Below are 61,042 nucleotides of genomic sequence, written 5' to 3'. Positions count from 1 at the left end.
TATTAGCTCTTCTTTAAGGTCTAGTGGAATTCTTCACTAAAACCTTATGACCCTAGATGTTGTTGCTGTTGTTGTTGTTGTTGTTGTTAGATATTTAATGACTGCTTCTATTTCCTCAGGGGTTATAGGGCTGTTTGAATTGTTTACCTGATCTTGATTTAACTTTGGTAAATGGTATGTGTCTAGAAAATCACCTATTTCGTTAAGATTTTTTTAATTTTATGGAGTACAGACATTTGAAGTAAGACCTAATGATTCTTTGAATTATCTCAGTGTCTGTTATGTCTCCATTTCAGTTCTGATTTTGTTTATTTGGATACTGTCTCTCTGTCTTTTGGTTAGTTTGGCTAAGGATCTATCTTGTTGATTTTCTCAAAGAAGCAGCTGTTGGTTTCCTTGATTCTTTCTATTGGTCTCTTTGTTTTTAACTGATTGATTCCAGCCCTGGTTTTGATTATTTCCTGCCTTCTACTCCTTTTCAGTGTATTTGCTTCATTTTTTCTAGAGCTTCCAGGTGTATTTTTAAATAGCTGGTATGAAACGTTTCCAATTTCATTATGGAGACACTTAGTGCTATCAAACTTTCCTCTTAGCACTGCTTTCATTGTGTCCCATAAAAATTTGGATATGTTGTGCCTTCATTTTCATTACATTTGAAAGTCTTTAATGTTTTTCCTTATTTCTTCCCTGACCCAGAAATCATTGAGTAGAAAGTTGTTCAATTTCCATGAGCACGTAGGCTTTCTGGTATTTCTGTTGTTGTTTGTTTGAATTCCAGCTTTCACGTTTTAGTTTTCCTATACCTGTTGATGTGACTAGATGGTCAATTTTTTAGAAGAATCCATGAGGGACTGAGAAGAAAGTATATTCTTTTTGTGTTTGGGTAAAATATTCTGTAGATGTCTATTAGTTTTATTATTTCTCTGTTTAGTTTTTCTCTGGATGACCTGTCCATTGGTGAGAGTGGGGTGTTGAAGTCTCCCACTATTAATGTATGGAGTTCGATGTGCGATTCAAGCTTTAGCAGTATTTCTTTTACAAATGTGGATGCCCTTGTGTTTAGTGCATAGATGTTCAGAATTGAGATATCATCTTGGTAGATTTTTCCTTTCATCAGCATGACATGTTCTTCCTGTATCTTTTGATTAGTCTTAGTTGAAAGTTTATTTTATAAGATATTAGAATGGCTACTCCAGCTTGCCTCTTAGGTCCATTTGCTTGGAAATTTTTCCAGAGATTTACTTAAGGTACTATTTATCTTTATTACCAAAGTGTGCTTCCTGTACACAGAATGATGGAATCTGTTTTCACATCCATTCTGTTTGCCTGTGTCTCTTTATTGGGGGAATTGAGTCCATTGATGTTGAGAGATATTAATGACTAGCGATTGTTATTTCCTATTAGTTATTTCCTATGTCTAGGTTGGCACCTATGGTTTTTTTAGAGGTTGTAAGATATCTTCCCAGGCCCTTCTAACTCTTACAGTCTCTGTTGAGAAGTCAAGTGTAATTCTGACAGGTCTGCCTTTATATGTTACCTGGCCTTTTCCCTTTTAGCTTTTAATATCCTTTCTGTAGATTTTGCATTTTTATTATTATGTGACAAGAAAATTTTCTTTTCTGATCCAGTCTAACTTGTGTTCTATAAGCTTCTTTTATGTTTATAGGCATCTCTTTCTTTAGGTTAGGAAAGTTTTCTTCTATAGTTTTGTTGAAGACATTTTCAGGTCCTTTGAACTGAGACTCTTCAACTTCTTCTGTTCCCATTATTCTTAGTTTAGGCCTTTTTCATGGTATCCCAGATTTCCTTGATGTTTTGTATCAGGATTTTTTTTTAGATTTAACATTTTATTTGATTGATGTATCAATTTTCTTCTATTGTATCTTCTACACCTCAGATTCTCTCTTCCAGACCTGTATTCTGTTGGTGATGCTTACACCTCTTGTTCCTGTTCTCTTTCCTATGCTTTCCATCTCTAGAATTTCCTCAGTTTGTAATTCATTTATTGATTCTATTTCCATTTTCAGGTCTTGAACTGTCTTATTTATTTCCTTTACCTGTTTAATTGTATTTTCCTGTATTTCTTTAAGGGATTTATTAATTTCTTCTTTAAAGTCGTCTAGCATCTTTACAAGATTGGATTTAATATCATTTTCTTGTGCTTGCTTGTGTTAGGATATCCAGGGCTTGCTGTAGTAGAGTAGCTACACTCTGAAGGTGTCACATTGCTCTGGCTTTTGCTGATGGTGTTCTTTCGAGGGCCTTTAGTCACCTGAATGGCTTTAGTCTCTGGATGTTAGTGTTGTACTATTAGGAAGGAGCCTAACTCCTTTGGTCCTGATGTGGCAGGCCTCTGATGGGTTTCCTTGTGCTCTGTGTCTCTGTATCAGAAGATCTGATGAAGTTGTGCAGAGAGCTGGTGGGATATTGGGGGCCCAGTGAGGCTAGCAGGTTGCTCAGGGTAGTTAGGGGTACCCCAGAGGACTCCACGATCAGGGAAGATGGATACAAGAAGCATCACATTTTTTAAATTTGTGTTATGGAGAGAGTAAAGATTTCCACTTTTATATATTAGCTTCTCAAAGGAGTACCCATCTTTAGTATTTCCAGGGCTTAGTGTCAGAGAGTCAATTCCCCATTCACCACAAAGGAAAACGTCTCAACTAATCTGTCCTTCTGACTGTAGAATAAAGATTTCCTCATTAGAAATCCCAGTTAGCTACCAGAAGAGAGAAAACTTGCCTGAAAAACCTGTTTTACACAGAAGCAAAGGAAAAATCCACACCATCACTGCAGTAACATGTCTTCAAATGCCCTGTTATCATTAAAAATATTAAAGGAATGAATTCCAGTCATCTATCCCTACATAAATAGTGAGTTATAAACTCCCAAGCAGACCAGGTATAGTAGCACATGTCTTTAACCCCAACGATCAGGAAATCACTGTGATTTTGGAGCTAGATTTATCTTTTTTAAATATTTATTTATTAGTATACAGCATACAGATTTCTGTCTGCATGTAAGCCTGCAGGCCAGAAGAGGGCACCAGATTTCATTAGAGATGGTTGTGAGTCACCATGTGGTTGCTGGGAATTAAACTCAGAACCTCTGGAAGAGCAGACAGTGCTCTTAACCTCTGAGCCATCTTTCCAGCTAAAGCTAGTTTGTTCTACATAGTAAGTTCTAGATCAACCAGGAGTTGCATAGTGAGACCTTGTTTTATAAAATTAAACTGGCAAAAAAAACTGGTAAATCTATGTTACCAGACTCTGGAATTTTGTAAAATGCTTACAACAGCCTTGAAAGGTTTGAAGAAAAACAAATGACTAATATGTGGTAAGAGGCCTGCCTACTATCTCCCTCAAATGTGCATTTCAGCTAACAATCTATGATAGAAGCTTGAACTTCTGGTATATGTTTTCGGTACCAGGCAGAGCAATACAGAACTTTCACTCACAAAATTACAGTTGTTCATTTCTATGTTGTAAAGTCAACTTTTCATCACTGTGAAAAAATACCCAAGAAAATCAACTCAAAGGAAAAAGATATTTACTTGGCTCACAGTTTCTGACATCTTCGTCCCATGATTGTTTGGGCCCCATTGTTTGAAATTCTGATGGAAGACATATATGGAAGAAAACATGTTTAATGGAGAATAGCACGTCTAGATTCAAAACAGACAGCTACAGGAGTACTGTACATGTACATTGGCAAGTAGTTTTCCTTATGTGATAAACAGGAATTGGAGAGCAATCCTTCAATTTGAAACATCTTGATTCTTAGTCCACTTTCCAGATCTGAGACAACTTTCAGTTCACATCCTACTGTCTAAAAGGATGGCTCCCATTGGAAAAATCCTGAAATATTCTTAGTCCTAATCAAAAATGATTCACAGTCATGTACTTGAGTAAAGTTACCATATTGTCACTATTTCTTTGTTGTAACAAAACATCTGAGGCAAACAAATTATAAGGATAAAAAGAAATATTTAGATTATAGTTTCAGAATTTTCAGTACATGGCCATACAAAAGCAGAGGAAGGTTCTAGAAATCAGACTACACCCTCCAAAGATATAACCCCAGTTATCTTTTTCTTCCAATTGGGCCTTCTCTGTTGAATCTTATAAACAATAACCCATTGAGAGATGTGCCTCACAATGAACCAACATGATTTGCCTCCCAAAAACCTGACCTCTCAACACTGCTCCACTGGGAAGCACACCTTCAATATATGATATCATCTAAGGAAATTTCAGAACCCAACAATCAGATACTAGAGCTTGCTTCTTTATAGCATGACTGTGCATTTTCAGCACTAGAACATCTTCTTGGGCAGCATTTGTCAACATTATTTAAACACACAGGAATTGGTTATAAAGAAAAAAAACTGGCAAGACACACAAGTAGGGACAAGCAAGAGATAGACCAAAAAGTGTGGGAAGGGAGAGTTCTGTGGGCAGAATGGCCTTTAAAAGTATCCAATGAATGTGTAGTTGTGAATCTCAAATCCAGGGGATACATCGACACAACACTCCTAACCCTAAGGCTCAGGGAACATTACAGAAGAGGAAGTGGAAAACACAAAGAGACAGGGGATCGGAGAGTTTTCTGTGACATATTGCCATCTAACATCAGAGACCCATAACGTCTCACCAATTGTCATCTCCCGAACATGAGCTGAGCAGAGAGCACACCCACAAACATGCCAAAGTGCATGGAGAGAAGCCAAGGAGTCCTCAACACAACACAAGGAGCTACAGCCCTGAAAACATAGAAACAAGTAACATTATATGGCTTCAATAGGTTTTATTTCAGAATGTATATGTATATACAAATACATAGATGCAAAAAATAATGGTTGAGGGAAACAGAGGAAAGCAGAGATAAGTATATGGGAGGGTTTGAAGGGGAGAAATGGAAAAGGAAAATGTAATTAGAACAAAATCTCAAAAATAAACAAAAGCCAAACAAACAACCAGGCATACTGGAGAAGTGAGAAGGCCATGAATATGCCCAAGGCTGAATCCGTGTGTAGACAATATTAACTTTCACTTAGGGGTGAACTTCCCATCTCTTCCCCATGCATGAAGTGAGGACTGAGGCAGAGTTGTGAACAATGTAGCTAAGCTTTGATGGAAGTCCCAAGACAAAAGCAATGTGGGAAGTCAGAGATTTTCTTTTTCTGGTTCTAAACATTTCAGAGAAGTCTATCAAAATACTACCTATGACTAACACAATAGAAAAACTATAAAGAAAAATTAATGGAGACTAAGGGATAAATGTATATGTATAATATGGATATATGTGTGTATATATATCACCATCAAATATAAGAATATTAGTACGATAGAAATATCAGATAGAAAGACTATAATGAAAAAAGCAGATGGAAAATGTGAATAAATAATGGTCAAAATATTCCCACAGAGGCCTGACTGTAATCCCAAAACTCAGGAAGCTAATGAGGAAGGATTTCCACAAGTTGAACATAAAATACATGGACCTTAACATTGAAGAAACTCAACAAACACCAACTAGAATTAATTCAGTGAGACGTCCACGCAAACACTTTATAATTAAATTATTGATAAAGTGAGTAAATTTTGAAATAAGGAAGAGAGAAATAACTCATCACATATGTGATCCTCAAGATAGGCAATAGCCATTTGTCTTCAGAAACCTCGAATTTCAAAAAGCAATAGTCTGAAAAGTTTAAGGTACCAAAATAAAATATTATGTTTATCCAAAACTCTGTATTTAGTGAAGCTATCCTTCTAAAATTAAGACATTTTCAGATAATTGCTAGTTGCACATATCCTACAAGAAATTAAATGGGTCCTATACCATGAAGTTAAAGCATTCAAGACAGTAATTTGAAGTCCAATGAAAAACTAAAAATTTTGAAATGTCACTACACAAACATAAATTATGCTTGTCAAAAATCATATTGTACATTTTAAATATAAATAATCTTATTTTTCAGTAATACTTAAATAAAACTAGGGAAAACCTAATGCAATTTTCATTTGTAATTTCTCTTTTCCCTAAATTTTTAAAAAGTAATGCATAAAACAATTAAAAATGTACGCATATAATGTATAAGACACTTTCTTTCCAACTGACATCCAAGTACAAGAATAAGTACAAGAATTATCAAGAATTGCACTGCACGGGGTTGGGGATTTAGCTCAGTGGTAGAGTGCTTGCCTAACAAGCACAAGGCCCTGAGTTCAGTCCCCAGCTCCGAAGAAAAAAAAAAGAAGAAGAAAAAAGAATTGCACTGCACTAACATCTCTATATCCAATGTTTCTTGTGAAGAATAACATCGTATCCAATAAACTCTACCAGTTTGTCATAAAAAAGATAGCTTTTGTTATAATATCAGCAAAAAGAAGGAAGGACAGACATGTATTGCAGGAGAACATTTTTATAATTTTTTATTCAGTTAAAGCCAAGGTTAGTATTATTTTAAACTTGATTACAAATTTAACTTGACAATTTTAATATTTAGCATAGTTTCTAAGACAATAACTAAAAAATATACAGTACAATATGGGTAATAGTTTTGTATCTCAGTGGTAGAAAGCTTGCTTAGATGTTCAAGTCCCTGGATTTGATTCCAAGCACTACAAACACCAATCATATAAACAATAACAGGATGACAATATTATGAAATTGTTTGCACCTATAAATCCAATATTCATATCAGAACAAGGGGATCATGAGTTCAAGGCCAGTTCTTAGTGAATTCCAGGTCGTTCTGAGATTCACAGTGAGATTATGCTTCAAAATAGATCATCATCTAAAAAATGATGGATCATGACTAATTTTCATGATAGCACATGAGGAATTGTTAGGGACTGAAATATAGAGATAGGATTTTAGGTAGAACGCAGAGTAGGGTGGAGAGTCACTGAAGGTTTGAACATGGAGACAAAGTATGATGTTATGCGTTTAAGTAACAGAGACAAGATGATGGGAGAGTTTGACAGATCAATAAAAAGGAATTTAAGTATTTCATGTCTGTGCACCACCTGAGTGGAAATGTCAAATAAAAATTATATTTTAAAAAATAGATCATCATCATCAGGTAAAGAAAGTATAAAAGAATTAAACTTATACATTGAAAATTAAATACAAAACAAGACAGTGATGAAGGAGATCAAGGAAACGCATAATCTATATACAAATTAAATAACAAAAATAAATAAATGTCTTTATTAATTACTTTAGAAAGAAATGAGAAAATTCTTTAGTTAATTGGGAACAGAACATCTTATCCAACTACATGCTATCTATAAAATATGTAATATAAACAAAAAGTACACAAAACTAAAATTGAAAAGAAATTGAAGAAATAAATAGGCAGCTTAACAATAAGGATTTAAAACTCCAGCTTCTATTTCCAGCTCTGGATAAAAGCAAATTATACCAAAGACTAGCAGTTACTAATATAAATCAATTAACTCTCTCATCAATACTCAATGGAAAAAATAGTAGAATACATAGATTTCTGAGTTTCATGGAGAATATTCCTTAGGATAAACCATATAGTGTGCTAAAAAAAAAATAATTCTGGATAAATTTTAAAATATTGAAACCACACATAGAATCTAAGTCTGAAAGAATGGGATTTGCAATCATCTATAAATAAGAAAAATGGGAAATACATTAAGTTTAAGCAACCCATTCCTTTTTTTTTTATCTTTATTAACTTGAGTATTTTCTTATTTACATTTCGATTGTTATTCCCCTTCCCGGTTTCTGGGCCAACATCCCCCTAGCCCCTCCCTCTCCCCTTCTATATGGGTGTTCCCCTCCCCATCCTCCCCCCATTACCACCCTCCCCCCAACAATCACGTTCACTGGGGGTTCAGTCTTGGCAGGACCAAGGGCTTCCTTCCACTGGAAGCAACCCATTTTTAACTACTATGTCAGGAAAGTTAGGAAATACTTTTAGATGAAGGAAGTAGTGGAGGTGGTGCCAAGGGAGGAATTCAAAGCTATGAATATTTGCAAGAAAAACGAAACAAAACTAAACCTAAGGCAATTAGAAACAAATGTACTGTAAAAGGAAAGTAATGAATAGAAACAATGAAGTCAATTAATGATTTCAGGATGTGATTGTGTGGGCTGGGTAGGGAGCCTAGTGGGACAAATGTTTACACAAGCATCCCCAGCACACACATAAAAAGTGAAGTATCAGCACACATCTGTAGCCCCAAGTGCTGTGGGGGTAGGGGCAGAGGCAGGCAGAGGCCAAGAGCACCCAGTTGAGCTCAGTCTATGAGTTCTGGGTTCAGTGAGACACCCTGTCTTAAAACAATAAGGAGGAGAGCAATTGAAGGAAACACTCAGCATCCACCATCCACTTTTGGCTTACACACACACACACACACACACACACACACACACACACACACACACACACACACACACACACGGGGCGGGAGAGGGCAAGGGAGAGACAGAGGACAAACATCTAGACAAAGAAGATAGAATACACAAATCACTAAATCAGAAATGAAAGAAATATTATTAACTGCACAGAAAAGTCGTTCAATGTCATTAGGCACTAGGGAATGTAAGTCAAAACCCACAATGAAATACCCATTAGCTGACTGTAAAAGAAAGAGAAAACCGGGGAAAGACAACAGCTGGAAAGGACCTGGAAAAATTAGCAACCATATCAACCGCATACATTCCCAATTAGGATGAAAATGCAGGCACTGAAAAACATGATTTTCTCTGGAACATTCCCATAGAATTACCTCATGACACAGTACTTCCCCTGACAGGTGTGTGTACATGGAAGAGAACTGAAAATAGATGTTCACACAAAATCTTGGAACCAATCTTCATTGAGGCATTTTCCATAACTGCCTGAAAGTTTAAACAGTTCATATATCTATCATCTGATGACTAGATAAGATGCAGGTAAGTGTTAAAAATAATGAAGCACTGACACATGCTACATCATGGATAAACTTTAAAATGAAGCAACGGAAAGACAAAGGCAGAAACACGAGGCCATGTATTCTATCATTTTATTGATATGAAATTCCAAACTAAGCAAATCCATGAGACAGAAAACAGGTTAATGATTGGTGTGTGGTGCTTATGGGGAGTGATGAATTGATTGTGACTACATAATGGATGCAAAGTTAGCTTGTGAAGGTTATTCAATTATCCTGGGACTAGATATGGAGGCTAATTGCAGAGCATTGTGAATTTATGATCACTGAGTTAGATATTCAAGTAAAACTTTTGTGTTCTATCTCCTTTAACACAATAAGAAACATGTGAGTGGCATGATCAAATAGAACATTACCAGTAATGGACAGCATTATGTTTGTGACTGTTTATGTGTGTGTGTGTGTGTAAAAGAGTAGTTTGGGGAAGATGAAAGGAACCAGAAAGAAAAGGTGGGGATGGAAATGAAAGAAAACGGTAAGTTGATCAAGGGCATGATATAATGCATGAAGGTGTCATAATGAAAATCATTATTTGTATGCTGATTTTAAATGAATTGTTAATTAAATTTAAGAAAGAAAAATGGGAAAATAAACTTTTTATATAAATTATTTACTTTGCATTCTGATCGTAGCTTCCCCTCCCTCTTCTCCTCCCAGTCCCTCCCTCTCTTGTCACACCACCCCGCGCATTCCCCTCTCCTCCTCATCTCCTCAGAAAAGGGGGAGAGTCTCATGGATGTCAACCACCCAAAGCATACCAACTTGCAGTAGGATTAGCTGCTGCTTCTCCAACTGAAGCTAGACAAGGAAGCCCAGTAGGGTCCCAAATGTAGGCAACAGAGACAGACAGACACAGCCCCTGCTCCCTCTGTTAGAAGTTGTGAAGAACAAGCTACACAACTGTAACATATGTTTAGACAACCTAGGTCAGCCCCATGCATGCCCCATCGTTGGCAGTCCAGTCTCTGTGAGACCTTATGAGTCCAGGTTAGTTGATTCCGTGGCTTTCCTTGACCCATCTGACTCTTACAAGTCTCCTTGTCTCAGGATTCGCCAAGCTCGACTTAATAAAACAAAGTTCTTAGTGTTATTAAAGGCGATTCCATTCCAACACTTAGAAAGTAGAGGATGGAGGATCAGTTCGGGGTCATCCTTAGCTATATAATGAGTTCAAGGCCAGCCTGGGCAACATATGACCTGTTTCAATAAAAAGGAAAAAAAGGCGATTTCAACATATGCAAACAAGAAAGATGATTACACAGATTTATTCATTCTGATTTATGTAGATTAGGGAACTTGAAAACTAGGTTTTTCTAAACTTAATTTGAACTTCATTTAATGCTATTCTCTTTTATAATCAGTCGAAATTATAAAATGAAATCACCTTTAGACATTTTAGGTCTGTAAATATTTTTGATTTTCTTTTTAAATATTTTAAATGCCTTTAGCACTCACTGAACAATTAAACAATCTAAATAAGTGTTTAAAACAATTCTAGTAAATATAATAAATGAAATGTATAAATACTGGTGATTCTTATCTGTGTAAATATCCAAATGCTGCTTACAATCTCAATTTTTTTTCTTACTTTTAAACCAAAAATACCAGACTTAATCATAAAGCTAACCTGTACTTTCCGGTGTCAAATTCCCACGAACACTACAAATGCTTTAAATAGTGCTCGTATAATAAATCATCGTTCATTTGCGAACACTTTTTCTGATTTTGTAATTTTTAAATTCACATTTATTCATTCATGTATATATTCATATATATGAGAGAGAGAGAGAGAGAGAGAGAGAGAGAGAGAGAGAGAGAGAGAGAGAGAGAGAGAGAGAGAGAGAGTATGTGTGTATGTGGTCTGTACATGCCCTGGTTCACACATGGAGGTCAGAGGACAACTTCTCAGAAGTTGTTCCTTTTCGTTCATCTTTTGTGCCCTGGAAATTAAACTCAGGTCATCAAGTTGGCAGCAAATCCTTTGACCCACTGAGCCATATTTGTGGCCCTCTTTTCTCTTTTAGAAGAGATAAGGAACGCCCTATCAGACATTTAAGTTCCCACAATGCAATGTTTAATTTTAGAAAACTAAGGTTTTGAGGGGCTGGAGAGATGGCTCTGTGGTAAGATCACTTGCTGCACAAGCATAAGGACATTATTTTGGATCTCAACACCACGCTAAAAAAAAATGGGGTATGGCCACACACATGCACCTACAACTCCAGTATTATGGGGGATTGCAGGGAGCCAGCCTGATCCGGAATGCTTGAAGTGGGACATAGCATTAGACACAAAGGTAGCTCTAAAGACTGATGGTCTTTGGCATTTTAGCTCCCTGAATACACTGAATGCTTGCTGATAGCTTCTAAAAAATCCTAAAAACTTTCTTGCTTATGTATGGTTAAAAACCCCTGCTGGTTTGGGCAATTAACACCGGTTGCCTAGCAGCAGGGGATTAAGTAAAGAATTTTTTGCTATAGCTCCCTTCTCTGGCGAGGCAGCCAGAAGCCTCTCTGGCTAAGCTGGTTAACTCTTTGTGAACCAGAGAGGAAAGACTGGAAAAGAATTAAAATATTTAACACCGGCAAATACATCCTAAGCCTATCTCTTTTTATTGTAATTCTGAAAGCTCATTGTATTTCTTATTATTCACCCTTTACTAGGAGTGGGAACACTATTTTTGGTTCTAACTTTATTACATCTTTCTAGCAAAGCAACTAAGACCATCTCTTAAAAGTCTCTTCCTAAAATTATCTAAAACAAATCAGGAATTTCTATAGAATCATTAATTCATCTAAACAGCATTAATTCATGAAAGTTCATCTTTATAGTTTTTTTTTTTTTGCATCTTTATGTTGATCTGCAGGAAACCTCATCAATGGGGTGAGCTAATGCCCAAGGATTATTATATGAATTTAATAATGACAGGAAAGGCATATTAGCTATAAGAAGCAATCCTGAGAAGAATTCTCTTTGGGACCTTGCTTCATACAGCTCACCCATCGCAGACCATGCAAAAATTGGTGGGCCACCTCCAGGAAGGACACCTACTAGCTTTAGCCTATCCTAAATGGCTCCTGACAGGGGATGGTGGTTTGCTACCTACTGTGTGCAGCCCTTCTCCAAGTGCATGAAAGATCGTGAGTCAAATGGATAAGGTGAGAGTAACAGAGGATCCTCTATATGCTCCTCGGATCTTCACACACAGCTGCGCACACAGCTGCACACACAGCTGCGCACACAGCTGCGCACACATGCTCATCTACTACCTTTAAACACACACGTCTACATATATTCACACAAAAGAATACAGAAGGCTAAGATTCATGCTTTCAAAATGGATGAAAGAATTATTATTTGAATGTTGGATGTGAGAGTCTAAATATTTAGTCCCAGCACTCTGGAGGTACAGACCTTGAAGATCAGGAGTTTAAGGTCATCCTTGGCTACATAGTACGTCCAAGGTTAACCTGAGCTACATGAGACCCTATTTCAAAAACATAAAATGAAATAATGAATGATCAAAATGCCCTTTGAAAAATGAATACTATCAAGTTACTAGAACCCTCAAATGATATACCTGAACTTTGTGAGCCACCCCAAAGCGGCTGTGTCGCGCGTCTCACCACAGTACAAATGTGACTTCACCCCTGCTGGATAGAGTCATCCCCTTTCAGTTAACCCTCCGCAGTCTCTATTCTCTAGTACCTCCCAAGACCGTGAGGTCATATGCATGCAAGGCAGAACTGCATTCAGCTGGCAGGGGTCCGAGACGTGACTATGATCTCCGGGTGAGGGTCCCCCCAACCCACTCTTAATAATGACCCAAGGAAGGGAGGGACAAGGTAATAAGCACGGCTTTTAAAACTAGGAAAACTTTTTGAGAGTAGAGAAAAGCCATGTTCCAAACATCAGCAAACTGAAATAGATTTTATTCAACTGATGGATTGTAAGAGAATGCAATGAAATAGTCACACAGAGAACATCCATTTCACTTTAATACTAGGAACCATTAGAGGAGGGGAAGTAATTTTAGCACATTTACTGGCTTGGCATTTCTTGGCAAATTACATGACTCAACAGTGAACAATGATTATGCTATCATATATATGGTACTTTATGTACTTTTTCTAATTTTGGAGTCAGTCTGCAGACAAGGCGTGAAAGCTTTGGTGGCGTTATATTAGTCAAGAGTCAGTCTGGAAAGCTAAATCATTATCAGTATTACAGAATAAGGTCTTGGTTCTAGGACTAAAAGTGCAAAATTTTGGAGGAGGTTGGCAAAGTAAGAATCACAGAAAGTTTGAAGATTACAAGTCAGCCACTAACCGGCCTGGCATTTCGAGCTGCTGGAGCAGGAAAGGAACGGCTTTCTGATGGAGAACTCGGCAGATGGCTGCTTCCTTTGCAACTGGTATTGGATAAGATTTACGTGAGCTCATTGGTGCATAAACACACGCATACAGGCACACTCCGATATGTATATGTGCACTGATTTAAAGTAAATACATATGTAAAACATATACATACACATATATTAAATGTCTGAAATTCAAATTTAACTGCATGGCCTTCATTCCATCTCGAAACCTGAAACACTGACTGGTTCCCAGTCAGCAAGGCTGCCCGTGTAGGAGAGTCTGCATCCAAGCACAGAGAAACTGTAAGTCGGAGCCCACAGGAACCTGCATCTGACGTTGACTGAATGTTGCAATAACAAGCAGAGATGAGATAGCTGCTCTATTTCTGCTTTCTAAATCTTGTACGTATGTCTCTTTTGGCACACCCATTAGCCTCCTGTCACAAAATGAAAGGGGGTTTGGAAATTATAACTCAAGCTTAGCTCGATTGATTTTTTAATTATGAAGAATTGAAGCCCATTTTAGAGTGCTTAAATCACATGAATTGCACCACTGAATAACCCAATAGTGTGCTGGCCTTTATGAAACTGTAGCAATGAAACAATTGGAGAAAAACCGGGGATGTAGACATCAGTTTTGCAATTTCTATTACTCAATACATACAGGCATGTCACAAGAACATTCTGAGATGTGAACAAAGGATTGCATCCCACCACACAGAGCAACAAAGAATCCAACTCTACCAAAGTTCAATTTCGTGAACCAACTAACATCAGGCTTCCTTACAGAAGTGCGAATTCATCTCAAATCAGCTATTGCATCAACAGTCTCACAGTACAAATGTCGACTTCACCACACCCATGTGGATGAAATCTTCCCCCTTCAGTTAACCTTCTACACTCTAAATTCTCTAGCACCTCCCAAGACCTTGAGGCCATTGGCGCTTAGGACAGAATTACACACAGCTGGTAGGGTGGTGAAGTAGGTAGCATCTGAGCTCTCAGGTGACGGTTCTTACTCACACTTTATATGAGGAAGTATCAATAGGTACAATTTTGAGGGTAACTGAGGAGAAGCCACAGCTACTTCTGATGAAGATAATGTGGCCATTGTGCTAGAACAGCATTCTACAATAAGACATTAAGTATCAATAAAAATAAAAGATCTACTTTCCTGTCTCTGTATCGGTACCATGAAGTTTTGGTCACTATTGCTCTGTAATACAGCTTGATATCAGGGATGGTGATTCCCCCAGAAGTTCTTTTATTGCTGAGAATAGCTTTCACTATCCTGGGTTTTTGGTTATTCCAAATGAATTTGCAAATTGCTCTAACTCTATGAAGAACTGAATTGGAATTTTGATGGGAATTGCATTGAATCTGTAGATTGCTTTCAGCAAGATGGCCATTTTTACTACATTAATCCTGCCAATCCATAAGATTATGAGATCTTTAGATCTTCTGAGATCTTCTTCGATTTCTTTCTTCAGAGACTTGAAGTTCTTGTCATGCAGATCGTTCACTTGCTTGGTTAGTGACATTTTATATTATTTGTGACTATTGTGAATGGTGTTGTTTACCTAATTTCTTTCTCAGCCTGTTTATCCTTTGAGTAGAGGAAGGCTACTGAAGTGGGGGTAGCAACCAGAAAGTCCCGGATGCCAGAAAAGCCAGAGACTCCTAGGACCCAACAGGGATGAGATTAACAGAAATGCCCAACAAATGGAAGAGAGAATCTGTAGAGACCATATGCAGAGGTTAGGCACACGGACCCCGGTTGGGGGATGGGGTCACCGACTCATCTCCAAATTTTTAACCCAGAATTGCTCCTGTCTAAAGGAAATACAGGGATAAAGTATGGAACAGAGACTGAAGGAAAGGCTAGCCAGAGACTGCCCCACCTAGGAATCCATCCCATCTGCAGACACCAAATCCAGACACTATTGCTGATGCCAAGAAGTGCAATCTGACAGGAACCTGATATAGCTGTCTCCTGAGAGGCTCTGAAAGAGCATGACACATACAGAGGGGGAGACCAACCATTGGACTGAGCACGGGGACCCCAATGGAGGAGTTAGAGAAAGGACTGAGGTAGCTGAGGGGGTTTGCAACCCCATAGACAGAACAACAATATCAACTAATCAGATAGCACACACCCCCACGAGCTCCCAGGGACCAAACCACCAACCAAAGAGTACACATGGAGGGACCCATGGCTCCAGCCACATAGGTAGCAGGGGATGGCCTTACCTGGCATCAATAAGGAGAGAGGCCCTTGGTCCTGTGAAGGTTCCATGCCCCAGTATAGGGGAATGCCAGGGCAGTGAGATGGGAGGGAGTGAATGGGTGGGAGCGCATCCTCATAGAAGCTGGGAGAGGGGGATGGGATGGGGCTTTGCAGAGGAGAAACCGGGAAAGGAATTAACATTTGAAATGTAAGTAAATAACATATACAATAAAAATAAATAAATATAAGAGAGGTACCCCGATAATCTTGTCAACTACCACTTAAATATTTTTCTAAAGGAACCAAACCAGAACTTGATCCAGACTTCGGACCCACTGACCAATTTTCTAGAAGTACAGTGGACACTGGTAATGTGTACAACTTAATGGTAAAGATGTCCTTTAATATGCAAGGAAACATGCACTAGAAATCAGCATGGCTGTAAATAACGAGGAGTGGGGAGTTCTGGCCATCTGGGGAATGTAGAAGGTCCTCTAAGAGGTTGGCAGAGTACTATTTCTTAACTTGGATGACAATTTCAAAAATGGTTCTTTTCACAGTAGTTCATTAAGCTGTTTACACTTATTCTTTTTGTTTTCTGCATCTGTGTCTTTTCATTAAAAACAAAACAAAACAAACAAAAAAAAAAACCAATTTCCAAAATGATGTGAGGGGAAAATCACATTCAAAAAAAGATATCTTCAATATTATTAGTGCCATTGGTTTTGTTTTTTCCAGTATTGAAGATGTCATTGCTATTTCAATAGAGCTAGGAAAAGAGAAGTTGTAGATCTATGGCAAGTGGATTCAGTTTGCAGGATAGCATAAACTAGGCATGGTAGCACAGACCTGTAATCTGGAGTTAGAAGCTAGATGATCAGAAGAGGTCATTTTTGTCTACGTTGCACATTTGAACTACATAAAGCCTTATCTCTCGTCTCAAACATCAACAACTAAATAGTAAAAGATACACTCATGGGTCTATAAAACAAGAGCATATATATATATATGCCTTTACAAATTAAAAAGCTGAATAACAGAAATGAAAATGTATAACTACATGAAGAAGAAAAATAAATCTGGAAAATAATATTGAAGAAATTAAAGCAATTAAAAATAAGCTCTGGCCAGTAATAGATGAAGGCATTGTATCCCTGAGAAGTAATTTGGCTGGTCTCCACTCTCCATTCCTCTTTCCCATGGCTGGAAAGAAGTGTTAATGACTATCTGTTTTAGAAATAGATAGCGCCCAAAGGTAAGGGTCACAAAGATTTTTCTGTGAAAGACCAGAGAAATATTTTGAACTATTTGAATAATAAAGCCTTTGTCGGTTATTCAATGCTGTTTCTGTAGCTTAATAATAGCTGTAGATAATATGGAAACAAATGAGTATGTAAATATTCCAATCAACCTTTGATTATAGACAAATAAGTTTGTATTTTCTTCATGGGACATGAAATTTTTGTCATCCTGAAGTCATTTAAAATGTAAAGACCAGTCTTAAGTCATGGTCATAAAAACCAAGTGGTGGCCAAGATTTGCCCTAAGAATTGTAGTATGCAGACCTAAGTCTGCTCTTTTCAACCTATGGGTTACAAGTCTCAAAGACCATTAGAAAACAGATATTTGCATTACAATTCATAACAGTAGCAAAATTAGAGTTATGAAATAGCAATGAAAATAATTGGATGCCGGGGGGTCACCACAACATAAGGAACTGTATTAAAGGGTCAAAGCATTGAGGAAGGCAAGAACCACTGAAATGGGATCAATCTGAGTTTCTGGAGCACAGTCACATACTTGAAATGGACTCTCAACTGCTATATGAGAGAAGTGCACTTAGAGATGTTTAGCCCATTGAATTTTGTCTCTCCATTTTATTGACTTAGTCTATTCTCTATCTATTAAAGGCACCACTGGAAACTCTCAGATGAACTGACATTGCAAATGTTTCAGTGCATTTACTTCCATGGAGGAAGAGAGGGCATATATTCAACCAACAACTTGTAAGAATCCTTGAGATACAAGGGTAAGTGTACTCACTGATGAATCCATTATATTAATAAAATCTGGGAGCACTAAATGATGATCACCAAGAGGGTAGATAAATGAATTGTGACAGATAAATTCACTCTAAGAAGTAAAATGAACTACAGTTATGCAATATGGAGACTTTTACAAATAGAAGGTTGGGGGGGGAGTTGTAGAACAACAACAAAAATCTATGATGCCACTTACGTGAAGTTTTAAATAGAAAAAGCAACATGAAATATCATTTATTGGCATATAAACATTAAAGGGAAGGGGTCCATATACCCGTGAAAATAGTAAACAGCAAAATCAGGATAGTGGTTTTCACTGGGGGAAAAACAGAAAAGAGGTAGTAAGATCCTGGAATGGCACAGAAGTTACTGTCACTCTGTCTGGTATATGCTATTTCTGTGTGAAAAGTCAAGACAAGCAAAATTAAATATTTGTTGACTGTGCAAATGCATGCATCCAAATGTCCTAATATTTATAATTTTCCTGTTACATCTTAAGGTTTACATTCATAAAGATTTCCCAGCTAATTGTTAGCTAGCATTAGCAGAGTAATAAATTTACTGATGTTGGGGGATGGTTTTGTGCACTATGATATATGTATGCACTATGATATATGTATATATGTATGCTGATTTCTACACCAAACATGGGCATGGTCAAGCATGTTCAGTCATGTAAAAATTGTTTTCCATCACCTTTGGTTGGTTGGTTAATAAAGAGCTGATTCAGCTAACACCTGTGCAGAAGAAAAAAATACAGAACTTCTGATGGGGTGGAGGGAGCTTATCTCTCAAAGAGATGGGGGGTGAGAGATATGAGAGAAAGCTGAAAGGAGAGGAAAAAGAAGTCACCATGAGGAAGATGATGGACCATGAGGAATTGCCCTGAGCAAGTTGCCAAGGGAGTTTCCATGAAGACACACATGGAGCAAAGTGAGCCAGGGCAAGACTTGTGGGGATGTGACTAAGGATAGAAAAGTACTTTTTCCCACTTTGAGACAGTTCTTTTTTCCTGTCTAATGGACTGGCTGTCCTGAAACTCATTTTGTAGATCAGGCTGACTTCTAACTCACAGAGATCTGCCTGCCTCTGCCTCCCTGTGGGAGATGTGGAAGTCAGCCTTGTGAAGGAAAAGATGGGATGGAGAGCCGAGGCACCACAGGCTTCTACAGCTCCTAGAAGAATCTGATCTGCTTTACACGACTAGATCTAAGATGGCTCCCAGCACACTGGTGAGACAGCAGAAAGGAACTGTGGCTAGGGTGGTGGCTGCTTCCCCTGTCTTCATGTAAATCCTCATCTCCCCCCCTCTTTTTTCTGAGTTAACTCATCTGACAGGGTTGTCATCTGCACACAATGACTGTGTGGTGAGATATGATTGGCCAAGGATTTAGGAGCTTGGGTTTAGCTCAAACACTGTATATAAGCTTATGTGCTATGCAATAAACTCAGATCTGTACTCTGATACTGGTCTCTGGAGTCTGATTTCCTAGACTTGTCACGTGACTCCATCACCTCTCACCCCTCATCCTCAGTGCTGATCCCACAACAATTCAGAATGAAGAGAAAAGACCACATGGTGATGGTAGGCAAGCCCACTGGGTTAGATTAAGATAGAATAGATAGTATCTGCCCAATTATAGACTGCCAGCTATAATGCCATAAAAGGCTTCCATGTCTTTCATTTAGAGCCAAATGGGCACATAGAAAGCGTCTACATGTTATTTGGAAGCAAGGGAATGATGAACACCCCCTCCCCAATTACTTTTACACACTGATGTTCACATTGTATTTTAAATGGATTTTCTAGTGTCAATAACCCAGAATTGCAAACCAGCCATTTCTCTTACTTGTACAGCTTCTTAATAGAATTAGTGTGTTAGAATATATGGTCAGCATCACATAGCCTCTCTACAAGTTACTGCAAGGACTGCGTGTGCTTTATTTGCAATGAACTCCAGGAGTTTTCTTACAACAAGTGACAAATAATGGTGATAAGGATGCAAAGGACACAAGACCATAACAAAGAGAGTAGAGCTGTTCAGGTTTGCATACACTTGGCCCAGGGAGTGGCACTATTAGGAGGTGTGTCCTTGTTGGAGTAGGTGTGTCACTGTCGGCATGGGCTATAAGACCCTCATTGGCCTGGGAGCCAGTCTTCCACTCGCAGCCTTCAGATGAAGATGTAGACCTCTCAGCTCTGCCTGCACCATGGCTGCCTGGATGCTGCCATGCTCCTGCCTTGATGATAATGGACTGAACCTGTAAGCCATCCCCATTTAAATGTTGTCCTTTATAAGAAATTTTTTTCTTATAAATGAAGATGAGGGTCTTAAAGCCCACACCCACAGTGACACAACTATTCTAACAAGGCCACACCTCCAAATATTGCCACTCCCTGGGTCAAGTATATTCAAACCAGGATAGCAACTTTCTCTCAAAAAAAAAAAACCGTATCAAAAGCTGAATTTTCTCAATAATGTCCAGGTTTTCTAATTGTACATTTACCATTATATTTTTAATTATCCTTTCACTGACTTAAAAAATAATCCTGGGTTGGGGATTTAGCTCAGTGGTAGAGCGCTTGCCTAGGAAGCGCAAGGCCCTGGGTTCGATCCCCAGCTCCGAAAAAACGAACCAAAAAAAAAAAAATAATCCTATAGGAATAAAATCTCAAAACACCCATTAACAAAAACCTGGATAGAAGATTGCAATATATTTACAAAGTGAAATGCTATATGTCAATTAAAATAATGTACTGCAGAAATGTGTAAGAAAATGAATGAATTTCAAAAAAACATCATGCTAACTGAAGTAAGCCAGACATAGAGGAGTACACAATGTTTAATTTCACTTAGATGAGGTCTATTACGGGAAACCAAGCTAAAGTCACATAAATCAGAGCACTGGTTTTAATTCCATTTATATGAAGTCTATTAAAAGAAAGTAAGCTATAATCACATAAATGAGAACAGTGGCTACAGGAAATGAAAGCTATATCAAAGAGGAGCAAGAAGAGATAATTCATCTCCATTGGGGTAGTGACTATATGCATGTGTGCACTGGTAAAACAGACAAATTCGTATTGACTTTAATATTTAAGGTATTTTATTGTTTATATGTCACATGTCAATAGTGCTAATTGTTTTCATTCCTATAAAAATAGCATTGAAACTGTTAGTAAAAAACATTCTCTGACCCAGAGATTTGAGTCCCAAACTCTCAGATCAAATTCCAGCTGACAGGTGTATTTTTGTTGAGTCAATTTTTTTTTCAAATTTTCTGTCAAATTGGAGAACTGACATGAAATGTTTTTGGTTTTTTGGTTTTTTTAACCTGCCTCTGATGGGGAAAAACAGATTTTACAGTACTAGGCCAAGTTTTGTGTTTGTTTGTTTGTTTGTTTGTTTGTTTGGACTCATTCGCTTTACATCCCACTCACTGCCCACCTTCTTCTCACCCCCTTCCACAATCCCTTGGATATTTCCCCCAACCCTGGCACATCAAGCTTCTGTGAGGCTAGGTGCATCCTCTCCCACTGAAGCCAGACAAGGCAGCCCAGCTAGAAGAACATATCCCACAGACAAGCAACAGCCCCTGCTTCACTTGTTTAAGAGCCTGAGCGGTAAGAGTTTGATTTTCTAAGTGAGAGAAAGGTGGCACCGGGATGAGTCACGTGGTCTCAAGCACAGGAACCCTGAAACAAAGAAACACAGGGGGAATCTCTGCAAGCAGGCTCTGAGCTCCCCTGCTGTGAAAAGTGCTGGCTCCTCTGAGCCACAGAGCCAGAGAACGGACTGTGCCGGCTTCCTTAGCAGATGTTGATTGGAGCATGATTTAATTCAAAGCCTGGTTTATTTGCTTTTAGGATAGATTTATATACAAAGTTTGTCAGAATCACATGGGGAATTTCACCACAATTCGGAACCAACATAGGAAAAATAGAAGTCTGTAACTCCAGGTAGAGAGCGTAACAGAAAGATGGTGTATATATAGTATGCAAGAAACTCATATTCTTTGCTCATGGGTTCCACGGGAATTTTGGGTTAATTTCCTAACATGACAGAATAGAAAAAGCCTAAGAATAGGCTCATACAATATTTTAGTTTACTTCATTTGTTTTGGATTGTTTTAATTTTCAAAATGAGCGTGATTTTGAGATTTGTGGTTATATTATTTGTCTGGGAGAGAATACAAGATACACGCTTTCCTGGTGGCCGACTGAAGGATATGCTGATTTGGGAGAAAGATTTTGTCTTTTCATTTTTAGAAAAAGTGGTTAGGTTCTGGACATCTTCCAGAGCTATATGGACCAGATTTGATAGAGGGAGACCCCCGGAAGAACTAGAATCAAAGGAATCAAACAAAAAAGGGACAAAATCTCATCCTAACCAGTCTGTACACCCTACACAGACTGATACAATCAATACAGATATCTTGATGATACTTAAATTTTTGTTTTGAGATTTATGTATTTCCAAATGCACAGCTTCTGGTGTCCTTCTTAAAGCCAAACAACTCTCCCATTTTTCCCTACCGCCTCCTTCAATGACTATGTACAGCTTGAAGAAGTGATTGAAGTGTCATCGCCGGTTCCCTAAATTTGAGGAGGCTGGAGGTGGATATTCAAAGGTTGTCTTTCTGGGGAATTTAGAACTGGTCATAATTTAACAGGGAGGAATTATCTAGAATTAATAGTGCAGCCATAATCTCATTTGGTAAAAATCTTTATAATTGTAACTCAGTTGAAGTTATAATTTCTCACATTGGTACAGAATTTGTTTTGGTGCGGAATCAGGATTTTCATTGGCATAACTTTCTTCCATTGATACAAAATTTTAAAAGAACAAAGCTTGGACCCAGTCCTTCTATTAATGCCATTACAAAATAATCTTTAGATGATTAAATAATACGAGTTAAGGGCCAGATAACAAGTTCTTGACTCTGAGTTAATTGCTACGGTGCTTCCTAGATATTTTATTTAGCTGAGAGTAGTTAATGGACAACAGTCCAGATTACTTTACATAGATAAATAGTTTTGAAAAATATCAGAAATCCATAGAATGTGACATTTAATGTTATTTATCATTTTTTGAGACATATCTGCTCCTAACAGTGCCCCTTTCGTGGGTTCAAAGAAGAAACTGAGCATCTACCTCCAGGTGAGGTTATACATTGTGGCGAGGTAGCCACTGGGCAGAAATTGCTTATTTCTTCTACAGACCTCTACTGTTCATGAGAGAACACAAGTTACAAGATAGACTAGCTTAGTTCTGCCGAGACAGAATAAGCTAGTTCTTAATAATTCTTGTTTCACAAGCTCTGTCAGAGATTCTTGGCCAGAAGACTGAAGACGGATGCGCCAATGTGTTGCTAACAGGGAACTGTTTAGGTAAGCAGCTGTTCCGACTACTTGTCTCAGTTCTAGAAGCTGTGTTAGGCTTTCTTTATTTTCAGTTAGTAGTAGTCGCTCTCGAATTTCTGACAGGGTTGAAGACTAATTTTAGTCTCAGAGCCTACCCAGGCTACTTAGCATTGAGAAAACTCATTTGGGAGGCTAGTTTTCAAATAGTATACAAGCTAGCCAGGATATAACATATAGATTTTAAGCCTTTCTTAAGCTAGGATAGATAACAGAGTGTACTATTTAATTGACAAAAATGATGGACTAGGTGTTAGGTGCATTTTGTACTTTGTAAATTGCAAAATGGTAACAGTGGTGCTCAGCTTACATTTGAGAGAAAAGTTCCTTTGTAATTTGAAAGAAAGGGTGAAATGTGGCAAAGACCTTCCCCTAATGAATAAAGATTTCATGGGAACCAATCACTGGGCAAGGAGTAGGCGGGGCTTCCAGGTTAGAGTGAGGAAAAGAGACTGGACAGAGTATGGGGAAGGAGGAAGATGGAGGAAAAGAAGGACAACCCAGATCCAGATCCATGTGGTTTTAAATAGCCACAGGTAGCTATGAATACCTTATAAGGGATAGATAATTACAGGACAATTTATCTTACCTAGGTGAGCAGTTTATGTCAATATCAATTGACGCTGAGTTTATTGTGTGAATGTTTTGTGGGATGAGAATTTACCACGATATATAAATATGATTGATAAATTACAAATCTAGAGTTTTGATTTGGCCCCGGTACAGAGATTTGTGATAGCTGAGATGGGCTGACACTGCGCGGGGGCTGGTGTGGAAGCAAACTGCCATGGGAACCTAGAGAGTCAGGTGGAGACATTTTGAGAGCTCTGGGCTAGAGAGTCTGCGGACTTTGGCTGACCGAGATGGGAACACCCCACTGGTGCCATGTTGCCAGACAGTGCCAGCACTAGCATGAGATGGTGTTCCTTTTTTATTATTCCCCACTAGAGTTTGGGAGCTACATGAAGACCAAGTTGCATATCTGCTACATATGTGCAGGGAGGCCTAAGTCCAGCCCAGGTATGTTCTTTGGTTGGTGGTTCAGTCTCTGAGAGCCCCAGGGGTCCATGTTAGTTGACTCTGTTGGTCTTCCTGTGAAATTCCTAATCCTTTCATGGCTGCAATCCTTCCTCCTATTCATCCATAAAAGTCCCAAGCTCCATCCACTGTTTGGCTGTGGGTGTCTGCATCTGTCTGAGTCAGCTGCTGGGTGGAGCCTCTCAGAGGACAGCCATGGTAGACTGTTGCCTACAAGCATAACACAGTATCATTAATAGTGTCAGAAATTGATGCTTGCCAATGGGATGAGTCTCAAGTTATAGACCAACATTTTTAAATGTCAATATCTTGCCTACTCTCTAAAACAAAGTATGTACTCTCCGTTCTCATTTCCTACCACAGGACATTGTGTTGCTTGAGACCAGTGAGTTATAGGAGAATAGTAAATGGTTATAACTATGAGAAATCAGAAAGAAATGAAGAAAAAAATAAGTAGAAGCAAATTTGTGAGTTTAGTTCACATGGTAAATTTGGAGCTTCAGATGGTTATCATAACAATATGTTCAATAGGCAGCTGAAAATTCAAAAATGAAAATGAAAGACCCACCCCATGAGTCTTAACTCAGAGCTGCAACAGGCTTGAATGAGCCCAGGCACGCCCAGATACCTAGGGCCGAGTCACCGTTAAAACTAACAGACCATAAAAGGAAAGGAATACAGAACAGACTAGGAGTACCGGATCTGGCAGGAAGGGATAAGTCCCTAGCCCTCTATACATTCAGGACGCCCCAGCCACGCATACTCTTTTTACCATGTTACAACCTCATTCGGATATGATTCAAACCTGCCAATGTGTAGCTATACCTTATTACCTCATCTTGTGGAAATAACCAATCATATGTGAACATGTCTATATGCCCGTTTAAATCCACCAATCCCGTAACTATGCATCTGCTTCTTAAGCCCTTCTGCTTCCCCAAACCCTATAAAAAGCCCCATGCTGGAGCTGCTTTTAAGTCCTCCAAGAGACTGTGCCCACAGGTACCCTGTGTTTTCAATAAACCTCTTGTTGATTGCATCCCGAGTGGCCTCCTGCTCGGTCATTGGGCAGGGGGTCTCCTCCTGAGGGAAAGGTCCTCTCCGGAGGTCTTTCAAAGCCTAACAGAAATAACACTTCTTGATGATCTATCATGTAATAATCGCCATACAAACAGCTTTAACAGTTGGCTTTTGTATATTTAAAGACAAATAAGTAAATTCAATTGCTAATAATGGATAAGGGGGGAAGGCAAAGGTTGAAGATTAGATCTGGTGGAATGAAAACACAAATGTAAACAATTTTAGAACAAATGAGACTTGAAGAACATGAGGCAGGGATAGTCTATAATGATTGAGCAAGAATGGAAAATACACGGGGGCAGAAACCAAGAACACAGGTTTAACGGTATTTCCAGTATCAGTAGTTCTCAACCTTCCTGATGCTGAGACCCTGTAATACAGTTCCTCGTGTTGTGGTGACCCTCAACCGTAAAATTATTTTCATTGATACTTTATAACTGTAATTTGGCTATTGTTATGAATCACAATATGAATATCTTTCTTTTCCAATGATTTTAGACAACCCTAGTGAAAAAGTTGTTGGACACCAAAGGGTCACAAACCCACAGGTTGAGAACCACCTAACTAGAGACAGGCAAGAAGATGAAAACAGAAAAAGTCAACTTGGTAACTAAAAGGTCACTGGAAAACACAGAGTTAAATAGCTTCTGTAAAGCACTGAGAATGTAAGTGATATACAAGAGGGGCCATAAAAGGACAAGTAATAAATGTGAAGTTAGTAAGAAAACCTTGGTGGAACATAAATGAATAATTCTAGTAGCTAAAGCCAGCCACCAAAGTTTCCCAATAATAGAACAGATTATTTACATAGGAAGAATAGGAAGGGAAGGAAATAGAAACTCTGCCTCTACCCTGTTACAGAGGATTGTCCAAGGAAATAGCAGGTAATAGTTACCTTGAATGTTGGATAAAACAGAAGTACAAAAGTAGCAGATAACAAAAGAGGGGGCAAGAAATCCAAATGATAGTTAAAACATTTTAAATCAAGGTTAAAATGGAAACCTTCCAATGTATTTTTCTTTTATCATAATCTTTGTTCCAAGCTGAGAACGGGCTCGTGCACAAGCATCAGAGCAGTTTTAGGTATGAGTGTGGGTGGAAAACGGCCAGCGAACGTCCCAGCAAAATGCATCCAGCGTGGCATGAAAGGGAACACATAAGTACAGTTCAACATAATGAAAATTATTCATATTATTCATCAGAGCATTAGAGCAAAGAAAAAATGTTGCATTTATAAACACAAATGGAAAATTTCATTTGAATAAATCCAATTTCTCTTAATGAACATGAATAGAAAGATGTATATTAACATGAGGACTTTTTTTTTAATCCAAACACCAGTATCGTATTTAAGGGTAAAAGCCTAGAAGCCCATGCACTTTAATGTCAAGGACAAAGCAAGAATGCTCCCTACAATCAACATTATGGACAATTTTTTAGTGCTGCTAGGAAAACATGAAAAATGAATTCAAAGCGTTGCTAGTTAAAAAGGATTCATAATTACAGTTCTTCTAGATTATATGTTTGCCATCCTCAAAGAACCAGGAGAATCAATCAACTAAAAGTCTAAGAGAACTAATAAGTGGCAGTGTATAAACTAAACGTACAAACCCAACAGTCTCCCTATATAATAGCAACAAACTGAGAGAAAATGAAACAGGAGAAAATTATTCCATTAGCTCTGCCAGTATAGAACATGAAACAACTAGAAAAAAAAATCTAAGAAATGAGCAGGGCCCATTTGACGAGAACATGAATTAGCTCAAAGATAATTTTTTTAAATCCTGGCATCAAAAGGAGAGAAATATGAAGTACTTGTATAATAAACAAGGCAAATAAATATTAAGATGTCAATTCTTCCTAAAATTATTTCCAAGTAAAGCGTATTCAATCAGGTTGAGCAGAAGAGAAGTTGTTTAACCACTATGCAAAACAACCGAAGGATAGTTCTTCAAAGTTCATGCCTAAATGAATCACAAATGTATTCCTGGATGAATTTTAAAAAATAATAATAATAAAATCCAATGTGAGCATGGAGGCTTGTCCTTGTCATACCAACTACTTGATACTGGGGTAGGAAGATAATTTGAGCCTGAGAATTAGATACCATCCATGGTAACATGAAAAGACCCATTTCAAAAGAGGAGAAAAGCAAACAAGCAGAAACTTCAAAGATGTAGAAGATAATTTAATGCGGATTATAAATATGGTTAACTATCACTCTGACTTAAGGTAAGAAGCAGAGAAACCATGGGAAAATAAAACGTATTTTTAAAGTCACTGAAGTCATAGTCTGTAATGTTATGAGACAATGCAAGCAGGAAAAAACTGCAACAAATATGATGGGGTGAAGGCATCATATGCAAAAGGCAAGAAAAATGCAACGGGAGTGAATGAACAGAAAGTATAGGAGTGTGGAGATAGTTCAATAGGTAAAGTATTTGCCGGTCAAGCATGGGTACTGAGGTTGGACTCACAGTACCTGTGTACAAGTCAAGCATGGATTTGTGTGCCTGCAATTCCAGTGCTGCAGAAGAAGAAATGGGAAGCCAGGGACCTGGTGGCCACTCAGTCTATCTGAAATGTTAAAGTCCAGATGCAGAAAGAGACCCTGATATCCACCTCTTGTATCCACATGCTCATGTCTGTGTGCTCTCAGTCATATAAACATGCATATAACAAAAAAAACCACAAAAGATTTACCAGTGGTATAATAGTATTAGATTGGTCAGGTTCTCTAGAGAACAGAAGTAATAGAATGAATATATAAAGTTGATTTATTAGAGTGGCTTACAGACTATGGGCCAGTTAGTCCAACAGGGGCTGTCTACCAATGAAAGGCCCAAGAATCAAGCCCAAAAGGCTGGATGTTTCAGCTAGTCTCAAGTATACACTGAAATCCTGAAGAAGTAGGTTCTAATGCCAGTGATGGAATGGACTTCCCAGATACAGAGAGGGCAAGAAGGCAAAGAGAACAAGCTTCCTTCTTCATATCCTTTATAGAGGCTGCAAGCAGGTGGAGCTCAGATTAAAGGTGGATCTTCCCACCTCCAAGATCTGGAATAAATATGGGCCTTTCCACTTCAAATGATTTAGTTAATTAAAAACAACCCTCGCCAATGTACACAGCCACTTGGGTTTTAGCTAATTCCAGATGTAGTTAAATTGAATTGACAACCAAGAATGTAAATCACTAAAGATATAAAAATAATATTCAGGCTTGCCAATAATTAAAGGGCTCCTAATCAAACTATCGATATAGCTTCTTTTTCTCTTATCAGATTGCCAAGTACTAACACAAAAAATGAAAAAATATAACATTTAATACTCACTATTATATAGACTTTTATGCAATAGACTGTCTGCTTTGTACACCGCTGGCTAAAGTATAAAATGGCATTCATTTCTGAAATTACAGCTTTCTATTGTGGACCACAATTCTAGGATATGTTTCTACTCTCTGAATAAGAACTTCTTTATCCCAAAGTCTGTCTTATGGAAAAGATTAGATAAATGAACAGATACTTCTTTAAACTATAATCATTTTGTAATTTTCCTCCAAAACGAGTATGATTTTGAGAGCTAAATATGGATTGTTAATCATTGTTCAAGGAATTGGCATGCAGAACCTAGATTGTCTTATTTATTTTTATTTTTTTTAAATTAGATATTTTTTATTTAGATTTCAAATGTTATCCCCTTTCCTGGTTTCCCGTCCATACTTATTTATTTTTCTATTGCTGTGCTAAAACACCAAAAATGAGTGTTTAATAAAATGTATTATAAATAAATCTATACTAATGTATGGTTTATAAAATATTTTCTTATAAAATACTGCTTATGCATATAAATTTATTTTATCCTGTAGATATTATATAAAATATATAAAGTTGATTGCTGGATATAATTTTATTCCAGTTCATTTTATAAATGGCTGAGGAAAGAGGGTTTCAGAAAGAAGAGGTTTTAAAACATTTCCCTCTGGATTCCTGTTTTCCCATTTTGATCTGCAGAAAGATTATTCAATCTAGAAACGATACCACGATTATTTTAGTTGCTTCAGTGGACACTAACTCCATAGAATTGGGTTCATTCTGGGAACTCACTAACCAATTTGGATCTGAGAAAATTATTACCTTCAGCTGTTCTGTTCCTTCCACCCTGATAGTTTTGCCCCTTTCAGCTGTGGAAGCAGGAGGCAGTTAACAGTCTATATTCAGTAGCATAATACATCATCATGTCTCTAAGTCTTTGAAGCTCATTAAAAATATATTGTCAAAATGATTTAGCAGTTGTTTTCATAGACTGTCAAAGAAGTGAAATTCATTCTAATAGCATGTCAACAAAGTGCAGGGCCCTCTGAAAGGTATTTGGGGAATCATTTAAAGCATTCTGTTCAATTGACTAAAGTTTTGAGTTTTGTTTATATTTTACAGCTCTAGGGATGGAACCTAGCACTCCTCCATTGGCTACACATCTCCAGAGCTTGAGTTGGGTTTTTAATCTCACAAGTTACTTTTGATTTGATAAACTAGCTAGTTCTTAAAGTTGGTCCTGGTTCATAAAAGCATGACAAGCCGATAGAAACATACTTTACATATGTTCATTTATTCAATATGTTCAAAAATAATAAGTTATTTAAGTTTAAAATATAAGGAAGGGTATGTCATACAAAAGCCTGACTTATACAATTATCAATTTGAATTTAATGTCAGGTATTTTTAACCACTCTGATTCTTATAGAATTGTTTCTTTTATCCAAAAAAGTCATAGGCACAAGAAGCTTCAAAGGGTAATCTTTTCCCTTTTTATTAGTTCTTTGAAAATGTCATACTTATTATATATTATTATTATATTCATCTTCTCTCCTAACTCCTCTCAGATCATGTCACCTTCTCTAACCACCCAACTTTATGGTCTACTTTTTCAATCCATTAAGTTTAATTTGTACTGCCTTTGTATAAAAAATATCCTCTCTAGTATTAGAGAGGAAGATTATTAATAATTCCATCAGTGTTTCAAGTTTTGATACAAAGTGAAAGAAGAGAGAGAGAGAGAGAGAGAGAGAGAGAGAGAGAGAGAGAGAGAGTGAGTCACAGGCTGATCTTGTTTATTCTTGAGAGCCATATGTTGATAATTTGAGGAATTTTGCCAGCTGGTTGTTAGCCCTATGCTATTACGCCATGGAAAGCCCCAGATTCTCTAAGCCAGCACTTTCCATTTCTAAAGAACCAGCTAATAAACATGTATTTGTACATGGCTCCATATATATATATAAACTTCAAGCCTTATCAATACCATCCCAGCATTACGGGCCTATATTCTCAGTCCTATCACATCATGAATTTGATATGCACTGTTCTGAAACATCTTCTAGAAATTAAATGCCTCAACTTGCATCCAATTAACAAAATAGATTCTGTTTGGGTATGTTTTAAAGATGTACATATATGCAGCTTTTTTCACTCATCAAACATTTTGTTACATGAATCTTTTTACACTGTTCCTTTCATACAGTATATGGGGAGGTTCTTATGGAAAATACCTCCTTTTTAGTTTATTCATTTCCAATTGACAGGCCCCTATACCACTAAAACAGCAGAATATAAGAAATACCACCAGCATGGAGGCCATTTGTTCACATGTACAAGAGTATAGGTATATATGCAAAAGTATAGATATTGTGTAGTTTGTACATTACCAAATAGATATTGCCAAAATACTCTTTCAACTATGTAAAAGCAATTTGTACCCTTACCCAACAGTGAATAAAAAGTCTAATTATTCCGTGTTTCAGCCATCGCTCAGTAGTCAGACTTTCAATTTCTGTCAGTTTGCTAGGTATAAAATGACACTTTGTTGTTAATTGAAATTCCTTGGTTAATGATGAGGCTCAGTGTGTTCTCTCTTTATTGCCCGTTCTTGCTTTCTGTTCCTTGTGCCCTTCCTTTTATTGCTTTGGTTGCCTTTTTGATTTTTGATTTCTTATTTTTTTCTCCTTTTTCTTCTCAACATTGTTTATAAACTAATGCTTGCTTTTCAATGTTGTTCATGTTGTTTATTTCCTATATGTCTGTGTGTTGCTGGTAGTTTTGATGATAAAAGAGGCTAGTGAAACTGAGGAATTTCTAGCCTATGAAGCTAATGGTCAGGAGGCTGTTCAGTAACTAGTTGTCAGGGGTGACAGTCATCCAAGAAGGTACAGTTTCTAAGGCCACAGGTTCTGACCGGACTTAGATTTGAAAGTTATGAATGTATTCCCTATGGCAGTTAAACTGTTTTGGGTTTTTTTCCTATGACTTCACTATTTTCCTGCCTCCAGAATTCTCCCCATGTGGATTTGTTTGCCTGGAATACTCTCTACAACCCAGAGGTGGTTCTGTTTGTGCCTTCACTGAACCTCATCCCCCCCTCTATCTTAGCACTTAATTCCCCCATGTCCTAATAATGTGCTACTTCTGGATCTCTTCCACAATTCAGTAATGTGTAGGAAGTAAAGTGTCCTTTACTGTTCATGTAGTTCTAGGACTTAGCAGAAGGCTCAGCACAGAGAGGAATTGCTTAAAATGGGTGTTCATTCTAGGAGGGAGAGAGTGAGGGTAATAAAATAGGAGGCAGCCGTTAAGAGAGATCACTTCATTTGTTCATCAGAGTTCTCTAAAGAAACAGAACTACTTTTGTGTGTGTGTGTGTGTGTGTGTGTGTGTGTGTGTGTGTGTGTATGTATTAAAGGGTGATTTATTAGATTGTCTTATAGGATGTGGTCCCAATAGTCTGACAATGGCTGTCACAAACAGAAAGGCTACAAATCCAGTAGTTGTTCAGCCCAAGAGGCTGAATGTCTGAGCAGTTCCAATCTAGTACTGAAGTCTGGGAGGATTCTTGGAGCTGCTGCTCTGCAATATAGATTGGAATTTTGTAGAAATGGGTTTTAATGCCACCAAAGGAATGAATGCCTCATCAACAGGATAGATGAATTTACCAGTAAGTAAAGGTGAGCAAGGGCCAAAGGCAAAAGCTTCCTTCTTCCATGCCTTTTGATCTGAGTTAAGATCAGAAAGTATGGCTCAGATTTAGGCTGGCTCTTCCAAACTCAAATGTTCCCATCAAGGCATTTAATTGATTGCAGATGTAATCTAATTTGACAACCAACATTAGACATCACAATGGGTAGATAGGGAGGGGTAGGCCTGGGTGGAGCTGGGGGATGAATATAATCACAGTACACTCTACAAAATCCTCAATGAACTAATAAAATTGAGAGATAAATCAGATGCAGTAGCATGGTATCTGTCTTCACTAGTTTAAGGGACAACTTCCTTGGGAGTGACTCAAAGTGGCAGAACAATGAGACCCCAGAACAATGAGGTGGGAAATGGGGAACCTAGACACACACACCCCCCATGTTAGTACCCTGGCTAGTTTTATGTCAACTGGATACAATCAAGAGTCCTCTGAAAGTGGGGAACTGCAAATGAGATTCAGCTGAAAGCCTTTTTCTTAGTCATTGATCAAGGAGGGGGCACCATCCTTGGGCTGGTGGTCCTGGGTTCTATAAGAAAGTAGACTTAGCAAGTCACAGATGCAATCCAGTAAGCAGCACCCCCTCGGTGTCTTCTGCATCCACCCTGCCTCCAGGTTCCTGCCCTTTAAGTTCCTATCCTGATTGCCTTCAATGATGAACAGTGATATGGAAGTGTAAGCTAAATAAACCCTTTCCTCCCCAAGGCTCTTTGGTCATGGTGTTTCATCATAGTAATAGTAACCCTAACTAAGACCAAAGACAAATTCTCACTAGCATTCTCAGGGGCTGCTCTTTCATTTCCTTGGGTTAAAAGTGACTTTGAACAGTTATTTTCTCATTGGTTGAGGTAAGAGCAACACCCGTAAGTCAATTCTCAGGGCTAAATCCTGTTCCTGTGCCATGGCTTTGTCCCTTGGGTAAACCATGGAAACCTCAAAGATTAACCACTGTACCTCCTCTGCTCACTCTGTTCTACATCCACTCATTTTAACTATATAATTCATTCCATCCTTACCTGTATCTTTACCCTACCCTCAAACCTAACCTGTCAGCCCACCTTCTAGAGGCCAAATAAACATAGTGACCCTACCGCAATATGCTCTCATCCAATGCTTCTTTGGAACAAAGTATGTACAAGGCCCTGAAAGCTGCAATGTGAGTAGGAGCCATAATTTGAGATCTGCAAAAATTTTCTGAGCAAAGGAAAATGCTAGCACTACTGGGGGGTATTCTTGAAACAGATAGCGAGACAAAAGCACAACGATAGTAGTATAAAATAAAAACGGGTGCTGGAAAGTCACCAAATTTGAAACAAGTTAATGATTAGATTTCTACAAGTTCACTTCATTATTGCATGGCATCTGCCAGTTCGCACTATTAAGTTAGAGTTGAATAAACATTAGCCCATCGCTTGGAGCAGATCTATGCACAATCAAGTTTTTCAGGAGAAATTGAGACAAAAACTGGGGGGTCTTAACAACTGGGTGGTTGTGGGGGCTGTCCCTGACTCTGCTGCCTACCTATGGATCCTGTTCCTCTAACTGGCTGGCTGCCTTGTCTGGCTTCAGTGGGAGAGGATGTACCTGGTCCTGCAGTGACATGTTGGGATGGGTTGCTGGGGGGTCTGGGGGCTCCCTTTTCTATAAAGAAGGAAAGGGAGGGAATGAAAGACTATGTGAGGATTAAGGACCTGTGATCCGAACATAAAGTGAATAAATTAATTAATTAATGGAAAAATCTGGAGACCTATCCAAAAAAGAGACTTCATTCACACAATGTGTGAAGTATAAGTCCAAGGCTTGAAGAACTGTAATGGTGCTGCCCAGGTTCTGTCACTCTGCCTCTCATCAAGGGGGTCCTATTCCTCAATCTTATTTTCAAGCTTTTTTAAAAGGCTTGTCCTGGGTAATCAGCAACCCGGTAGAGGGCCAGACTGGAGCAAAAGACATATGGACCAAACAAAGCAAGTTTTTTCTGACTTGCTCTCTAGGACCCAGCACCTGCACCTGCGTGGAACTCTTTTCCCTCCCAGAGCACAAGACAGCCTGCTGGGAAATCTAGTTAAGAGTCATTTCAATTCAGCATTACATCATTGACACAGTACAATAGCCTCCTGGCTCCCTTTGTTATTCCTCAAACATCTGCTTCCTCTTCCCTCCCCGCCTCCTTCTTGGGGTCAAGCACTCTTTTGTATGTGGCACCCTTCCTTTAAAAATCAATCATTCTTAATTCTCCTTGAACTAGAAAAGAATTACCCAGCCTGGCCCTCTTCCTCTCTTGGATCTGCATCTGAAACTGAATAGTTACTGGAACACTGTAGGTTTCTCCTCTCCTCCTGGGGACAAACTGTCAGGGAGTTTCCTTGGGTTTCTACTATGCTCACCATACATTGTTTCTCAAAACTTTAGGGTCCATGCCCTGGGCCTTATTTCCCTATTTGGTCTGTTTACTGATATAGGAACACATGTTTCCATTAATTCATATCTTGAAGCAAAGCTGGAGTCCTCTTCTAAGTAAGGCTATCATAGGCTGCCACTCTACACAACACCCAGGTTATTCTTCAAGCAAACTCCTTTAAAGGAGCCTCTGCATTAAATGAGGAAGCTTTTTAGAATAACAAAACACACTATTTATCTGTTGTGGTTCAGTTAAAACACTGCTCGCCAGTATCTGAACATTTGGTCCTCAGATGATCTTTGGGGAAGTTGTGGAAAGTTTGAGAGATAGGGTGTACATACCTGAAGGAACTGGATCTCAGATGGTGGGGGGAGCAAGAGGTTTATAGCCCAGCCCTCCTTCCTGTCCTGTCCCTGTTTTCTGGCCCACTGGGAGGTGAGGATGAAAGAAGCATCAGTCGCATGCTTCCACTGCTATGGAGTAACTATTGTCATGTCTTGGTTCTGGTATGGATCTATCCCTCAACTCATGAGCAAAATAAACCCTTCCTTCCTTAAAGTTTAATGACATCCTTATCTGCTCAGGAAACAGAAAACTTACTAAAATATCCGTGAAATATAATTTTCAAATAAAAAGTCAAAGATCTTATCTATATTCTGTTTTAGAGCTGCTAAAATATATTTTCATTTTTAAATTCTATCATATATTTTTTAGTAATTTCATACATGAATATGATATAATCATTTTATTTAAATGCTTTTAAAGTCAGCTATCTTCAAGGATTTCTTAATGTGAAACGAAGCCAATACTTTAACTACTATAGAAAAATGAAGAAAGGAAAGTCTGGGGGCAAGCAATGGATCAGATAAGCATTTATTTATGATTACATACATGTGAAATTGTAATTCATCCCTCACTCCAAGTCCTCATCAGTGTACTAAGGAGGCTGATAGTATTAGAAGGTATAGAATATCATTTCTTCCAGAAGGAGGAGAATACCAACCCACTCACAAAACCTTCAACCTAAAATTTCTCCTGCCTACAAGATGCACAGGAATAAAGATGGAAGAGAGATTGAGGATGGCCAACCAATGACTGCCCCAACACAGAGGCCCATGGGAAGGCCAATTCCTGTCCCTGTTGTTCTGCTATACTTGCAGATGGGAGTGTGGATGCTGTCTCTGAGAGGCTTCATCCAACAGCTGATGAAACAGATGCAGAGACCCACCTGCAAACATAAAGCAGAGCTCCAGAAGTACTAGAAAGATTGGGGATAAATTGAGCAAACCAGAGGAGTCAAAACGCACAAGAGGACCTACAGGTCAACTAACCTGGGTCCCTTGGGGCTCACAGAAACTGAACCACCAACCAAAGTGCATGCAGGGGCTGGACCTAGGCCCCCTACATATTTTTAGCAGATGTACAGCTTGATCTTCATGTGGGTTCCCCTAACAATTGGAGCAAGGGCTGTCTCTGACTCTGTTGCCTACAATTGGATCCCCTTCCCCTGTCTGGACTGCCTGGTTGGACTTCAGTGGAAGAAGAGGTGCTTAGTCCTACTGGGACTAGATGTCCCAGGGTGTGGTGGTACCCCAGGGGGACTTCTCCTTCTCTGAGAAAAGGGGGAGGGGACAATGGCAGGAGGCACTTATAAGGGCATGACTGGGAGATGGGCTGTGATTGTGATGTAATGTGAATTTAAAAAATTATGGAAAAAACAAACAGAAAACACCAACAAAAATAAAAATATCATCCCATTCCTAAAACATAAGTACCCCATTCCCCTCTTTTCTGTATGTATGTAATAATTATGTCTAATACTCATGAAGGAAATGCACCCCAATACCTTTTTCCCATGAAGAACTGCTGAGCAACACTCTAGTGACCAACCACTGAGGCACTTGGTTAACTAGTAATTTGCTCGTGCCTGCACCTCTCATGGGACTCTGATCATGGGTATCATGATCAAGTCTGATCTTGTCAATAAGAAGCCTCGCCAGCACCCTGGTCAGAGGCATGGCTGACTGGTTTTAACCTAAACTTAACAATCAGTTTAAGGAGAAGAGGCATCATTGGAAAAGACCTTGAAAGTAGAAAGTCCAAGAGGGGCAGACAGCTGCTGTGCATGAGCCTTGTGATCATGCATGACCTGCGGCAGCTCGGAGCCTCTGCCAGGCAGGCAGGGAGCCAGAGAGGTAGGTTCTGGTTCTCACCACGACCTTCACTCAGTTTTGGTTATTTAATGTTTGTACCTGCCTAGCAACAGTGTTCTTGTTCCTAAAAGATTAATATGCACATCTGGCCGAGGAAGGAAATTAAGTGGAGACCAAATAACTTTGCCCACCACAGTTGATTATTCTTCTGTCCCTAAGCAGACAGACTGGAGGAGTGGACTTCCTGGGCTGAAGATGCACCCACAAGTGTAAAAGATCTAAGGAGGGAATGGGAATGTGGCAACGCAGTAGAACTCTTTGGAACAACTGGAACCTGACTATTTCAAGGACGTGACACCAACTATACAGAAAACTCAGAAAATTGTCATTAAGAAGAGAGAACCATTGAATTTTGGTGTCCCAGATGGTAGCACAGGTTTTTTTTTCCAGTAGATTGGCAGCTACACAAGATATGCCTTTGGTTCATCAATCTTCATAATTAGATGACTTAGATACATGGTAAGAAAATATCGATGCATGGGAGGAGAAAGATGAAGCAGCCTGGTAAGTCGAAGAAGTTCTGAGGCAGTAGAACATTGCGGACAGCGAAGAAACCAGAACAACAAAGGAAGATAATGGAGAAGGGAGTTTCATCATCTGGTGAAGAAGGAGCCAAACCAAATCGGCGCGAAGCTTTCCTAACACATGCTTCTTCGTATCCTATGCCAGTCGGATAAGTCAAGGCCCACAGCCCACACAGCAGCATTTGTATGGACTGGACAGTATTTTCAGAGCACAAACACTGTGCTTGATCTTAAGGTGTTTATTGAGCTATCCAGGGCACCAAGATTCTCCCCATATACCTTGAATTATTAGTAATCAAGACTCAAAACACAAAAATAATGAGACAAGTATTTTCTTCAAAGAGTTTCAAATATGGACAATTGTTTTCTGTAAGAGAAGTTATTTCAAGAGGAATATATACCTGACAAGTACCTCTCAAGCTAGTGTTTCTAGCTGAAAAAAATGGGTGTAAATAATTGTATGGTGTATGATGATTTACATATGCTTGGCCCAGGAAGAGGCACTATTAGAAGGTGTGGCCTTGTTGGAAGAAGTGTGTCACTGTGGGGGTGGGCTTGGAGACCCTCCTCTTAGCTGCGCGAGGATGCTCAGTCTGCTCCTGGCTTCCTTCAGGTGAAGATGTAGAACTTATCTCCTCCTGCACCATGCCTGCCTGGATGCTGAGATGCTGCCCCTGCTCCCGCCTTGATGGTAATGGACTGAACCTCTGAACCTGTAAGCCAGCCCCAATTAAATGTTGTCCTTTATAAAACTTCATTAGTCTTGGTGTCTGTTCACAGCAATAAAACCCCAAAAAGACAGAAGTTGGTACCAGGGACTGGGGTATTGCTGTAATGGGTCTTACCATGCTTTTGTTTGGAAAGAATGTAGATTTTGGGACTTTGGGTTTGAAAAGCTGTGGAATGCTTTAAATGGGGCTAATAAGGCTATCTTAGTAGAATGCAGAAGTCTTTCTTACTACAGAGTGATTTGAATTGGGCAGGCCTGTCTAGAGATTTTGGAGGAGAATAATTTGGTATGTGCTGTGAAGACTGCTTTTGTGGTATTTTGATGAAGAATGTGGCTGCCTTTCGCCCTTGCCTGAAGAGTCTGCCTGAGGCTAAGGTGAAAAGACTCAGATTAATTAAATTGACAAGAGTCTCAGAAACGCCTATCATAGATTTTGTTCTCTGGTTAAGTCTTATGAAGAGCATTTTAATGAAAAAGGGGAAGTTGAAAAAGGAAAAAATACAAAATATATGGTTCAAGTATTAAAGGGATACCAGAAGTGAAATGGAGGTGAATCCTATGTTTAAGGATATTAAATTGAATTAAGGGAGTAATGACCTCGGGGCAAGAGCCCACCTAGCTAAGTCAGCCCCAGGCAAATTAATACAAACCTTTAATCCCAGGAGACAGGCATACAGATCTCTAAATTAAAGGTCAATCTACAGCAAGATTCGAGACAGCAAGCTTAGGCAGTGAAGGAGTTAGAAAAGAGGAAGCTAGTTATAATGTAATAGAACAAGGGGGCCATGTTCCAGCTCCTGCAAGCATCAGAACTCAGCAGCTTCAGCCATGTGTCTCTGGCTTTATATTCAAGAGGAGGAGACTACTGGGACAATTGATGCTGGTTAGCTGGAGCTGAGAAAGAGCTCAGCATCACTGAGGTGAAATCTTCTGGAAAGTGTTTTTTGAGAGCTGTGTTTCAATGATGCCAAGGTTGTACCTCGTGCTGTGGCTGGACTTGATAATGTGTAAGAGTAACCCAGGTGGTACTGGTTTTGAAGGCATGAAGGGGTCATGGAGAGCAGCTGAGGCTGAGCACTGTGAGAGGCCGTGGAAGGCCATTGGTGATGGCCTAGGACTGAAGGGGTCATGCAAAGGAGTTGAGGCTTGGCACCATGAAGAGAGCCTAGGAGAGGCTATTGGTAAAGCCTAGATGCAACAGAAGACTCCAGTGTATTGGAGACAACAGTTCCATGGGATGATCACCAAGAACAACAGTAACAGTGTAGTGTGGATCAACCTGAAGTTAACTACAGAGGGCAGAGCTGGGAAGTGAAGCCAGCTCTTTTGGGGATCCTGTGGATCCCCAGACGCCATAGAAACAAGCCTATGAAAATGTTTGGAGACTCAAAGATGTTAAAGATGCCAAAGTCGTGGGCTATCTGTTGAGGAAAGCTGCTCACAGGGAGTGGAACACGACCAGGAGAAAGAAATTTGTTGCAGTCAACAAAGATGAAAAAGGAGTTGAAGATCTGATGACTGCTTTGACATCAGACATGGAGATTCAGAGTTTGGAGTTGCCCAGACGGTTGCCTGTCTTAATTTGGGATTTCAGTTTCAATAATTAATGAATCTCAGAAAAGACTTTGAATTTGGACTTTTAACATTATTGATACTGCTGTTGACTAAGGGACTTGGGACATTGAACTAAATGTACTTTTTTATTATGCTAAGTTTAGGTATGGTCTCCATAGACTCATGTGTTTTAACAAGCCTTTGGAGGCTAGAGAGTGGAATGTGATAGTTTGTATATGCTTGGCCCAGGAAGTGGCACTATTAGAAGATATGGCCTTGTTGGAGGAAGTGCGTCACTGTGGGGGTGGGTTTGGATACCTCCTCCTAGCTGCATGAGGATGCTCAGTCTGTTCCTGGCTTCCTTTGGGTGAAGATGTAGAACTCAGCTCCTCCTGCACCATGCATGACTGGATGCTGTGATGCTGCCATGTTCCTGCCATGATGATAATGGACGGAACCTCTGAACCTGTAAGCCAGCACCAATTAAATGTTGTCCTTTATAAAACTTACATTGGTCATGGTGTCTGTTCACAGCAATAAGACCCTAACTAAGACATGGTGGAAAAGTATCTATTATGCTTTTGTTTGTTGTGCATAATTTTAAAATAATTTTAATAATCTTTTTCCATGATCACTTGATATAACTTAGACAAATGTAGACAAGGCTTTATACCCTTCTTAATTTTTTTCTTTTCCGAAATACATTTTCAATAATTTGAATTAGGTGTTTGGTTTTAACCTGAAGGAATATGATGATTTGAGTTTTTAGGAAAATAACATTGAATGCAATAATTTTATTTATCAAAAAAAGAAAAAGAAAGTCCAAGAAGCTAAGAAGATGTTTGTCTAGGGAGAGTTGGGGCTTACAAAGGCCACTGTTTATTGACTATTTTCATTTCCCTACTCTAAATGTATTATCTCTCATGATTAGGTATTGGGGGTGGATCAGGAGAGAGGGCCCAAGGGCCAGCAGAAATACACAACCTTGGGAGGTGGAAGGTAGGAGGCGAGGGTGGGGGACCCTTAGAATCTACCAGAGACCTGGGAAGTGAGAGGATCTCAAGACTCAAAGGAGAGGGAAAGTTTGATCAGGCGGTCACCTATTCAGGTTTAATTACTTTGTCTTGAAACTGTAGTTAGATTAAGCACATTCATAGATTCGACACATGCGTTCAGCACCTATTTATGGGTCAAGCTGTGGTCTGCCTCAAAGTGTTCACAACTCAAGTGTCACAAAACAAATTCACATATTGAAGTAATAAATAGTAAGATGTTAGAAAACTAACAAATTTGCTTCTGGGGGTGTGAGGTTTTTTCTTTTCTTTTTTTTTTTTTTCTTTTTGCTTTAGCACTTTAAACTGTGGAAACACTGAGAAAGTAGTTATTCAATTTATAGTTTATTTTGTTAGCATCATTTCAGCACCATAAACCATCTTATTTAATTTGGCACCCCTAAATTTACCAGGTTCCATTCCTGTAGCTTAATGCCTTACATATCAACTAATTATGTAAGAAACTTAGCAGTGGATTCTATAAACTGAACATGGTACGTATTATTTCCTTTTAAACTTTAGAAAGGTCATAGTTGCAGGTGTTTTTTAGGGGGGTCTGTTTGTTTGATTTCCTAGTTTTGTGTGTGTGTGTGTGTGTGTGTGTGTGTGATGAGTTTCCTAGGTTTTCTGTTCTCTTTTGTTTTTTAATGGCAAGGGAAAAGAAAAAGAAATATTCAGTTAAATAAATACTTAGCGGATCTGTCAAACTAGCCTCCACTCTCTACTCTGTTTGAGAAACCGTTACATGAATAGATACCTGAAATATAAAATATCAACATTCCTCCCTCTCTTTGAACTACATTCCACCTCCATTTGTGATGGAAAGAGTACTTCTCTGTTTAGGCCATACCATAAGTATGACTACAAAGCAGGCAGCATATCCCATAGAGATGTATATCATTAATTTTACTGCTGCCATGGGAGATTAAAAATTAAATCATAATTTGAAGTATTTTCATAAAGGTTAGGTAGGCAGGTTTGATTTCTTTATTGCTTCACTGAATGTCAGAGGCTGCAGTGTTCACAGAGGACTGACAGTGAGGAATGATGGCATTTACGATACAAATGTCATTAAGTTTACCTTTGAAGAAGATACATTCCACACTGCACCTAGAAAGTTGTGCATGTATTAATTCCTATGATAATAGTATTTTTCCACGAAGATTGCTGTACTCTACTATAAAAACCATGACAACAAAATACATCCAAAACGATGAGCAAGTCCATTACAATGTTTGTTCTGAGCTAGGTACATGTGCTGAAAACACGCTCACACCGTTGACAATATACAGTGAGACCCCAGCAACCTATGGGGATAGGGTTCCTGTTCGGCCCAATTATCAAGTTTCCATATTTCTCTCTGCAAAGGAAATGCAAATTCAATTAGTACAGAACGTAGCCCAAATGAGAGTCAAAGCATTCAGTGAGGCTAGTCATATGAGACAAGGACAAGAATCCCAGAAGAGGATAATGCATTTGGACAGGGTGGATAGACAAAACAATAGGAAATTTACAAGATAGTGTGGGGTTGGGGTATCCTTACCACAATACATCCTAATACCTTTAATATTCTAATATGCACTGTTTCTTTTTTAGTGCAATTTGTTAAGGTATAGTCACATTAGTTGTACCCCACAGTTCAATGCATAGTTCAATGGTTTGTAAAATTTTCTTCTAGGTCTTATAAAAAAGTTCTTATAATAGCCTTGTGAATAATATAGATTGATATAAAGTGGATGAAAACACTAAATAGAGTTTCATAACAAAACATGGGACACCAAGTTTGGCAAGATGGTTCAGTTGGTACAGTACTTACCACCAGGCCCAACGACCTCCAATTGATAAAGCCTTGAAAATGAAAACTTAGTTTTTTCCAATAGAGTCTCAATGGGGCTACAAACCACTATTAAGAGCAGACGCCATATATACCCAAAAGATGCCCCAACATATAAAAAAGACACGTGCTCCACTATGTTCATCGCAGCCTTATTTATAATAGCCAGAAGCTGGAAAGAACCCAGATGCCCTTCAACAGAGGAATGGATACAGAAAATGTGGTATATCTACACAATGGAATATTACTCAGCTATCAAAAACAACGAGTTTATGAAATTCGTAGGCAAATGGTTGGAACTGGAAAATATCATCCTGAGTGAGCTAACCCAATCACAGAAAGACATACATGATATGCACTCATTGATAAGTGGCTATTAGCCCAAATGCCTGAATTACCCTAGATGCCTAGAACAAATGAAACTCAAGACGGATGATCAAAATGTGAATGCTTCACTCCTTCTTTAAAAGGGGAACAAGAATACCCTTGGCAGGGAAGATAGAGGCAAAGATTAAAACAGAGACTGAAGGAACATCCATTCAGAGCCTGCCCCACATGTGGCCCATATATATACAGCAACCCAATTAGACAAGATGGATGAAGCAAAGAAGGGCAGAAGTGTAGATCGGCCCTGAGAGACACAGCCAGAATACAGCAAATACAGAGGCGAATGTCAGCAGCAAACCCTCTGAACTGAGAATAGGACCCCCGTTGAAGGAATCAGAGAAAGAAGAACTGGAAGAGCTTGAAGGGGCTCGAGACCCTATATGTACAACAATGCCAAGCCACCAGAGCTTCCAGGGACTAAGCCACTACCTAAAGACTATACATGGACTGACCGGACTCTGACCTCATAGGTAGCAATGAATATCCTAGTAAGAGCACCAGTGGAAGGGGAAGCCCTGGGTCCTGCTAAGACTGAACCCCCAGTGAACTAGACTGTCGGGGGGAGGGCAACAATGGGGGGAGGTGGGGAGGGAACACCCATAAGGAAGGGGGGAGGAAGGGGATGTTGCCCGGAAACAGAAAGGGAATAATTTAAATGTATATAAGAAATATTCAAGTTAACAAAATAAATAAATAAATAAATAAATAAAAAAATAAAAAAAAAGAGCAGACGCATATTCATCAATAGATGGCCAAGAAAAGAAATTCAATGGCAACTTTGGATTCTTTGTCTCATAGGTTCTTTGCTTATATATTATGGCTTCTAATTGTGTGTTTTTATGGGATTCCTGTGTATGCAAACAATGTGTTTTATATCTATATGTGTTTCCTGTGCATTCTACTTGGTTCTTTTTCTACTGTTTATTTGCTTTGTCCTATTCAAGTTTATTTATCTGGTCTTATTTTATTACTATTCTTTGCCTGCCTGTTTGTTTTCCAATGAAAGACAGAAAGGATATGGGATAAAGATTCAGATGGGAGAGGAGAGGGGGAAGATCTAGGAGGAATTGTGGGAGGGGAAACCATAACCAGAATATATTGTATGAAAAAATTCAATATAAAAAATGGAGGAGGAAAAAAGAAAATGCAAACTACACTGGTAAAGAGGCATTTAGGAGTTCTTTTTTTATTAGTAAAAAATTATGAACTTTTTTATTAATTGACATATATAAGACCTATTATAATATAATAATTTATATGCATTAATCATCTATATAGCAATTATATAAAATAGTAACAGTAATACATTTATATAACAATGTAGTAATACAATACTAACATGAATATAACCATTAATCTATTAATATATATTTCTAAATCATAACTACAACCTTCTCAGCAATCTGATTATTCCTTTTTAATTTGAGTAGCAGTTATACTTAATTGACCCATAGCCTATTAATGAACATAATTATTATTTGTCAATTAAATATAAATATTCTTCATGTAGGTTTCTTGCCATATTAATGATGTACTTGACAAAAGATATATGTTAGACCTTAAGTTAGAATTTGAGTAGACATTGTACCACATGCAAGATATATATTTTTATTGTGATTTAGAGGTAATACTACTACTAGTTCTGTACACGGAAAAAGATGCAGCCTGGTGCATCTCAAGTACAACATTTTTAGTATGCATAGTTAATGTCCTCTTTTAACTTTCTTTTATTTCCTTTTGGCATCTTTCCTTCTTCACTTCATCTTTTTTTTTTTTTGGATTTTTTTCTTTACATTTAGAATTTTATTCCCTTTCCCAGTTTCTTAGACAGGAGCCCACTATCCCATCATCCTCCCCTTCTTCAATAAGGGTGTTCCCCTTCCCACCACCCCCTCCCCAGACATTCCCCTACATTGGAAGTCCAACCTTGGCAGGACCAAGGGCTTCTCCTTCCATTGGTGCCCAACAAGGCCATCCTCTACTACATATGCAGCTGGAGCCATGGGTTAGTCCATGTATAGTCTTTGGGTCCTGGTTTAGTCCCTGGGAGATCTGGTTGATTGGCATTGTTCTTATGGGGTTGCAAGCCCCTTTAGGTCTTTCAATCCTTTCTCTAATTCCTGCAATGGGGGTCCCATTCTCAGTTCAGTGGTTTTTTGCTAGCATTCTATTCTGTGTTCGATATGCTCTGGCTATATCTCTCAGGAGACAATTATATCCAGTTCCTGTCAGCATAAACTTCTTACCTTCATCAATCTTATCTAGTTTTTGCGGCTGTTACTCAGTCCCTGTCAAATCCTTTGCCTCCATATCCCTCCTATGAATATTTTTGTTCGACCTTTCAAGAAGGAGTGAAGCTTCCGTACTTTGGTTATCCTTCTTCTTGAGATTCATGTGGTCTGTTGATTGTATCTTCGGTAATTTGAGCTTTTGGGCTGATATCCACTTATCAGTGAGTGCATACCATGTGTGTTTTTCTGTGATTGGGTTACCTCACTCAGGATGAAAATCCATTTGCCTATTAATTTCATGAAGTCATTGTTTTTGATACCTGAGTAGTATTCCATTGTGTAGATGTACCACATTTACTGTATCCATTCCTCTGTTGAAGGGCATCTGGGTTCTTTCCAGCTTCTGGCTATTATAAATAAGGCTGCTATGAACATGGTGGAACATGTGTCTTTGTTATATGTTGGGACATCTTTTGGGTATATGGCCCAAGAGAGGTATAACTGGGTCCTCAGGTAGAGCAATGTCCAATTTTCTGAGGAACCTCCAGACTGATTTCCAGAATGGTTGTACCAGTTTGCAATCCCACCAACAATGGAGAAGTGTTCCTTTTTCTCCACATCCTCACCAGCATTTGCTGTCACCTGAGTTTTTGATCTTAGCCATTCTGACTGGGGTGACATGGAATCTCAGGGTTGTTTTGATTTGCATTTCCCTGATGACTAAGGATGTTGAATATTTCTTTAGGTACTTCTCAGACATTCAATATTCTTCAGCTGAGAATTCTTTATTTAGCTCTGTACCCCATTTTTAATAGGGCTATTTGGCTCTCTGGAGACTAACTTCTTGAGTTCTTTGTATATTTTGAATATTAGCCCTCTATCCAGTGTGCAGGATTGGTAAGGGCTCTTTTTCCAATCTGTTGGTTACTGTTTTGTCCTAACAACAGTGTCCTTTGCCTTACAAGAAGCTTTGCGGTTTATGAGATCCATTTGTCAATTCTTGACCTTAGAGCATAAGCATAAAGTGTTTTGTTCAGGAAATTTTCCCAATATCCTTGATCGAGATTCTTCCCTACTTTTTTTTCTCCGGTTAGTTTAAGTGTATCTGGTTTGATGCGGACTTGGATCCACTTGGACTTAAGCTTTGTACAGGACAAAAAGAATGGGTTAATTTGCATCTTATACATGCTGACCTCCAGTTAAACAGCACCATTTGTTGAAAATGCTACCTTTTTTCCACTAGATAGATTTATCTCCTTTGTCAAAGACCAAGTAATCATAGGTGTGTGGGTTCATTTCTGGATCTTTCTATTCCACTGGTCTACCTGCCTGTCTCTGTACCAATACCATGCAGTTTTTATGACTATTGCTCTGTAATACTGCTTGAGGTCAGGGATGGTGATTACCCCAGAAGTTCTTTTATTGTTGAGTATAGATTTCACTATCGTGGGGTTTTTTTTTATTTCAAATGAATTTGCAAATTGCTCTTTCTAACTCTATGAAGAAGTGAGTTGGAAATCTGATGGGGATTGCATTGAATATGTAGATTGCCAACCCAGGAGCTTGGGAGGTCTTTCCATCTTCTGAGATTTTCAATTTCTTTCTTCAGAGATTTGAAGTTCTTGTCATACAGATCTTTTTCTTGCTTGGTTAAGAGTCACACAGAGGTATTTTATATTACTTGGGACTATTGTGAAGGGTGTCATGTCCCTAATTTCTTTCTTAGCCTGTTTATCCTTTGAGTAGAGGAAAGCTACTGGTTTGAGTTAATTTTATACCCAGCCACTTTGCTGAAGTTGTTTATCAGGCTTACTAGTTCTGTGGTGAAACTTTTGGGATCACTTAAGTGTATTATCATATCATCTGCAAATAGTGATATTTTTACTTCTTCCTTTCCAGTTTGTATCCTTTTGACCTCCATTCATTGTCTGATTGCTCTGGCTAGGACTTCTATTACTATATTGAATAAGTAGGGAGAGAGTGGGCAGCTTTGTCTAGTCCCTGATTTTTATGGGATTATTTCAACTCCATTTAGTTTCATGTTAGCTACTAGTTTACTGTATGTGGCTTTTACTATATTTAGGTATGGGCCTTGAATTTCTAAATTTCCAGTACTTTTTTCATGAAGGGGTGTTGAATTTTGTCAAAAGCTTTCTCAGCATCTAATTAAATGATCACGTGGTTTTTTCTTTGAGTTTGTTTATATAGTGGATTACATTGGTGGATTTCCGTATATTGAACCATCTCTGCATCCATGGGATGAAGCCTATTTGATCATGATGGATGATCGTTTTAATGTGTTCTTGGATACAATTTGCTAGAGTTTTATTGAGTATTTTTGCATCTATATTCATAAGGCAAATTGGTCTGAAGATCTCGTTCTTTGGGGTCTTTGTGTGGTTTAGGTATAAGAGTAATTGTGGCTTCACAAAAGGAATTGGTAGTGCTCTGTTTCTATTTTGTGGAATAGTTAGGACAGTATTGGGATGAGGTATTCTATGAAGGTCTGAGAGAATTCTGGACTAAACCCTGGTCCTGGGCTCTTTTTGAATAACTGCTTCTATTTCTTAGGAGTTATGGGTTTGTTTACTTGGTTTATCTGTTCCTGATTTAACTTTAGTACTTGGCATTTCCCTAGGAAATTGTCCACTTCCTCCAGATTTTCCAGTTTCCTTGAATATAGGTTTTTGAAGTAGGATCTGATGATTTTTTAAATTTCCTCAGATTCTGTTGTTATGTCTCGCTTTTCATTTCTGATTTTGTTAATTTGGATACACTCTCTGTGCCCTCTGGTTACTCTGGCTAAGGGTTTATCTATCTTGTTGATTTTCTCAAAGAACCAGCTCCTGGTTTGGTTGGTTACTTGTATAGTCCATTTTTGTTTCTACTTGGTTGATGTCAGCCCTGAGTTTGAATATTTCCTGCCTTTTACTCCTCTTGGGTGTATTTGCTTCTTTTTATTCTAGAGCTTTTAGGTGTTCTGTCAAGATGCTAATGTATGCTCTCTCCTGTTTCTTTTTGGAGGCACTCAGAGTTATGAGTTTTCCTCTTAATACTGCTTTCGTTGTGTCCCATTAGTTTGGGTATGTTTTGCCTTCATTTTCATTAAATTCTAAAAAGTCTTTAATTTCTTTCTTTATTTCTTCCTTGATCAAGTTGTCATTGAGTAGTGTTGTTTAACTTCCATATATATGTAGGCTTTCTGTCCTTTTTATTGTTATTGCAGACCAGTTTTAGTCCGTGGTGATCTGATAGGATGCATGGGATTATTTCTATCTTCCTGTATCTGTTGAGGCCTCTTTTGTGACTGATTATATGGTCAATTTGTGAGAGGGTACAATGAGGTGCTAAGAAGAAGGTATATCCTATTGTTTTAGGGTGGAATGGTCTATAAATATTTGTTAAGTCCATTTGGTTCATAACTTCTGTTAGTTTGTCTATGTCTCTGTTTAATTTCTGTTTCCATTTTCTGTCCATTGAAGATGGTGAGGTATTGAAATCTCCTACTATTATTGTGTGAGGTACAATGTGTGCTTTAACCTTTAGTAAGTTTACTTTTATGAATGTAGGTTACCTTGCATTTGGAACATTGCATTTAGAATTGACAGTTCTTCTTAGTGGATTTTTCCTTTGATGAATATGAAGTATCCTTTCTTATCTTTTTTGATGACTTTTGGTTGAAAATCGATTTTATTCAATATTATAATGGCTACTCCCTCTTGTTTCTTGGGATCATTTGCTTGGAAAGTTGATTTCCAGCCTTGTAATCTGAGGTAGTGTCTGTCTTTGTCTGTGAGGTTTGTTTCCTGTAGGCAGAAAAATGCTGGGTCCTCTTTAAATATCCAGTCTGCTAGTCTATGCTTTTTAATTGGGGAATTGAGTCCATTGATGTTAAGAGATATTAAGGAATAGTGATTGTTGCTTTCTGTTATTTTCATTGTTAGAGGTGGAATTATATTTGTATATCTTTCTTCTTTTGGTTTTGTTGCAAGGAGATTACTTTCTTGCTTTTTCTAGGGTGTTGTTTCCCTCCTTGTCCTGGAGTTTTCCATCTATTACCCTTTGTAGGGCTGCATTTGTAGAAAGACATTATGTAAATTTGGTTTTATCATGGAATATCTTGGTTTCTCCATCTATGTTAATTGAGAGTTTTGCTGGATATAGTAGCCTGGTCTGGCATTTGTGTTCTCCTTGGGTCTGTATGACATCTGCCCAGGATCTTCTGGCTTTCATAGTCTCTGGTGAGAAGTCTGGTGTGATTCTGATAGGTCTGCCTTTATATGTTCCTTGACCTTTTTCCCTTATTGCTTTTAATATTCTTTCTTGTTTTGTGCATTTGGTGTTTTGACTATTATGTGATGGGAGGAGTTTCTTTTCTGGTCCAATCTATTTGGAGTTCTGTAGGCTTCTTGCATGTTTATGGGCATCTTTTACCTTAGGTTAGGGAAGTTTTCTTCTATGATTTTGTTGAAGATATTTACTGGTCCTTTGAGTTGGGAGTCTTCACTCTCTTCTATACCTATTATCCTTAGGTTTGATCTTCTCATTGTGTCCTGGATTTCCTGTATGTTTTGGGCCGGTAGCTTTTTCTGTTTTACATTATCTTTGACAGTTGTGTTGATGTTTTCTATTCGATATCTTCTGTCCTGAGATTCTCTCTTCTATCTCTCATATTCTGTTAGTTAATACTTCCATCTATGACTCCTGATCTCTTCCCTGGGTTTTCTATCTCCAGGGTTGACTCCCTTTGTGCTTTCTTTATTGTTCTTATTTCCATTTTTAGATCCTGGATGGTTTTGTTCAATTCCTTCACCTGTTTGGTTGTGTTTCCTCTAATATTTTAAAGGATTTTTTGTGTTTCCTCTTTAAGGGCTTCTTTTGTTTACTTGTATTTGTCCTGTATTTCTTTAAAGGAGTTATTTATGTCCTTCTTAAGGTCTTCCTCCTCCTCCTCCTCCTCCACCCTACCACCACCACCACCACCACCACCACCACCACCACCACCACCACCACCACCACCACCACCATCATCATCCCTATCATCAAATGTGATTTTCAATCTAAATCTTGCTTTTCCTGTGTGTGTTTGAATATCCAGTATTTTCTTTGGTGGAAGAACTGGGCTCTGATGATGGTTTCTGTTGCTTAGGTTCCTGTGCTTGTCTCTCACCATCAGGTTGTCTCTGGTGTTAGCTTGTCTTGCTGTCTCTAACAGTGAGTTGACCCTCCTTTAGGCCTGTGTGTCAGCACTCCTTTTAGACCTGTTTTCTTTTAGCTGGATCTGGGAACAGAGAGATCTGCTCTCAGGTATGTAGGCACTCCTGGAAACTGGTTTTCAGCTCTTGGTGCATACAGAAACCCCAAGGGTCTTGCCCCTGCCTGCTCCTAGTTCACTGTGCCCAGCCCCCTGGTACTAGGTGACATCTTTTGAATTCTCGGGCGTGTCCACACTTCTGAGGGTCTGGCTCTCTCTCTCCCCTATGGGATTTGGGGACAGGGAGTTCTGTGAACTGTTCAGTTCAATTCCATGCACAGGCAGAAACCAACAGGTTCCTGCAGATGACTTCTTCTATATTCCTGTATCTAGAGGCACTATGCAGTGCAGGGCAGAAGTGGGCAGGAGTGGAGGTGTGTCCTGTGGTCTCAGGATTGTCTGCACTTCTGGGAGTTCAACTCTCTCCCCCATGGGATTTGTGTGCAGGGAGCTGTGGGATCCATTCAGTTCAGTTCTGGGCACAGCCAGAAACCAGAAGTACCCTATCCCAGAGGACTTCTGCCTTTGTGTCCTGAGTCCACCAGGCAGATCACTTGGAGCAGAAGAGTTGGTCTTACCTCAGCTCTCAGGTATGTAGGTGCCTCTGCTACTGGCTTTCAGCTCTCTGAGCAGGCAGAAATCTGAAGGGTCCTGACCGCTCCTAGGTCCTTGTGCCCAGGGAACACAGATGGCACTAGGCGATTTCCTTTTGGGTCAGGGATGTTGGCTGAAAGTAGTTGTCTCCTCTCAGTTCTCAGGGGTGTCTGCACCTCTTAGGGTCCAGCTCTTTCCCCTATGGGATTTGGATCTAGGAGTTCTTACAAGTGCTTAGTTAAAAATAAATTACATTAAATTAAAATCCAATTTTAAAAAAAGAATGTGAACAACTGTTTATTCTTGTATTTTTAAACACCTCAACTTACACACCCAATTTAGATTCATTAAAGAGTCAGTTCTATCTTTTTCCATTATAGTTTTTGTTTTCATAGAAATCAGCAGATGTGGGTCAGTAAGCTTGGCAGATCTTAGTAGACTCTGTTCTCAGACTGTGCACTCCAGAAAGAAGGCAATTTGTGGGGATATATACAACTGCTAAACAAAACAACCACTATCCCTGCCTGTACTGAGGTTAAATTCTAAATAGACAGAGTAGTCCTCTTTAAAGACGTGGAACTAGGCTGAGTTGTGAGAAAGAAGAAGTTATAAATGCAAGGTTCAAGAGAAGGACATACCAGGCAAAACAGGGGTCTTAGAGTCAGTATCAGAATCAAGGATGATGTGGTCAATTAAAAAATCCAGTTAACTCCCAAAATATCAGTCCCCACTCCATGCTTCCTCCCATGTTCGTTTCACTGAAGGGCAGCAGCTTTAAAAGCTGAACAGAAGAAAAATATATTCTGGCAGAACCATAAGGCTAATGGCTATTGCTGTAGGAGAACACACTGAAGCTTTGGCCAGGAAGCAGAGCTTTAAGAACATGGTTTTCTGAGATGCTGTTCTCAGGAAGTCCTCACTGAAAACCTACTGTGGTGTTTCAGATCCTCTTTCCCTGGGTTTGTTGCTTGAAGAATACCTTTAGTAATATTATCCTAGATTCAGCATACAGTCCAGATGACTTGGCTATGGGCAGAAGAATGAAAGTTAAAGCATTTGGGGATCTTGCCCTCCCTAGAAAATGCAGCAACAAGAGTGCCAGGTTGTTGTAAAGCCATCTTCATTTGAAGGTATTTTTAAACAGACTCCAAACTGTCTTCTAAATCACCTCCTATCTGAGGTGACAGAATGATCAACTGTTTTCTCACAGTTTGGTGTGTTTATAAGTTGCTAAAAGTAAAGAAGGTGGCCAACTGAAAATTTGAGTGTCAAATACCACAAGAGATGCAGACTGACGAATGTTGCTTGTTTCATGGTGGGATGTATGAAACGTAACCCAGCAAATGTGGGCCAGATATACAAAAGAAGATAACACAAGATTCAGTATTTTAGTGTTGTATTTTTAAAAAGCTCATAAAGTTACTTTAGTTTCCAGATCAGAGGGGGAAAAATGTTATTATTGTCAAAATGGGGAATTTTCTAATAGGAAGATTCAAATAATAAAGGGAAGACTAAGAGTTGTTCGGGGAAGTTAGCTGGATATTTTGTAAGAACTCATTTGGAATAGTGGGAACTTGATGAAGTTACCATTGTCTGACTTTTGGGGTTTAAGGAACTTTACTTTGTCAGCACATCAGAGTAAATCCAAATTGCCCGGAAGTCTCACTCTTCTTCAAAAGTGTCAAAATCCTTCTATGTGTACCAGATTTTGCATTCTAAACTGGAATATAATGGTGAGCAGTGTGGCTATAATAGCTCTGATGCTTTGTTCTATCTTCATTTAGATTATACACAGGCAACCTAAATGTCTATGCAAATACACAACCCCTTAATGACAAAATACAAGCATTCATGCCATTCACTGAAAAAAAAAATCTTGTATTTTCCTATTTCTCATTTTTATTTTTAAGGTTTTTATTCACCTATATTAATCATACAAATAACTAATTATGCATAATAACTGTATGACAATACATAATGTTATTGAGACATTTTCATACACATCTAAAATGTACTTGGATTATGTTCATCTCATCACACACACTTATCCTGCCCTAACTCTTGCTGGTCTTTTCCTACCTCACTCCACTTCTGCTCCAATGTCTTCTTATATTTTAGGCAGTCCAGTGAGTTTAATTAGAGTGGCACAGGAGAGGGGTTATTTATGGAAACATGGGCAAAATACCAGTGGCTGGCTAATAAAGAAATATCTCTCCCAGCCCAGTAACTAATTGCCTATAGATCCTGTTGGAGTAAATATTTGAGAGAGGGAGAGAGAGAGAGAGAGAGAGAGAGAGAGAGAATGAGAATTTGAACAGGAAGTACACTGCTGTTGGGCAGATTAAATGACTAAAGATTATTGAATGAAAATTTAATATTTAGCAAACTCCCCTCCCCAAGGATTTTTAAGATTCCTTAGAAAATACTTACCTGGCCCCTAGATCCATCCATGTTTTATAATGCAGTATGTACTCAGAAAGTGATTAGTATGTGTATGAATGCATGTCAGAATCCCTTATATTCAGATTTACAAAGAACTTCCAATATACTTACATCTTAATCACATAACACAAGTGAGAAAAATAACTGGAGAAAAAGAACCTCTCTTTGACCTTGTGTGGGTCCAATCTCATTTGTAAAAACTTAAATAGATACATTTGACACTTAACCAAGATGGGTAAGCTATCTTCAAAGAACTCAATGAGGCCTTAGTAGCTTGGGAAAGACTCAAATTTGGGAATGGGAGATCACAGCCAAGGAAAAAGCTGACAATCTGGCTTGTGGTCAGTGCTTAGAGCTCAATGATGAGACCCAACTAGATCAAGCAGAAGCCTTAATGTAAAAATAATAGAATTGTTGAAATGGGGCTTGGTTAGGTGTCAAATCTTTAGAACCAGGTTCAAGAATTTCATGTTGATTGACAGAACCATTTATGAATGCTATTTAGGCAGAGAAGCACAAAAGTATTGGCAGTATTCTTCTATTGGTATTGAAGGCCAATCGATCTGACAGAGTCAAGTAGATTGATGTTATTAATGAAAACAATATAAATATAATGATGAGATTTTAGAAGTATTTTTTGTTTTCTCCCTAAAGAGATGAAACTGTTAAATATATTAAAACAGTTGTTTTGATAAGAATTAGGATGAAAAACATCAAATATACCTTTCAAAACTAAAGTATTTCAGAAGAGAGAAAGTAAGTGATTGGAAGTCTTAAGCCTGGGGTTACAACAGAATCCTAAATCAACCATGTCTAATATGTCTCTCAACTAATTTGATTCAATTCAACAAGCGTTAACTGAGCATCTAGTATATGCTTAAGCCTCTGTTAGATACTATGCGTATAGAAAAGACAAGGAGAATAATAGGGGTTATTTATGGTCCAAGTAAAATATATGCATATACGATAATGTCATACTGAAGCTCATTAATCTGTATAATTAATATGCACTAATAATAAGCCATGGAACACCAGGAGATGTTTGATTCTAAGAGGTGATGAATGATTCTATTTGATGTTAAATATGTATTCTAGTCTAGATTCCATTAATGTTAAATATGTGTTCTACTCTAGATTCCTTAGGTGTTGGTTACTTTTTATTATCAACTTGGCACAACCTAGAATGATCTTGGAAGAGGGAGTGTAAATTGAGATGTGGTGTTGTAAAATTTTAAAAAATAAAAACTGTATTGTTGTTTTTTTTACCTCGCTAGGTCCAGCACCATGGTGCCCCAAGGTATCTGCTAGATATCTTGGCAGAAACACATCCCAACTTTGCGGCGGCCCAGTGTCTCCTGCCGCCGCACACTTTCCTACAGTCAAACCGTCACATAAAAGAACACACAACACAATAACCTTAGATCCAATTGATAATATATAATTGCCCACCTAAACATACAAAGCCCAGTACCATCCATCCCTTAGGAATATTAATAACAACCTGTAAATACACAGAGCAGAATCTTTTTTTTTTCTTTTCTTTTTTTCAGAGCTGGGGACCGAACCCAGGGCCTTGCGCTTGCTAGGCAAGCGCTCTACCACTTAGCCAAATCCCCAACCCCACAGAGCAGAATCTTAACGTCAGCCTCCATTGTCCTGCCACAGCTTCTCTCTCTCCCTCTCCTCTCCTCCTCTTCCTTCAAACTTCTCTCCCACCCATCCTTCCTTCTCCTCCAATGACAGGCCTCCTTCTATCCTGTACTCACCTGTATTTTACAAATTCAATGGGGAGAAGTTTCTGGTGAAGTCACCTGATTCCTGAGCTCGGGACTAGGCAGCTGTCCTCGGAACATTGGAATTAGCATCAAAATACAGATAACTCGAGGGCAAACCACAACATTTCCCCCTTTTTGTCCAGTTAAAAAGCCTTTTCACTTATATATAAATTGAGTACAATTATTACCATTTTAAAATGTATAAAACATATGATATACTCAGGAATCAGGTGACTTCACCAGAAACTTCTCCCCATGGAATTTGTAAAGTACTGGTGAGGGGCAGGTACAGGATAGAAGGACGTCTGTCATTGGAGAAGAAGGAAGGATGGGCAGGAGAGAAGTTTGAAGGAAGAGGAGGAGACTGGAAAGGAAAGGAAGAGACAGGCGAGGAGAGAGAGGGAGAGAAGCTGTGGCAGGACAATATGGCGGGTGATGTTAAGATTCCACGCTGTACCTTTACAGGTTGTTACAAATGTTCTTAAAGGATGGATGGTACTGGACTTTGTATGTTTAGGTGGGCAATTCTATCTTATCAATTGAATGTAAGGTTATTGTGTGTTCTTTTCTGTGACGATTTGAGTGTAGCAAAGTATGTGGCGGCAGGAGACACTGGGCCGCTGAGGAGCTGGGATGTGTTTCCGCCAAGATATCTAGCAGATGTCTTGGGGCATCACGGTGCCGGAACAAACGGGGTAATAGATAACCTTACTTTTTTATTTTTTATATTTTTACAGCAACAGAGATGCTCAGATCAGATTTGCCTCTGGCCAATATCTGGAAGAAATTGTCTTTAGGGCTGAAGAGATGGCTCAGTTAAGAGCACTGTCTGCTCTTCCAAAGGACCCACGTTCAATTCCCAGCATCCACATGACAGTTTAAAACTGTCTGTTAATTCTAGTTCCAAGGTATCTAATACTTTCATACTAAGCACAAAAAATAAAATAAGAAATTGCCTTTATCAATGAGTGATATGGGAAGGCCTAACCCATTATGGATGGCCTCATCGCTTAGCAGATGGGTCTCGTTGTATAAGAAAAACTAGCTGACTATGAGCCTATAAGCGAACTAATAAGCATCCTCTGTAGATTCTGCTTTAAGTTCCTGCCCTGATTTCCCTCAATAATAGACTATGACCTGCATGTGTAAGATAAAACAAACCCATTTCTCCCTAAGTTGATTTTGGCCATGTATTTATCACAGCAACAAGAAACAAACTTGAACTCCTTCCTAAATGCTTTTCCATGACTTCTCAATCACCCTGAAGGTAAAACTATCTTCCTATTGTGGCAAGAACCCCCCTCCCCACTACACACACACACACACACACACACACACACACACACACACACACACAATTAAAGATCAAAAATTTTAAATTAACTCAAAAGAAATGTTAGACAACTTACCCTGAGTTCCAGAATCAGGATGCAACCAATATAATGAAGATTAACATTAAGTCTGTCTAATGTTCCTCCTGCTTTTACTTTCTAACTCATTTTCTGTAGTTTACATGCCAGGGGTGGGCAGAGGAAAAAATACAAGCTAATACTAGTCAGCATTTCTCATTCTTTGCTATCATTTTGCATGTTTTGTATGACTAGAAGCAGGTCCATATGGGGAATGAGATATAGCATTACCTTGTGACAACTTTTGAGCCATGTAGTTGGAGTCAAACTGAGGACTGGAGTGCCATAAACATTAGATCTCTCCATTCTTTGACTCATTTCTTCCTCTCAAGCTATTGACCTGCGCACACCTGTTAGAACTTTTCCAGAGCTTCTCTTTCCCCTTGACCCAATTTTAGGAAACTCAGATAGACCTACCTTGATCTACCTGGAGCCAAGATGAGAACTCATAATACCTATAGAACATGAGAGAAGGGGAGAGAACAACATTACCCTCATCCAAATAGCAGTTCCCTTATCCAGGATGTTTGTATCAGCCATAGCAAACAATTCCAAGTTACTTCCATGAAGAACGGAGAACAACTAGTCTATTTCAGTAGCCTTCGATTTCTTGTGAAGGCTATCTCTCTCAAACTTCTTACATGTGATATGAGGTGCATAAACATGTACATAAGAACAGAGAAGATCCTGGCCCATAGTTCCCTGCTCCCAAACCCCATTGGAGCGAAAGCTCATCGCCCAGATGTGTGGGCACTCCTCAGACTGCAGGGCAGGAGAGACCACCATTCCTGTCCACCTTTGCAACATCCTTGGCCCAAGAGGAAACTGTATAGGGCCTCTGGGAACAGGAAGATAGGGGCACTCAAGCTGCAGGAGCGCTGCAGTCCAGACCGCACCCGGATCTGAAGGGACCTAGTCAAACAGCTCCCTGCACCCAAATCCCATGGGAGGGAGAGCTAGATGTTCAGAGGGGCAGACACTCCTGGGAAACCAGAGGAGACTACTCTCTGCCCACATTTCTGGCACTAAAGGAAAACACCTAGTGAAATCTGGGCCCCCTGTGCACAGAGACCCCGAAAAAGGAGGGGCAGGCCCTTCGGGTTGCTGCCCTCACGGAGAACTGAAACCCAGCACTTAGGAGCAATTTCAGGCCCAAGACCAGAGGTAAGACCAACTTTTCTGCTCCAAGTGACATGCCTGGTGGACTAAGGACACATGCCCACAGGAACAGCTGAAAGCCAGTAGACAGGAACGACTACAAGCCTGAAAGCAGAACACTCTGTTCCCATAAATGGCTGAAGAAAACAGGAAAACAGGTCTACAACACTCCTGACACACAGGCCTATAGGACGGTCAAGCCACAGCTAGAAATAGCAGAATAAGGTAACACCAGAGACAATCTGATGGCAAGAGTCAAGCACAGGAACCCAAGCAACAGAAACCAAGACTACATGGCATCATCGGAGCCCAATTGTCCCACCAAAGCAAACACTGAATATCCAAACACAACAGAAAAGCAAGATCAAGATTTAAAATCACATTTGATCACGATGATCGAGGACTTTAAGAAAGACATAAAGAATTCCTTTAGAGAAATACAGGAAAACACAAGTAAACAAGTGGAAGCCCTTAGAGAGGAAACACAAAAATCCCTGAAAGAATTCCAGGAAAACACAATCAAACAGGTGAAGGAATTAAAAATGGAAATAGAAGCAATCAAGAAAGGACAAAGGGAGAAAACCCTGGATATAGAAAACCAAAGGAAGAGACAAGGAGCCCTAGATACAAGCATCACCAACAAAATATAAGAGATAGAGGAGAGAAGCCCAGAAGCAGAAGAGTCCATAGAAATCATCAACACAACTGTCAAAGATAATGTAAAACAGAAAAAGCTACCGGCCCAAAACCGGTATCACCAACATCACCAACAAAATATAAGAGATAGAGGAGAGAAGCCCAGAAGCAGAAGATTCCATAGAAATCATCAACACAACTGTCAAAGATAATGTAAAACAGAAAAAGCTACCGACCCAAAACCCGGCGGTATCACCAACATCTACCAACAAAATATAAGAGATAGAGGAGAGAAAGCCCAGAAGGCAGAAGGTTACATAGAAATGTTCTTCAACTGTGAATATTGTAAAACTATAGAAAAGCTACATTAAAACATACAGAAATCCAGGACACAATAGAGAAGATCATTAGGATAATATGTATAGAAGAGAGTGAAGACTCCCAGCTCAAAGGACCAGATGCAAATATCTTTCAGCAAAATCACTTGAAGAAAACTTCCCTAACCCTGAAATGGTACCCAGATGCCCATAAACTTGCAAGAAGCCTACAGAACTCCAGATAGATTGGACCAGAAAAGAAACTCCCACTGTCACATTATAGTCAAAACACCAAATGCACAAAACAAAGAAAAAATATTAAACACAGTATGGGAAAAGGTCAAGTAACATATAAAGGCAGACCTATCAGAATCACACCAGACTTCTCACCAGAGACTATGAAAGCCAGAAGATCCTGGGCAGATGTCATACAGACCCAAGGAGAACACAAATGCCAGCCCAGGTTACTGTATCCAGCAAAACTCTCAATTAACATAGATGGAGAAACCAAGATATTCCATGCCAAAACTAAATTTACACAATGTCTTTCTACAAATCCAGCCCTACAAAGGATAATAAATGGTAAAGCCCAACATAAGGAGACAAGCTACACCCTACAAAAAGCAAGAAACTAATTGTCTTGGCAACAAAACAAAGAGAAAAAAAAGCACACAAACATGATCGCACATCCAAATACGAATATAACAGGACGCAACAATTACTATTCCTTAATATCTCTCAACATCAATGGACTCAACTCCCCAATAAAAAGACATAGATTAACAAACTGGATATGCAATGACAGGAATTTACCATTCTACTGCCTACAGGAAACACACTTCCAAGAGACAAAGACAGACACTACCTCAGGTAAAGGCTGAAAACAACCTTCTAAGCAATGGTCTGAAGAAGCAAGCTGGAAGTAGCTAATATCGAATAAAATCGTTTTCAACTAAAAGCCATCAAAAAAAAGATAAGAGAGGACACTTCCTTGACCATCAAGTAAAAAATCCACCAGAACTCTCAATCCTAAATATCTATTATGCTCCAAATACAAAGAGGCACCTGTACATAAAGAAACCTTTTAAAGCTCAAAGCACGTACCTCACCCAATAATAGTAGAGTTTCAACACCCCACACATGTCGTGATTCAGATCATGCAAACCATTAAACAGAGACATAGACAGACTAGGAGAAGTCATGAACTAAATGGACAGATATTTATAGAACATTCTATCGTAAAACAAAAGGATATACCTTTTGCTCACCACCTCATGGTACTTTCCCCAACATTGACCATATAACAGGCATCAACAGATACAGAAAGGTAGAAATAATCTGATGCGTCCTATCAGACCACCACGGGCTAAAGCTGGTCTTCAATAACAATAAGGGAAGAACACCCACATATACATGGAAATTGAACAATGCTCTGCTCAATGATAACCACCTACTGGTCAAGGAAGAAATAAAGAAAGAAATTAAAATTTCTTGGGAATTTAATAATGAAAATTATAACTTAAACTTATGGGAACACAATGAAAGCTATTGCTAAGAAATCTCATAGCTCTGAGTCCTGCAGAAAGAAATAGGAGAAGAGCATGTGTCACCAATGACAGCACACTAAAAAGCTCTAGAACAAAAGAAAAAAACCAAATACACCCGGGAGGTAGAGGCGGGAAATAATCAAACTCAGGCTACGGGAAATCAAGCAAGTAGGAAACAAAAAGAACCATAGAAGAACCAACAGAACCAAAGTTGGTTCTTTGAGAAAATCAACAAGATAGATAAACCCTTAGCCAGACTAACGAGAGGACACAGAGAGTCTGTCCAAATTAACAAAATTAGAAATTAAAAGGGAGACAGAACAATGAAGCCAGAGGAAATTCAAAAAAATCATCAGATCCTACTACAAAAGCCTATATTCAACAAAACTTGAAAATCTGCAGGAAATGGACAATTTCCTAGACAGATACCAGGTACCAAAGTTAAATCACGAACAGATAAACCATTTAAACAACCCCATACAGAAATAGAAGCAGTCACTAAAAGTCTCCCAACCAAAAAGAGCCCAGGTCCAGATGGGTTCAGTGCAGAATTCTATCAGACCTTCAAAGAAGACCTCATACCAATATTATCCAAACTATTCCACAAAATTGAAACAGATGGAGTGCTACCGAATTCCTTCTATGAAGACAAAATTACTCTTATACCTAAAACACAGGAAGACCCAACAAAGAAAGAGAACTTCAGACCAATTTCCCTTATGAATATTGACACAAAAAATTCAATAAAATTCTTGCAAACTGAATCCAAGAGCACATCAAAACAATCATCCATCATGATCAAGTAGGCTTCATCCCAGGT

At 38.8% G+C, this 61,042-nt stretch overlaps 1 pseudogene; it reads left to right on the top strand.

The window, feature by feature from the left end:
* The first annotated feature begins 8,931 nt into the window (after nt 1-8,931).
* Nucleotides 8,932-37,420, top strand: LOC116888143 (annotated as a pseudogene).
* The last annotated feature ends 23,622 nt before the right edge of the window (nt 37,421-61,042 follow it).

The sequence above is a fragment of the Rattus rattus genome, chromosome X, assembly GCF_011064425.1.
Source record: "Rattus rattus isolate New Zealand chromosome X, Rrattus_CSIRO_v1, whole genome shotgun sequence".
In the NCBI taxonomy this organism is placed as follows: Eukaryota; Metazoa; Chordata; class Mammalia; order Rodentia; family Muridae; genus Rattus; species Rattus rattus.
The sequence above is the reverse complement of the archived record's forward strand: the minus strand, read 5'-3'. Positions and strand labels throughout refer to the sequence as shown.